Genomic DNA, 58,694 nt, shown 5'->3' on the forward strand with positions numbered 1-58,694 from the left:
TGTTCTGGGAATAAATAATAATAATAATAATAGTAATTGCTTACACTTATATAGCGCTTTTCTGGACACTCCACTCAAAGCGCTTTACAGGTAATGAGGACTCCCCTCCACCACCACCAATGTGCAGCACCCACCTGGATGATGCGACGGCAGCCATAATGCGCCAGAACGCTCACCACACATCAGCTATCAGTGGGGAGGAGAACAGAGTAATGTAGCCAATTCATAGAGGAGGATTATTAGGAGGCCATGATTGGTAAGGGTCAATGGGAAATTTGGCCAGGACGCCGGGGTTACACCGGGGTTACACCCCTACTCTTTTTGAGAAACGCCCTGGGATTTTTAATGACCACAGAGAGTCAGGACCTCGGTTTTACGTCTCATCCGAAGGACGGCGCCTGTTTTACAGTATAGTGTCCCAGTCACTTTACTGAGGCATTAGGACCCACATGGACCGCAGGGTGAGCGCCCCCTGCTTGCCCCACTAACACATCTTCCAGCAGCAACCTTAGTTTTTCCCAGGAGGTCTCCCATCCAGGTACTAACCAGGCTCACACCTCCTTAGCTTCAGTGGGTTGCCAGTTGTGAGTTGCAGGGTGATATGACTGCTGGCTAATAAAGAGCACTTTCAGCTCTAAAAGTCTGAATTCCTCTTAAAAGGAGGATGCAAGTGGTTACGTTACCTGTACAGCGCTTTGAATGAAGTGTGAAGAAAAGCACTGTACAAATATAAGCAATTATTAATTATTTTTGTCATGTCTTACTTTGAGTTTGAAAGTTCTGAGTGTAATTTAAAGAAGCAGAAGGCTTATTATGGAACACTGGCTCAAATCTGGGACTCTGAAACACTAATATAGCAATGATAGTGACAGGAAAAGTGCAAGATGCAGAATAGAAGTGAAAAAGCGAGTGAGGTAATTTGTGGACCATACCAGCAGTGCTGTAATTCTAATTCCAAGAGCTTGATAAATGTGATGTGCAAGGAAGCAGAAGGTGTGCTTGATGTGATGTCTTCGTCTGCCTCCGGACATGAGACTAAAGTTGTCTAGCTTGGATCCGCATATCACTTCTCTGATTGCTCAACAAAAGCAGCTCCATTCGTCACATTAACTTTTTAAGTAATAAAAATATTTGCAAAATATGCAGCTTTTTTTGTAAACAATATTAGTACTTTTCATAAAACGTAATTCAATTTGAGTTATTTTTAGTACTTTAATAGGTGATCATTTTTAAAGGGGAAGAAGTGGATGTGGGCATAGGTGGTCCGCGGAACAGAGAACCACTGCTATAACACAATAAAATGTAAAAAAGCCCAAGGGGGGTGTAGACTTTCTATAGGCACTGTATATGTTTATTGTATATATGACATACATAAAAACTGAAATAACATTCAGAATGTGCACAGGGTTTCATTAAGTGTGCCAATCTGATTCCAGTTCTGTGTATCATTATTCATGACAATACAGTACAAGCAACATCTTGACAGCCTAAAACATGCTGAGGGCATCCTGTTTAAAAATCTTTATTGCTGTTGTTGAAGAAGAATGTTAACAGTAATTCATGCTGTATGTTTTCTGTAAAGAATGAGTGTGGATGGAAAGGTTTCTGCAAAGTGACCTTTGTTACCTTGAATAGCTGATATACCTTTTATAGCTGATATGGTATGAATGAACAATTACTATTATAAATTTATAGAAATAATTGAACAGAAACAGTGATTGTATTACCATTCTGTGTTTTTTCTACTATTCTAAAAAAAAATACTTAAAAGCCATTATAATTCTTGTGTAACGATAAATCTTCTGAAGATATTTTTGCTTACTTTTTCAATGTTTCCTGTACATCACAGTGAATTCTCACACAGCTGTGTATGTATCTTTCTTGTTCTTAATTTAGAACCCCAAACTGTAGTTTTAAAGAAAATCCAATGATTTTGTCTCATGTGTACATTCCACAGTAACCGAATACCCCAGCAGAACACTGAATAAGTTTGTCTGCATATTTTCAGCCCTGAAGTGCGTGAATAAACTAATGCTGATTTTGGGAGCAGTCATAGGCCATGGAGATTGACACAAGAATACAAAAGGGAAAAGAAAATCTGGAATATTGATCCGTGAAATATGACAATCATGTACAAAACAGAAAACTGCTGTATTCCCTTTGTAGGTAATCGTAAAAAATATTACTGTATGTTAATATTTGTTGTATTCTTAATTTTTCAATTTGTTTGTGTTCATTACTCAAAAATTGTGAAATATTTCTAGAGGCAAAAGATCTGCATCTCAATTTAATTGCTCAAACAAAAATTGCTGAGACTCAGAAGTGTAATTGTTTTATCATTTTCACATGGGTTACAATACTGAAACCTGAAAAAACTGAAAAATTCATACTGCCTCTTTAATTTTAATCATGTTGATGTTGATCTTGTGAGCAAAAAAACTTTTTTTTATTTAACCAGATTTTTTTGTGTTTGTAGCACACTGTAGCAAATCTGCTTTCATTTTGCTGTTTTATGTATGGTTGTCTTCTATTAAGTATAGTTTACATGTGCAGGGGTTCTAATTTTGCAATGTAGTTAATTTGAGGTTCAACCACATTTGTTAATCATTACACTAGTAAGAGGTGAAAAGGCATGTATAAATAAGTGAGTTTTCATGCACAGTCTATAATCCATGAGGCTCAGATGATGGTTGTACTTTGTGCATCGTCGCCTTTTCTGACGATGAGCTGCATGAAGAAACCAGTGCAGGAGAGCTTTTTGAAGTGGGAAAGCCATTGCACTGGGGCTGTCCCACTCTCTCAGCCTCAGAAGCCTGGGTCCAGTGGTACAAGTAGTCATCCTGAATGGAGACTTCCTTGGTTGGAGTGGATGGCTATGACATCTTTCTGTGCCTTGTCATGCTCTTCACTTTCTATGGAGCATTGCAACAGTATAGTGTCTCTATTACTATACTGGTGCATAAGGACCCACACAGACTGCAGGATGAGCACTCCCCCATGGCCCCACTAACACCTCTACGAAGGCAACCTTAGCTTTCTGAGGAGGTCTCCCATCCAGGTACTGACCAGGCTCACACCTGATTAGCTGCAGTAGGTTGCTAGTTGTGAGCTGCAGGGTGATATGGCTGCTGGCTGATGCTAAGATACAAATGTTTAAAAGTTAATGTTACAACAAATTAATGAAAGGTCTATAGAACAGCTACTGATAAACTTTGAATCTGTTCTTTGAATCTGTTTTATTTTATTGGCACACTTGCAGGTCACATTTATATGTGTATTAAATATGAGTATTAGAGTCAGTAGTGTTTTTTTTTGCATTTTGCATTTTTATAATGCCCATCAGTATAAGATTCAAGAATATGAAATGCATCACAAATTGACAGGTTTTATGACATTTGGATTGAGATATTCACATTCTCCAAAAACTGGACTATCCATGAATTACAGCAGTCTATTATTATTTCACAGAGCACCTCTATTTTGTGAGTCGAGGTACTAATTATTTTATCTGGTGAAGGCCACAAAAGAATGTACAAATTAGAATTTGAGTTGGCACTATTTCCATGTAATGGTGTACTTTATTGTATGACTGTTTAAATTGGGCCACAGTTAAGCCTACTAGGCCTACTTTATACTTAGGTCTGCGCATACTATAGAGGGTTAAGATAAGCATGTGCTGCTTTTCTTATTTAAAAGAATGCTTGAATTGTACATTTCTGTTATTTACACTATGACTATTCAAGACATTGGGTTTAGCCAACAGCAACAGGGATACCTGTATTGGATGAGTAGACGTTTTTACCAACATCACACAAAGTGGTGGCAAAAGTTCATTAAATGTAGTACAGTTGGCAGTTTGCCTAAAGGTTACAGGGCATGTAAGTGGTGCTCTCTTCTGACATTGTTTATAGCTGTTTTTTTTAAAAAACAGCAACAAAGAGAAACAGCTCAGGTTCTGCACATTGAAAATTAAACCATTCTGACAAGACTTTCCAATAAAACTTTCTATTCTTCAGTAGAGGAATTGCAACCGTGGATGAAGTCTTGGTGATAATGTCATGACTTCCAAATGTCATTGTAAATGTTGAAATTTGTTCTCTTGATTAATGTGGCAATAACACAGTTTGTATTGTTAATTATGTCATGTTTGCCAATAACTTTTCTTATGCTTTAACCAGACTAATACAACAGATTCTGAATAGATAAGGTCTGAAAAGTCCTTGTATTGTTTTCTAAGTTGATACAAAGAAATGAATCACCAACAGCAGCTCTTCTGAAACATTTAATTTCTGTTATGACATACGCAAAAATAAAAATGCTGTTATGTAATTTAAATCATTACATAATATAAATACTCCATTATTCTATACCTGCCATAAACCACTCTACTACATATTCATTTTTAAAACATGGCAGGTACTGCAAATGGTTAAAATACATAAACATGACAACAAACATCGTGAGCAAAATATATCATCTAATTAAAAGGATTGCTTTTAATTCAGTGTACTTTGCATTACCCTGTCTCACTTTGGCTGTGTCACATAATCCAAAGAGAATGGAAGTGGAAGTTCAGGGGAAGTAGCTTTAAGACTGAGTTTAGAAGTCACTCTTTTATACAAAGGCTTGTGGGAGTATGGGACGAGCAACCCAGCCATGTTGTTGAAGCTGCTACCTTGGCTTCTCGCAAAAAGCAGCTAGAGGAAATAAAAGAATTGATAGATACCAATCATCTTATCTTTTGTTTATAGCATTTCTTGTGTTCTTATGTTCCTCTGTTGGAAGAATCATGTGGGAGGTTTTGCATCTTCACACTCACTTTGAACAGATCATGTTGCATCCTTTTCAACAGGAAGGTAGTGGTGCAGTACCCAGGACTGATCTGCATCCTGCTCCCTGCGAGTTCCAGTTTAAAATTCATTCCTTTTTTCTTATTTTATTGTTAGATGTTCATATAAAATAACTTAATATCTGAAAAATATCTTCATATACCTTGGGAGGTCAATGAAAAAAACAATGCGAATTGTTTGTGTAGTCAAGATGGCCACACTTTATTTCAGGAGAGGCAGATGAAGAGCAATGCAAAGACGCTGCCTTCCAGTACTGTTGAACATATACAGTAGTATGTTTTTTCCACTTTTTTTGAGGATGAGCTGTGGACTGCGGTTACTGGGAACACAAACATTGTTGCTTATGACTTTCCTGAAGTGCTGGATTGCAGCGTCAATGCAAAGGCATAATTATATGGAACAACTGCTACTTCCTCACCAGTATTCAGGACTCAGGAATCGTAATCGCAAGTCGGTGTCAATAAAGATTAAATTTAGAATATGCTTCAACTGCAATAATGTTCCAGTATCTATCTTTTCCATTAAGTAAAAGCCAAAACGCCACTAATGCTTTTAGTACCTCTGTGTAAAGTAGTAATGAAATTATTTGTCTTAATGGCTGTACTGGTTGCTCTTGTTCTGTGCCTAGATTCCTTTCCAAATAAAAGAACTTGTTTAGTTGGCACACTTAGACTATTGAACACATAGTAGCATTGGACTGGCATAGTGAAAGCATAAAATTAAAATGTTAAACAATATACTGTATGTATTTCAGGATTATTTTTGTACTCACTGCAGGGCTGCAGGTGCTATATACTTTAAAGTTCTCCACAAACTAGTATCCTCTGACTTAAAGCTCCTATTTCTAGATGTTACACATTATTCCTTAAATTAAAAATTGTATATTTATTGGTTGTTCCAAAACAGAATAATCTGAGCCCAGATTTTTCAACTAATTTCCCTGCTATCTGTGGAACTCTATTCCATTTACCATTAGGAATGTTAAACTGTTAAATTCCTAATTAAATTGGATTGTTTCAATTCAAAACCAACGAACAATCTTTTGGAATGTACGTTTACAAAACTAATTTTTGTAATTTGTCTGTGTATCAGGCTCATGGGCTGTCCAGGGCTCTTGAATAACGTGGAATAAATACAGTAGCAGTTTTAAAAAATAGAAATTTGTATTGAATGTCAAAAAAGGCATTTGTAAGAAGGTCTGGGGCTCAACTTCCACAGAAGAAAAGAGGAATTTTAAATTTTGTAAAAAAAAGGTGTCTTCACGCTACATCGCAACAAAATTGAAATGTGTACACCAGTGTATGTAAGTTTGCTGACACCCACTGAAGACTCGGTATCAATGGAAAGGTGAAACAATTTACAAACATTGACGTTGATCCATCTGAATTCTCCTTTGGTGCTCCTACTCCTGGGCTGTGTTTGTGCACGGGTTTCTGTCCAGCTGTTTCCATAAATGCGGAGCTCTTCTAGGCCAGAACCAGGCTGTTCCAGGGCTCAGTTTTGGAACCTGAGGTCACCGCATGACTTACGGGTGACAGCTTAAGAGAAGAGGCGCTGCTATTGACGGCCATGTAACCATGGGTAGATGAAGCCTAAAGGAATCATTGAGAAAGAAACCTGTTATGTTGATTGCTGTGCATGTTTACATTTTGCACTTTTGCAGTTCCACACTGATAAATGCACATTATAAGTTTAAATAAAATTAATTACTGGCCAATATACAGCTATAAAATGCTTTTTTGACAGATAATCTGCAATCTAGTTACAGAGAGTTATATGTCATTCATCCGATCTTCCATTTTCTAACCCTGTTATGCAACAGGGTTGTGAGGGAGCTGGAGCCTATCCCAACAAGCATGGGGACAAGGCCCTGGACGGACACCAAGGGGAGCACGCAGAAACAAACATGCATGCACACACTCACACCTGTCATGAAGGTGTTCTTTCCGGACCCTATACAGATGACACAATCCGGGGATGAGTGAGGAAAACACAGGGAATAAGGCATGCAGGAGTTGGGAATGAAAACAGGGGGCGTGTCCATGGTGCGCTGGTGTTCGGGGGAGGTATGTTCGAGGCAAACAATCCAGAGCTGAGTCCAAAAGGGGAATCCAAGAGGGGGCAAAAGTCCAAAGCCAGGCAATCCATCCAAGACAGACGAGATTAAAACAAGAACCGGGTCGGGACCGGCACGGGAACAGGAACAGAAACTAAAACCTTGACAGGGCCAGGCGCTTCCAGGTCCCGGACTCGCCTGGTACAGGAACCTAAGCAGAGCCCGGAAGAGAGTGAGCGTCTGGCTTTTATAGGACGAGGGGCAGGAACTGGAGGCAGGTGCAGGGAATGAGTACTGAACAAGGAAGGCCTGGACCGCCTTAAGAGGAGGGGTTTACGATCGTGACACACTAGGGCCTATTTTCCCATAAACCAAGTCACTTCAGACCGTGTGTGGAAACCAGAGCACCCAGATAAAACCCACACCAACACAGGGTGAATATATGGCACAGGCTCCAAGCAGATAGCACCCCAGGGCTAGAATTGAACCCAGAGCCCCAGGGCTGCAAGGCAGTAATGTTAACCATTGCTCCAACCATCCCGCCCCTTATATATAATTATGTAATCACTTTACTAATGTATTTATTCTTAACAATGTTTTATTCTTAATAGAAATAGACTAGTTAAAATATGTGATTGTTATAGACTTTAAACCTCTTTTTAATGTATAGCAACTCCTCATTTTAAAAAAAGAAAGTGTTCCTCATTAAATGAAACATTTTTGAACGAAAACGATTTCCCATTTATTAAGGTGATAATTTGATACAGGTGATTTGTGATAACAGATATGGTCATATTAGTAAAAGAAGATAAATATATACTGTACTTTTATTGCAATAAAGAGCACTAATTAAAACATACTGTATGAAGGAAAACGAAAATGCACAGATGAACACAAGCAGTCATCAGTCCAACTTTCCAAGAAGGCTAAGTGAGGCAAAGTGTATGTGTTGTACCTCAGAGAAAAAAATGAAGAGTCACAACAGAAAAGGTTCACCCTGACAGGTTAGGAATGAGAAAACAAGATAACTTTCCTTTGTTCATCTTACCTGATGGTGAGTGCTGTGTTGTGCATATTGGGGAGTGGTCCCAGGCTCAATTTTGATTGGGAGTAACTCTTGTGTGCTGGAATTTGCAGTAGGAGTGCTAGGGGTGCGGGTGTCTGCGCTGAGCAGCCCTGCCAATGAGAACAGCATTCATCACAACTCAGCTTCCCGTCCCCTTTCAACTTAGTAAAACTGTTTGGAGTGAAATTCCCAGAATGCAAGTGGCTGATATTCTTACACATACAGTCTCATTGCCAAACATGGCTTCTTATTTAAAGGTAAATGAATATGACTTTTGTGGGTGAAAATGGGGGGAAAACATGGCTTTTAAAAGAGACATTTGGTATCAAAGCTGTGAAATTGAAATCTGGAGAGTGTGATGGACTACTTGAGCGGTTCGTTTCTTGGGCTGGGGGAGTACACACCTGCCGGCTTGGCTTTATTGAGGTTCTTCGGTTTGCGCTTGCGGGTTTGGATCCCTTCCTTCTTCATTGCCAGCGGCCGCGGAACCTGAGGGACAGCAGAGTTGTTGGCCGCATGACTGTACACATCATACACCAAAAAACCTTCACTTCTGCCCCACCTGGACATTTACAGATAGATAGATAAGACTTTATTGATGTGTTACAGCAGTCCAGCCCAGGACAAGCAAACAAAAAAAGACATCAGAATAGACGGAAAATTAAAATACGTACAGCGATACAAATTAAATATAAAATAAATACATAGGTGTGTGAAAAATATGCTCATAGCCACTGTAAAAACAATAAAATATGTGTAAAATTTGCATAGGTATATACAGATTGAGTGTACAAAAAAAAGTACAATGGAGCAACATGCTGTCCATAGACGAGCAAATGAAGGGCTGTAGCTGGAGCAGTCTGTTGCTAAAAGTGCTCTGCTGCCCAATAACGGTCCCATGAAGCGGATGAGAGACATTGTTCATGATGGCTGTGACAGTGATGCACAGTTAAAGGTCATATTTGTGGCCAGCATAAGTCCAGATAGATTGAAGGATCTCCGACACCCCCTCACCCAAGCACACACATACACCCATGTTTAAATAGCAGCAAAGACATGGTAAATATTTATACCGTATGTGGTGTGAAGTGCTTATTTGTACATCAAATCCACTTTGAAGTATGCATATATTCCCATCCACAAGTCTTCAGTTCAGGTAAGGCCTAGTTATATTATAATTTGTTCTATTTTGAAACAATTAGTACTGTATACAACAACTGTTCAGTCCAAATGGATTGAATGTGTTATTTTGGATCTAAGAACATATATAACATCTGCCATTTGTGAATAGCATTGTCAAAAATTCTAATTCCTGTTACATTTTTAAGATTATTTGTCAAGTGGGTAGCATTCAACACAAGTCATTAATATGTCTTATATGTTTGTAGTCCTTGTTATAACCCCCATCCCTGGTTGTGATCATGTGATTAATTATTGACATTGATTTGTTATTGACCACAGTTAGAATTACATTCTGGGATAAAGGTAATATTTCATTTTTATTTCAGTTAATTCCTTAGGAAGACACCTGGAGACTTGGAGATTTTTCTAGTATTTTCCAATAGGCTAAATATCCATCACCATTCAATCTTGTATGTATTTGGGTTGTTCCCAGTTAAAAGTGACCTCTGGCTCTGTCTGGCCTCATAACTAGCAATCTTGTGCTTATCATCTGAATGAAATCAAAGGAAGAACCTATGTCAGACATTATTGAAGACACTTGTTGATATACTTACTGTAGTGCCTGTTCAGTAAGTGCTTCTTTTTTTGTGACTACAATGAAGTTGGTAGAAAGGTAAGCGAGTGTTTATTCTAAGGTGAATTAAATATTCTTGTTCAATTGGAAAAACAAGTTCTGCACATGATTTTTCAGAGTGTGCACTTGTCATTTTGTGCCCTTTGCAGGACTGAGTGAATCTTACCCCATGCAGTTTCATGTAAAGTCCACATGCATTGCACACAGGCTCTCCCTCCGCATTGCGGCGCCACAGGGTAGTGGTGGTGGTGTGACAGTTGGTGCAAGACAGGCCCACTCTTCTGGAGGCAGACTGAAAACAGAGAAACCGAGCTCTGGCGGCTGCTGACAAACGACGAGCCACGAAGCCTACCGGCAGCAGTTTTTAATCTTGAAATCTGTGGCAAGGTGATGGGTATCGAAAGCGAGGTAGAAATGAAAAGAAATTGCCGAAAGGGCATTAGGCCTCATTTTTTGTCGTAAGCTTCTAGCATAATGAAATCTCCATGCACTAGAATTTTAATCCTTTCACCAATTTTTGGCTCCCTCCTCAAATGAAATACACTTTTTCCTTCTGTTTTTGAAGTACCGGATGCCCTGCCTCATTATAAGTTTGTTGTCTCTTCTGTGACAAAAAGGGTTTCTGGCCTCCAATCTCATTTTGGTTTAGGCAAGGGGTGCAGGAAGGTACTTCAATTTTGTGCTCTTCCCGATCCCCTAATTCCACCCAATTCCTACGAGCAGTATACTACGAAAGCTCCCCTGCCATGTTGTGACTCTTGCTTACCAGACGACGCTGCGGCTTGATGAGGGGTCGGTTTATGCCGTTCATCTTGTGGTAGAGTCCACAGGCATTGCAGAGGTAATGCCCCGTGCCATCGCGCCGCCAGAGTGGAGTGGACATGGCACCGCAGTTCACACACTCCCGCCCCTCAGCAAAGTCATCAAACAGGTCTGCGAGTCGGAGGAACAGGAAAAGTCAGCCAGTGCGGGCACTGAATCTGTCCGTCAACCTGATCACCACAAACGGGTGCCTCCCTCTGGTGTGGTGCGCAAAAATGCAGAGCTGGATTCAGAAGCATGAAAGCAATTTTAAATCGTTACAATGAATTTTCTGTTAGTTTATGTAAGTCATATTGATCTTTATTTGAGAATTGTGTTGAATAATCTGAAATATGAAATGGCCTGAGTTCAAATTTACACCTTTTACTGTTTTCTGAGACAACATTTGTACTGTACCTCCTCAGACAGCCGGACATTTTACTGGAGCAAACAGGTGGAAGCACTGTGCTCAAGGGTTTGACAGCAGTGCCTCCTTGTGGGATGTGAACCCACAACCTTTCAGTTCTGAGCCCAAAACCCTCCTTGCACACGGCTACCATAAACATTTAACAACTCATTGATACCTATTTAAATAGGGATGTTGGGAGTGCTGAAGCAATAGTTATATACTCATCATCTCATGATTCCCAGTTTGCATCTATGAGCTCTATTGTAAAAGCTTGATAAATAATGGCCAAAAAATCTCACTAGCTCCTGTTAAGAGAATATCAATTCAAATATTTGTAAAGGCATAATACATAAGAACAGAGGTTTGAAGTTTCATTTACTTATATACATTTAATCTGAGACAAAAAACAAATACAGTGATAAAGCTGTACTATAGGGAGCAATACTGCTTATACAGGATGTGTACATGGATATGTTTGTATATCTACAATTTCCACACTGTATATAACTGACAACATTTGTTTCTTCAAAGTGGCCACTGATTTGGATAGAACTGAATTACATGAACTGCAAGAAGTGTTCAACTCCACTCAGACCCACTTTAGAGTCCTGCCTAAGTGAAGTTAAAACAGTCAAAATAATGAATTGTGTGAAAAGAATAAATCCAGTACTAAAAGAAATGTCTGATTTACAGGATTTGTGTTACTACTACCTGAAAACATTAACTAATGGAGAGTTCATTGATTTCACTGATGTGAAGTCCTGAACAAATACTTGGAAGAACCTTAGAAACGATAAAATTGAACATGTTGTTGTTATCTTTCAATACATGTATTGAGAAGACTCCTTGGTCATTAGGCTTCTAATAACCAAACTAGCAAGAAGGGTCAGGTTTCCTGCTTTAATTTGCAAAGTACTTTCTTACAGTATGTACCATTGAAATATTGATCACTATGTTTTTAAAAAAGATATCTCTGCTTTTAAAGATGTAACGAGTAATCCATACATTCCTGGGCTTAAAGGAAAGCTCTGTACAGACAGGCTAAAATAATTGTACCACTCTGGTCTTGAACATAAAAGATTACAAGGGGACCTGATTCGTGTATTCAAAAACTTTAAAGGCACTGACAGTCTGAGGAGTTCTCCAGAATTAACATTGAAATATGATTAAGGAAAAGCTACATTAAAATGGGTTTAAAACTGAGGACAGGAAGCACTTCTTCACTCAAAAAGGTTGTGGGAGTATGGGACAAGCTAACCAGCCATGCTGTTGAAGGTGATGCCCTGGCTTTCTTCAAGAAACAGATAGACAAGATCCTCAGATTATTTAGCTACTTACTACCAAAGAGGGATAGTATGACTTCCTTCTGATTGGACCTTTTCTTATGTCACTCCCTGTATAATGTCTAAGAGAGCCACAGGCAGACAATAGGAAGACTCCTGGAGATAATACAAATGCTTTGACCAGTTTTGACCAGCAGGTGGCGATATAGTTCTATATAGGAAAGCAAATTCTGGAGATATATTTTATTTTATTGAAAGCTTTGTATTCATGAAATTCCCTTTCAGGTTCTGTCCAGAACCTATGAAAGTTAGTCACACTATATCTTCCTGACATGCATTTATTTAACTGTTTTAAGTAAAAAGCTGTTCATTTTATTTATTGACTACTTATTAAGGTCCTTATAGTAATGTTAAAAAGATATTCTGTTCTTATGAAATTGCAATGTTTTGTACAACCTATTGTTCAGTGGCTTAATGGACTTCTTCAGTGTCATGATTGTTAAAGGACATTGATTCAATGGCCAGCATTATTAAAAGGTAAAATTGTTCATTGTGATGGACTGTTTAGAAATATGGTTTGAACAGAGAACATTTCTGCTACATTTTAGAAACAAATTGTTTTTGAAAAGGGACCTACGAACATAATTTGTCAGGCTGTCAATGTGCAAGATTTTTAGTTGATGAAGTGTATCTTTCTGAGTGAGGACAGTGTTTCTACTGGCTGTATGAATGCTGTTGTTTTTAAAACCTTTTATTTTGTCCGTCCTTTGTTAATTAATGAAATTAGTACATTAGAATTATATAGAAATCTTGCAAGACTGTAGATATACTGATCAAGAAGAGTGCATCCATCAGAAAGTTTTGAAAAGGGAATTAAAAACTTGATTGCACAAAATGTCATTAAATCAAAAAACTTTTGATTTTTACAAGACAGCACTTGTTTTGGCCAATAATAATATCTAGCATTATTAAGAGAATCTAGCATTATTTTCCATAAAACAAAAAATGCATGAAACATTAATGTGCTACTATTGGGGTAACTATTTTGACACCTGAAGATGGCTCCACAAATGAAACATTGTGCCTCTTTTCTTTTCAGAAACCTTTATTTGTTCCAAAATATAAAGTATAGTTTATTTTGACCATTTGTTACAATTATCTATTGTTTCTGTAACAAAAAGTAAAGTAACAGAAATTAAATTTATTTTGTTATTTTATAACTTTAATCATTTGTAAAGTAAAAAAAAAGTTATAAAACTGACCAAAACAAGAACAATTATATATGAATTTAACACAATTAAAAATATACAACTGAGTTGCTCAGCTCAATCTAAAATACAAAGTTATATAATACTGATATTTTTTACAAGTTATAAAATGCTGTTATTACTGCACACTCAGTAATTAATAATAATTGCTTACACTTATACACTCCACTCAAAGCGCTTTACAGGTAATGGAGACTCCCCTCCACCACCACCAATGTGTAGCATCCACCTGGATGATGCGACAGCAGCCATAGTGCGCCAGAACGCTCACCACACATCAGTTATCAGTGGGGAGGAGAGCAGAGTAATGTAGCCAATTCATAGAGGGGGAGTATTAGGAGCAATTGGAAATTTGGCCAGGACACCGGGGTTACACCCCTACTCTTTTCGAGAAGCGCCCTGGGATTTTTTAATGACCACAGAGAGTCAGGACCTCGGTTTTACGTCTCATCCGAAGGACGGCGCCTGTTTACAGTATAGTGTCCCCATCACTATACTGGGGCATTAGGACCCACATGGACCACAGAGTGAGCGCCCCCTGCTGACCCCACTAACACCTCTTCCAGCAGCAAGCTTAGTTTTTCCCAGGAGGTCTCCCATCCAGGTACTGACCAGGCTCACACCTGCTTAGCTTCAGTGGGTTGCCAGTTGTGAGTTGCAGGGTGATATGGCTGCTGGCTAGTAGCTTTTCACATATTAATTATTGGTTGAATATTGGGAAACAGCTTTCTAAAATTGTGTGCTTTTATTTTTTATCTGAAATTGTACCTTCTTGTACTTTAAGGAGGCCAACATATGTACACATCAATATCTGTAATATCTGTAGGTTAGTTTAAAATAGTAATAGATTTAGTAAGGCTCTCATTATTTTTAAAGACTATTATATATTTTCAATATACACAATACATACAGTATATTAAGATTTTTAAATTATCATTATCTAAAAAATAAAAAAAGCTAAGAATAAAACTCTTGAGAAAGCAAGTAATTTTGTTGTACACATAAATGTACAATGCTGAATAAATATGATCTGGCAAGAATTTTTTCTTTAGCCTTGTGTGAAGGTATAATGAAAAATGCAAACGCAACTTGTCCGTAGTCAAGGTTAATATAGCTACATCTGTGGAAACTTCACAGATCCAAAAGTAAATTACATTTACTCAACATTAGCACTGTATACTTCAGAATATATATATATATTATAATAGATTTTTAGAGTAAAACATAGTGTCTAGGTTTACTACTGTATATGCTGTTATAAGGAGAAGCACAGAAGAAGGCTGGAATGTTGTATGAGATATGGTTTTATTGTTCCCAGTATATTATAAATAATGTTTATACTACTTCCTTTAGGGTGTGCTTATTTTGTGCTCATTTTATTTTTATTTATATTCAGTTTAGCTTTTATATATAATATTTGGCCAGATCTATCAAATTCAGGGCCATTTGAACGAATAATTATTCAATATTACTATTTTTCTTAATAGTTCACTTCCAGAAGATATCAAGTGTTTTCCTCGTGTTCCTCCACGAGATTTTAATGACTTCTTAAGTTAACATTACTCATTTTGACAAATTCATTCTTGCACATGAATGGCAAATTTAGAATTATCAGTGGCTGTTATAAATCTCTCTTTTAGAGATTTATTTGAGAGCTATAACCACAAACTGGGGTTTGGGAAGAGACTGCCTGGTACTGAATAGGCATTTGTCTGTACATGATATATTTTATAGTGTAATGCAATACAAATGCAAAAAGAAACTGGAATTTCACGTGCATCACTGTTGAATATCTAATACTTTACTTTAGATGGCATGTTCCTGTCACTGTATACTTTTTACTCCATTACCAAAAGTGCAAATTTAGATGAACTGGAACTTATCTGGAAACCTCATTGAAGAATATAATAGTTAATAGTGAGTGCTGGTATTTTTAAAATTGTCTTATCAGTATATACAAGCTACTGAAGTGTTCTTCTTTGGAATGAAAAGAATTTATGTTTAGTAATATGGGAATTACTGGGGATTAGTAATATGAATTCCCAATAGATATATTTATCTTTAGTAATACCAGAAAGAAGCTCCATCGACAAAACATTTAGCCCTTATCTGGACGTTAATTTTTAACCTTTTATTTTTACAATAAATAACAAATCATTCATTAGGAGTTTACAGCTTTATGTTAATACATGTTAATACTTCCAGTGTCTTGAATTAAAGATGGGAATCAAAAATTAACAATATAAAAGACTGGTAAAAGAGCAAGCTACAAAGGTTAGCAATGAAACATACAGCTCAGTATGGGTAAGCTGCAACTGTCTTTTTTCCAGTTATAAATCCTTTGAACAGTAATATGACAGCCTAAGACTGATTCTTCTTATTTTCAGTTTATAGACTCCTCCAAAGCTCTGTTCGGTCTACCCTTGAATCTTAAGGTTTCATCTGTTTTCTTTAGCTTAAGTATGATAAGATTAAAAGCCAGCAAGACTAAATATTTATATGGACTCCTAATGATTTCTAAAGACACTCACATTCTTGGCATTATTAAAAAGTTCTTGATTTGAGCTGGAATATCGCCAGTAAAATGTGCTACAGTATATCTTGTCAAATGAGACAGAATCTTTTCAATTACAGGCACTGCAATTTTTGATAGGTTTTCCATTAATATTCATTTACACTTCACGTTTTGGAGCAATCTACGTCTCTTTTTAACTTAAAGACTGAATTGTATACTTTTAGATGTATAAAAAATGATCAATATCATACATTATTTATCCATTTATCTGCTTCTTCTCTGAGTCATGATCCAAAGATGGAAGAAAAAATAGTTTGAGATAAATGCAATGTATGAATGAATACCTACATTAATTATGAAACAAATCCTATAAAAAAGTATGATTAACCTGTGAGTGATTTTTATGGGGCTTATGACCACCTAATCAAACTCGAAGGTAATAATTACTCCAAGGTTATTGTAATTTTCATGTGCTCAGTTACCTGGCTGTGTTGCTGTTGATTTCTTCAGGAGTTTGATTTTGAACTCCGATAACTGTTTCAACAGGTCACTTTAAACTGACATACAGTATGTCAGCCTCAAGTGTCCACTGCATTCAGGACATTAATTTTCTCTGTACTACAGCACAGAGTCTAGAAGGTGATGTTTTGCTCACAAGATCTGTTTCACATTCCTCCTGAAAAAATTGATAATTTAATAGTTCTGATGGGTAGCTGCGTCAGCATGTGTAAGCTACAAAGGAAGAAGTAATAAGTTTATTCCATGCTGAAAAAAAGAAGAAAGAAAACACAACGTTTCGGCTGTGGAGCCTTCTTCAGGTGTCTTCAGGTGGCACCTGAAGAAGGCTCCACAGCCGAAACGTTGTGTTTTCTTTCTTTTCTTTTCAGCATGGAATAAACCTACAGTATTACTTGTTCCTTGATAATTTAATGCTTTGCTAATTTTGATTTACTTACTTTATAAACCTGCAATTTTTCTTTAAAAAAATAATTCGTAAAGATGATCCCAAAGCAAAAAAGTTCTGTTATCGGAAACTAGAATTTCTCCAAAGACAGTATTATCTTTTTAGAATTTCTCTGTAACATAACAGGTTCATATTATCTTATTTTGTGTTCCAGCAGTATTATTCAGTTTTCATAACTACCTGTGAAGTGTAAGTTAAGGATAAGTTTAGTCAGCCTTAAAAGATTTTTTTGAGAATAGGTAATTAAAGTTGTTTAATTGCGAAAAGTGAATGATCTATTCAAGCAGTATAATCTTGCAGTGTGACACAGGAGTTTATTTAAAGAAGTATGATGCATATTTCTTAAAATATATCTGAATGTTGCTATATGTTGTTATTCATCTGAAATTAGCATCAAAGAAATTATATATTTTTTATTTAATATACAGTATATCACCTACACTGGGTCTTTTAACTTGTGTTATCTTTTATAACAATAAACACAAAAACATAAGAAAGTGTTTCAAAGTTGTTTTTGGGCCTTGCAGCCTATTTGATTTTAGCTAGTTTAATCAAGAATCCCATCTACAAATTTAATTTAAAAAGCAAAAGAAACAGCTTTTACAATATGGCTAGGAGTCTTAGTTATGAAAACACTTCTTCTCAGTTTCCATTTGAGCCCTCTGGCTCATGATTTACTTTTGATATTATGGAAACCACCTTTTGATGAAAACCAACTGTCTTGATACCATAATGTTTTAATTGTATAACTTTAACATAACAATCCATCCAATTTCTAACTGACTCTTCCAATTCAGATTTGCAGTGGAGCCAGAACCTATCCCAGCAAGGCACGATACACACTGTATGGGAAGCCAGTCCTTCACAAAGCACAAACACAAACTGGAAACCCACATAAACAGGGGGAGACCATACAAATGCCATGAGATAGCACCCCAGGAAGTGAACCCAGAGCCCCAGAATCACAAGTTTGTAATTCTAATCACTGTGCCATCCATATATTTAAATTTATTCAGAATTTATGCTATTAATATACAAAAATTATCCATGTTGCAGAAGACTTTACATATAACTTTCCAGTTGTCATACTTGTAAAGTAGGAACATATAATAAAGTGAATACTGAAATTGAGAGCAACAAAGTAACTTTGTGATGTGATTCCCCCAAAAGTGAAAAAGTAAAAAACTACAGCTTTTTACTTTGGCAAAAGTCCAACATGGTCAATAATTGATAAATGTGTGCAATGTAATCATTTCATTTCTAAAAAAAATATTTAACACTATTTGTTGTTCAGTGAAGTCTGTTGTTAAAAAAAGTCTAGGCGGAAAGTAGCTATTAGTAACAACAACAGATTAATTAATAATAATAATAATAATTGCTTACACTTATATAGCGCTTTTCTGGACACTCCACTCAAAGCGCTTTACAGGTAATGGGGACTCCCCTCCACCACCACCAATTAAAGATGTCCTTAGTCCCTTATGAGGTTTTTTGAGATTATTACTGTAATATGGATTCCCAGGGGATAAGGGATAATGGGCTTTTTGTGGGCAGTTAGGTGTGCTCCACAGGAAGTGAGAGGCTTGTGCCTGGACGTCTCCCCCACACTCCAAGAAAAGCTCAAACAATGTGACCGGATACAATTCAGCTTTGAATTAAACACTAGAATAGCTGAGTTCCTTCTGTCAGCTCTCTATTGTAACAAATGCTGGCCCTAACAGTTTAGCTTCCCCTTCATTCTGAAAGAGAGATTTACAAAACAAATGAGGTTGGAAAACCACATTTAAATTAATAACTAAATGAATAACTGCTGAATCAGATTTTCACAGAAATATTCTTCCCCTGCTCAGAACTGTACAGAATTGCCGTTAGCTAACAAAAATATGCATAAGGCCCAGACTATTTTGTCCCTTAAGGCATAACATTCTCACTTTGGGCCTCTAACCCAACGCTCTCCTTGTTCTCCTCTAAAACTGTATCTATGCACCTGTTCATTCTCAATAATGACTTGCACTGATCACAATAGATGTCTTATAATAAATCAAATATTTATTTTACTTAAATACTTTAAGATAAAAAACATTTTTTTTGCTTTGTTCAAGAGTTTTGTAGAAATCCTCAAAAATGAATCTGCAATTAATAATTCTTACCTGATTTGCAAATACTGAAATTGTTTTTTAGACACAACACAATATTTTTGCCTCTTATTAATACAATGCAAACTGATGAAGCTGTTACATTTTATGCTACACCTGTAGGAAATCTTAGAATCACTTCCTTCCCTTGACTTTTTGTAACCTCCAGAGTAATGAAATGACAGAATGAGTGACAACAAATATACAAGAGATTTCACTCAGAAGTTATGCACAGGGGATGTGTGTATGTAAAAAGAGACACAGGGGTTCGTTGGTTTTAATTGTGGTGCTGCAATGGCACAGCCCGGGGGCAGAGAGAGAAGAAACGTGTGCTGGGAGAGCAGCTGTGAAGAACATTGCAACATGAAGCCGGGAGGATGTACTGTAGAGAGACCGTACTGTACTGTTCAGTCATCAAAACAGAAGAGCTACTGATCAGCCAAGACCAAATACTCAGATTTTGATGCAACACCGCAGAAATGGAATCATGTAGCTACAAACATAAGGGGCTTATGTGGAATGACACGATGCTGGCGATGGTTTAGATAAGATAAGATCACTTTATTAGCCCTATAAAATTTCTTTCATTAGGATTTCGTCTTTTCGCATTCCCCAGCTTGCTCTCCATGAGACATAGACACAGACAGGGAGAGAAGCCTGGGGTCAGAGCGGTTGGGGTTAAGGGCCTTGCCCAGGGGCCCAACGGAGTAGGATTCCTCTGCCAGTCACAGGATTTGAACCAGCAACTTTCCAGCCACAGGCGCAGGTCCTTAGCCACAGATCCATAGCTCAGAAAGCTCTCTCTTTTATACATTAATACTCTTGTTTTGTGTTGGACGCTCAATGGCCGTCATTACTTATGACAGACAAACACTTTTAAACCTGAGGACAGACTCCTACTTGTACATTGTCTACTGTTTGTTTGTATATTGTCTTGATGCACTGTCTGCACTTTGTGTTTTTACACTTTTTAACAATCGAGAGACTTCCTGTAAGTAAGAATTCCATTGTACCAGTACATGTACCGGTTACATATGGCAATTAAGTTCAAGTTCAAGATGTTGATAATGTATTATTATTATTATTATTATTATTATTATTATTATTATTATTGTTATTATTATTAGTAGTAGTAGTAGTAGTAGTAGTAGTAGTAGTAGTAGTAGCAAAGGAACAAGTAATAGGTTTATTCCATGCTGAAAAAAAGAAGAAAGAGAACACAACGTTTCGGCCGTGGAGCCTTCTTCAGGTGTGAGAGTAGTAGTAGTAGTAGTAGTAGTAACATCACCACTCAACAAGATCAAAGTTACAGCAGCAAAGCTAAAATTTATGCACCATTGTGGACAGCCACCTCCTGGATCATGGCAAATTGTCTTTTCTTTTCTTCTGATTAATCCTGGTCTTGTCTCATTTAGCAAAAGTAGAGTACAGTATGTTCATTCAGGAGAGATGTTCTCTCTAGTCTGCAGTTGTGTAGTGTAACAGGTTTGGAGGCCATTACTGCCAGACGTGTTGCTATCAAAGGTAACTGCATGACACAGTACTATTTTGAATCCAGTTTTAGGCCTGCTGTCACTGCAACAGTAATATCAAAGTTGTTGATCTTATGCACCAATATATCTACCTAATGCAACAGTGAGAACTTCAGAACTCCATTGCTAGTACGGGATTATAAACTCAATTTGTTGCCATCAATGATCTACTGATTTAGTTTTAATTTATTATTAAAATGATTTAATTATTTTAACTCTCTGAACATCTATCTCATTCCTTTCATGAAATATTCATTTTAATTTAAAATGTAATCTGAAAAACATTAAAACTTCTATTTGAACCGTTTTAAAATATACATCAAAAGTATTCCAGGTTACAGTTACATTTGCCTAATGGTTCTCTCATTTATTTTGATTCTTTCAAAAATACGTTAGAAAAAAAAGTTGAAGACCTAAAAATACAGGATGGGAAATAGTGAGATTCAAGAAAGGTTCTGTATATATGAAAAACACTTGTACATGTTAGTACAATATTCACATATTCATCAAGATGTGAATGTGAATTCATTATGAATTCACTTTGGTGAGAACTCAATAGAAATACAAAACATAATGTTAGGAAAATAGTTATATAATTTACACAATTCTAATTAATAGTTAAAAATGTACAGTAGAACTTAAATCAAAGAAACTGTTAAAATATTTATCAAGAGGCAACATGTTTCAGCAACATGCAGACAGAAATATTGAAATACTTATGTTTGTCACAATTTAGCAAAGCCTGTAAAAAAACAACCAGTTTTGCTTTTCTGTCATCACATTTTTTGTTTTGTAACATCTTCCTTGTTTTAATTGAGATCCTGGGCTAAGGGCAGTTATTGAATACTGAATATGATACAGTATATAGTATAAGGTAGATATATCATGTGGATATGCATACACAATCTACTTAATTCACAGGTGATTGTTGGGAGACAATATTTTCTCTTGGCAGGCTTTGAGGTTTCAGACACCGTCTAATTGGTTGACTTTCTGTTTCTGATACTTTTTTGAATGGTTGGGCTAAATAGTAGATTCAGTATTTCCTGCTAATATTAATTTCCCCCCAAAAAAATCCTTTCAAAATTCCATCATTTCTAATGAAGCTCTGATTTCTGGCACGGCCGCCTACAGACTGAAACTTCCTGACCTTGGTTTTATAGCTGGAAGCCCATGTATTCAAGCAAATATTCTGTTTATATTTCATGGGTGTCTGCTTTCCTTTATGTGTGTAGTCCGATCCTTCTAATCATTGTGATTAAAGATGTAAAATACATTATATGAAAAACAGTAGAAAAGAAAGGCTTTGAAACAGTGCTAAAAATGATAGGAGAACTAACCCCACTGTTTAAGGAAACACAGTTTTGATAAACAAATTAGAAAACTATTATTGGTAGAGTATTTTAATTATTTATCCATGCACATCCTGACCAGAAAGCCTTTGTCAATGTCAGAAATTAACATATCAATAGTGTTAGAAAGTGTAAGTATCAATTCTCATGAAACCTTTCTGTCAAACAATTTGCATAAAGAATGAAATAAAATCTCCATGGTTGTTTCTTTGGTTTGACATACAAGATATATTATATGCTGCATCAAATAAAAGTTAAGCAGCAGATTTTAAAATAAAGCTTTAATGTTTTTTCTGTGAGACTAAACAATTAGGAAAGTCTAAACTGGGTTACTGATAAAACAGAAATACAATTTATGTGCTTTGCAATGTATCAAGACTTTACTAGCTCAACTAAAAGACTGACAAGTCATCCTAAAAACCTATCAAACACAGTTTACAGGAATGAAACAACAAGAATTCTGAAATAACAAATTAAATCATACTTTGGCAAATTCATCAATTCCAAATCACAAATCCACTATCAAATTATTTTATAAGCTTCAAAAGCAGGTTCCCACCAGGTATCATCAAGAAAAATCAAGCCTCCCTCAAAGACAACTGCTTTACTTCCTACATTATAATAGATTAATTTTGCTTCATTCTTATTTACCTATAAAATAAAAGTTAATTGCTTCAAGATTGATCTAACTATGCTGAGAAGTCTTTGATATATTTTTTTAATTGGACACATATTATCTGTATTTCACAACAGCTAACCTAATCAATCACGAGATTGTGAAAAACACTGTATTTTCACCTACATACAGTAAATATCAGGAAAGGACAGAAGAGTAAATAACACTACCTCCTTCAAAATGAATCATCTAATTGCAGCATTGCCAACATTAACCATTAGAATTTATTATGCATAATTTACTTTTTTCTTATCGAAAAGCTTGTTGCATTTTTAAACTTGTGGTGCAAACCCAAGGCACAATTTTACTGGCTCACAGTTTCTTACACAAAGAGAAAGACACAGGCCTTCATGTATTATAGATATGTTCACCACTTCAGAGGCTCAAATATAGGAAACTGTGGTAGTCTCCAGAAACTAAGAGAAAATTTGATTAATTCATTCAGAAAGTTAAATTTGGACAAACTAGAAAACACTCTGGATCTCTATGATCTTGAACATCACTGGAGAGGTATAATAAAATATACTGTACTGTGACTTCTTTAGTCCAAAATTCAGGTTGCTTCCCGATTTCCCAACTGTAGAAAATGCAAGGAATCATAATGAGATTTAGGTCTGTCAAACTGAATGTGGGTATTAATTGTAAAATGTAACTATACAAAACAGTGTGCTGTGTGTATACGCAATCTGGATTTAAAAAGGACCATTTCTTTAATCACAAAAGCTTTCTCCTGGACTTGTGGTGGGAAGAGATCACTCATTAGTCAGAGTGCCAGAGTGTTGCAATGTATACTTTTCTAGAGGGTAAGAGAGGGGATAATTTCATTTTCTACTGGTTTTAAAACAAGTTGGAAACAAATACAGGTTTTAATTGGCATTTAGGTTTTCTTAGATGTAATAGAAATAATAGATTATATCCAAGTTCCAGTATGCCAAAATTCTAAGAGTAGATTTTAATGAAAAAATATGAATGTCTTCATTATGTAAAGTCTCTATTACACTATGTCTATTATTTAGCACACTATCAATAAGATTGTTATACTCTCGATAAAACTGTTCTGGAGATATTGGACTCCAGTATTAACATAAGAAAGGTTACAAAGAGAAGACCGCTTTTCTTATGTTCTTAGATTCTTACATTAACAAGAACTTAACAATAGATTTTTAATATTTTCCCACTATTAATAAACTATAGCCTACGCGATAGCACAGAAAAACACGTTTGAAGATGTGAACTGATTATTGTTACAGGCCTGTGTCTAAATAAAATTCCTAGATTACTGTTCAAAACTCTCAATAGGAAATATTTTTATGTCCAAAGGTTAATGCAAAGATTTTATACTTTACATGATAAAACATTGACATATATCATCAGGAGATATTAAATTATTTTTACTACTATTATTTTAAAATTTTTACGTGGAGTTCTGGAAAAAGCTAGGTTAAATGGCATAACAACGTGCAATGTATTTTATATTACATTTTGAAAGTGATGTAAAATCAGCAGTTACGCAGTCTCTCTATGTTCAATTCTGATTAAAACTTAAAAAATAGAAATATCTTAGAGTTTAATTGTATAATAATAAAAATAATTTGCCGATGGCCTATGTCCGGATTCCGATTGTTTAGCACTTAACCAATACAGAAGCCAACATTATTACTACACTATTTTTGAGTTCGTAAAATTTCGTTACAGAAGTCAAGATTATATGTTAACTTCTCATTGCACAATGTAATGTTCATAAGTGAAAAATAAAATGTTTCATTACATATAGACTTGTTAACACCGTAAATATGCAATCTGCCTTGAATGCTCACTTACAATGATTTTATGTTTCGCAATACATACATGCTGTAATATAACTACATACTGCTTCTCTCCAGGATTGTTTAACGTAAAAACTGGAGAATGCGTCAAACACAAATATATTGACAATGTTTCCTAAGTAATTACCTGTATATTCTTTGGAAAGGAAATTTCTAAGACATCAAGATTTTATTTTACCCTCACAAAAAGATGAATATAGCATGACTGATATTTATTAATCGCAAATACTAAATTTGTATGAGAATCAAAGAAGCGGTGAAACAAGGACACCTGGTCATCTTGTAACTACAGTACAGTATGTCTATTAATGTTAATATCTGTGGATTCACAGTCTGCCTTGAGAACGATACTTATTATGTTGGAAAGTTTGGAAGTGACGCCTCAAAAAAAGTAAATTATATTTATATAATATGTTGTATTTTTAAAATGTACTATTAGGTAGATACGCCCAATGATAGAAAGACTGCAATAGATAGAATTTGGTTTACACCAAGACTTAATTTTCTGTTGTTGGGTATGTCGGATACCAGTTCATACTGTAAATGTAAATCCATTCATTTTAAACTGATACGTCACTCAAGTCATTAACTACAAGAATTAAACACATTAGACATGTCCTTATAACTGTTTGGCATTGAGTATTTTCATAAATATATGTCGATAGCGAATTACAAAACCAGTATGACTGTTTTTCCCTTATCTAGACATAAAACACAAGCTGAAAACGCAAACCCGAAAGTTGTTATTTCCTGTCGAGTGTAGGTCCGAGTCTTTCAAGCAAAACATCTAAAAACCTAGTTTTTAAAAAAAAATAATGTAAAACTGTTTGGGGAAACAAAGTATTACGTATACAGCCATTAAGTAGAAATATAAATAAGTTAAATCAAAACTTTGATTTAGCTAAAACTCCTTAAAGTACAAGTATGTACCACAATGTTCATACTAAAAATCCGTTTTAAACCAATGGTATAAAATGAAGAGATATATATTCATTTATAGTGGGATTAGAGCTGATATTTAACCTCCTGATTCTATAGCATTTTGAAACGTGAAAAGTTTCTCTGATTCTGAAAATTAAGCGGCACAATACGTAATCTGAATCCATATGCTGAATACCTATTCCGTCGGCCTACGACTACTTTTAACATCATGATGTTTCACTTTAAAACATGGTTCGTCATACACAGCTACTCACTTAAAATTTGATTAAAATTTGCTATTCGTCTTTAAAATTAATACAGAACCATTAATTTGCACGGGATCTTCACGACTAAGGACAGTATCAGTAATCAACTTTCTGATTGCAAAAACTGGTGATCACTATTGCCTAGTTGACTGGATAAAAGTGCAAACTGATACAAAGGTGAACAAACTGAGACAAGTTAACATTTTATCTTCATAACGTCTGCTTGGAAGATAGTATTGTGTTGTGAGAGCTGATGTGGACTAGAAGATGTGGTTAAAAATACTAGTGATTTACTAAGAAGACAATATATTAATAAACCTTTACGCAAAAAACGGATCTACAGTATATGATGTATTGGGTTGCATTCAATGTACTGTATTATGGAACGTAGATATGCATTTAAGCTTAAAGAGTATGGTTTCATTTTGACTAATACATGTTTAGTTTACTTTTTAAGAAATGCCAACTTATGTAACTTAATGAAAGCCAAGCAAAACTTTATCTGCTTTTTGTTATTCATTGCGTTTTAACGCTTTTCATCTTCCAGAGGGAGATTACGAACACGTGAAAAATCCTTAGTGGTTCGAGTAGGGACAAGTCAGCGTAGAGGTCAGCGTGTCAGGATGGAGTTTGAGGCCTATTGCAGACGCAACGGGTAAATAAGCATGGAAAATGAATGTTTAAACCATTTAAATTGATTTTTTGTGCAGTGTTAATGTAATTGAAAACGTCTGTGCTCACATTTTTTATTACAATATTAAAATACAGGTAGAAGAGATTCTACATTACATTAACATTACAATGTTAAAAACGTTTAATAATACATATTGGGTTCCGATTTATACTACGAATTCTAATAAACGTCGTTTGTTATACTTAAATATTTTAATAAAAATTTAAGTTGTTTTTAACTGTGGAGATATCTATGAATTGTTAACTAAAAAGAACACTAAAACTGCATGTTATTTAGGATTATTTCATTATTAAGTAGTGCCTTACTTAGAATATTAGGAAATCGTAGAATTAGTTCAGGATATGGAGAATGGTTTTCTTTAATGGTAATGATATTGCTACAAGACAAATACAAGATTTCGACATATTCTAATATTACGTCTATTTGTTTTTTTCCAGGGAAAGGGTAACTTCAGTTAAAAATCAATTGCGCGGTATGTGACTCCAATTCACTTAAATTACTTTGAACATCATTTGACACAATCACAAAACCAAATATCATTGTCTTTGGTTTTAATTAAAACGCTCTTATTTTATTTCCAAAACAATACAAAAAACAATTCCAAGAGAAAAGATGTAGGTCTGTTTCTTCTAATTTTTTTCTTGTTCTTCGGCTGTTTTTTTATGAAGAAAAATGCCAGACGCACTGCATTTAAATAACATCCTATTGTACGAAATATATTTTTATTTCCACATTAAGTGCTGACTTATCAAACTAAATTTTCATCATTTAAAAAGAAACTAAATTGTGGAATAGATTACTATAGCCCTGAGGTAGAATCTGTAACCCTCGTTGATCACATAGCTTTTAGAAAAGTGTATAAGAAATCTTATCAACTTTAAAGTCTCACTTCTATTTATTTTAGCAGAATATTGGTGTTTAAATAAATGGAGTCTGAAGCTATCTAAATACTCATGTATTTGTAATTGTTCAGCAATTTAAAAAACATAAGAGAGGTTGCATTCGATCTATTTAGCTTCTCTGGTTGCTAGTAGCTAACCATTTTTGATATTTTCAAAATACGTTTGAAAAATACTGCACAAGGACACTGACCTACTGTATTTAAGAAGATACCAGGAACAACAAAAATAAAATGCTTCCTATCCTTGGAAGATAGTATTGTGTTGTGAGAGCTGATGTGGACTAGAAGATGTGTTTAAAAATACTAGTGATTTACTAAGAAGACAATAGATATATTAATAAACCTTTACGCAAAAAGCAGATCTACAGTATATGATGTATTGGGTTACATTCAATGTGCTGTATTATGAAACGTAGATATGCATTTAAGCTTAAAGAGTATGGTTTCATTTGGACAAATAAATGTTTATAGTTTACTTTTTAAGAATGGCCAATTTATGTAATTTAATGAAAGCCAACCAAAATGTTATCTGTTTTTTGTTATTCATTGCGTTTTAACGCTTTTCATCTTCCAGAGGGAGATTACGAACACGTGGAAAATCCTTATGCGCATAGAAATCGGTATTTCTTCCCATCCCTCCCTTTTAACAACAGATACTTACCTATGCTAGGGTGCCTGGCTGTCCCCGGCGCTCCTCCGGACTGTAGACTGTGGAGCACAGAACTGTCAAAGGGAGACGTGGTCCAGCCACCCCCCATACTAGGACTCACATAAGCTGGGTACGGACTGTGGTAAGACCCGCCGAGTCCCCTTGTCCCGTATTGTTCCCTGCCGTTGGCAGAGATGTTCAGAGGGCTGGGGTATGTCGCGGTATCCCGGACTGCAGCGACTGCAGCAGAGATGGGTGGACTTGTGGAAAAGGTAAAGCGTGGAGACATGGTGGACTGATGAGACCCGCCAGTGGTGTAAGAAGGGACCGGTTCCTCTGTGCTCTGTGCCCAGCCAGAGTGGCTGCAAACCGGACTGTTTTGTTGAGAGGCCGCGTGTGGCTGCAGATAAGGCAACGCGGGGATCATGGGTGTAGCCCGGGTGGTTGGCACGAAGACGGGCGAAGTAGCTGCGCCACTGTGCATGAATCTGGATTCGTAAGACGGGGCTCCATGGTTAGTCGTCATTGCTATGCCTTGGTACATATCCACAACTCTGGATTTACCATTCGTACAGAGTACCTGGTGATACAAACGACTGCTAAAATCCTTATTTGTTACGGTTTTCCACTGCGCGCTAAAATCCTCCGTATTCCAATAGAGAACCTAGGTGAGACAGGGTTTTCCGAACAGAAGTTTTTATCCATACACAGATCTACGTCCGGATTTTGTTTGATAGCTTTAGTATTTACAAGTCACACATAACACAACGAAAACGTAATGGGATTCCTCGGGAGATGGAAGCTGGTAAGTGTCCTCACGTGAATGGGAGAGACTCGGGGCTGTTGATTTCCCGAGGACCTGCCAAAACCTCAACTGCTTCTCCTCTCCTGTTGCGCCTCTCTCTCCGCTCTCTCCTCCTCTTTCTCTAATCGCTCCCCCCACCTTGTTGTGGAATTCGATCGAACTACCACTGTAAGCAAAAGGTTCCTTAAGAAGAGGTTGTTCTGAACCTACCATTATTGTGTGTGCGTACGAACAGGTTTGCGTTTTTTCCACGTACAGAATCAACATGTAATGTATTAAATACGATCTGTTTCCGCGAGACATCTCCAATCATTTCGATGGGAGGGAAATTAATACTCTAGACCTGTGAAAAATATGAAAAATATGAACCAGTCATTTCGGTACTGTACATTACCGAAGGGACGTTGATTTAAAGTTAATGTGATAAGGTGCATGTGGGCCAGAATTATTTTGCTGTGGTGAAAGGAAATAATTCACATTATTGTACATAAGTACGTTAGTCATCTTAACCTGCATTTAGCAGTTTATCCAGTACTATTATTACAGTAATATTCACTCATCTAAAACACGCAGTCACAGAGACAAAAGTCACAAAGCACAAAGTAAGTTATAGTTTTATAATTATTGTAAATTGTATTGTATTATGTGCAAGGAAGTTGCTTGTCAGCGAGGATGCAAATTTGAAGACCCTACTAATTGTTTTAAATGATAGAGCCTTAATTCAGTTTCAATATCGGGTATCGTGGTTACAGAAATATTCTCAGCATCCATACTGAAAGACTAATGCGTTAAATAATTCAAGTAGAAATCGTGCTGAATTGCCATTAATGTAGAAAAACCTTACCAAAGGTTTTGAAGTGTTTTCCGTGCTTCCGCATAAAAGTATTTTTGACGAAACAAAAGTAGCTCCATGTGAACTTAATTTTAATTCTTCTTTATTTCTATTTATTTTCTTTTACTTAATTTTATTATTTTACCAAATTGGTTCTTAATCTTGCTATACTTGAAATCAGGAGCGAATAATACACGTAATGTCAAGAATGTAATAAATTTACTATGTTTTCTAAGTGGTAATCATATTAATATGAATTAAACCATCCAGACAGCATGGTGTAGAATTTGTTTAGTCTGTAATATACGATAAAACAGTTTGGGGGGTAGTTTCGAGGTATGACATTTGCTTATTTTCAATTGATTTTTAAAGATTTATAATTAAATAACCCAGATGCACTGAATTGAAGCATGTTTCAATAATGCACCCGCTTTACATTTTACGGACATCATTAATCTTCTTTGAAGTCATGCACTGAAATAACCAGAGATTCGATGAGTTGCAAATATTCTGTTTTATTTTTTATTTATCTTAAAAGACTCGAATATCATTTTCTAACCAGTGTCAATTTAACCCCCTCCTGCCTTCACTATTCCTGTGCTGAAGGTGCCCCTGTGCTTAAATCTTCAACACATCATTGCTTTTAATGTAGCACTCAGGTCTTATCTACAGTAGACTGTTTTTCTGTTTTATTTCACGTTTAATGATTTTCGTCATATCAAAGTATTACATAGCATATTTTAAGCCTCACAACGCCCGACTGTTTTAAAATAAATAAAATGTTTTGAAAAATGTCAACCGTTCTATATTAATTTTATTTTTGAAGTTCTAAATATGTCCACCTCAAAATCTTTAACACGAATTACTTCTAAGTCGTTTGACGTGGTAATTCCAATAAGTTACATTTATTAAGTAATTTCTTAAGAATTGTACTGTAGTACATTTTTTTTTATTTTGACCATTTCAATTTTCTTATGGATAATGTACTCATTTATTGACGCTAGTGACGAAAAACTAAAAGCACTACGGAATATGGCGGTTTAGAATTATCACACAAAAAACGCAACACACCTGCCTACATTGAAGAAAACATCTTTAACACAAGGACCAAAGCATGAAATAAAAGCCTCGACTTCACACTTTTCTAATTCAACTACACTGAAACTAATTTTGTGTTAAACGGTTCTTGTATTTCCAGTTATTTTATTTAGCATTATTTTACATTTTACATTTACAATTTACAAATATCCTGATATAACGATGGGAACCTTTAATTGTCACATGATACAATCTACAAAAACATAGACCGTGGATCAAAATAGTACAGTGAAATGTAGCACAGTCTCGTGTTGTCTTTTACAAAACTGAATTGAATACACGCTAGCGTGTTGCTTCATTTGGTCGTTGAAAACATACAGAAATCTTTCAGTTCTGGATTTTCTTTAAGGTTTAACGTAATAGAGACCCCCCACTGAGGGCACCACTCGCCGCCAGCACTTACAGTATTTTAGAACCAGATTCCTTAATGTTATCACTGTTTTGTCAAGTAAGCATGTTCGTAAAGTCTGAATAAAAAACGAGACTGACTGACGTAAAGTTCAGACTTTTCCGAGGCCTGAATCACGAATTTGACGTACTGTGTTGTGCAAGTATTGGTGTTTATTAAATGTTTAATAGCTTTCTCAAGGTGTTTGACTAATAAGGATGTGTTAAACAGGTTGTACCCGACTAAAAAGCTTCATTATTTTTAACAAGTAATAATATAAAGTAATAATAATATAAGTTATAAAAATAGCTTCTACGGATCATTTAATGCACTTAGCTAATGTTTGAATATATGATCACGATAGTTAGGTTATTAGACACTTATTTTAAAATAAGTATATCTACGTACCTTCGTGTATAATTACATATAAGGTACTTGAAATGATTAACTGAATTGACGGGCTAATGTGCCATAGGCTACACATAAAACTACTCAACGAACTCCTCTTTGTGAATATCAGGAAGACCTTGAGGGTGTGTGAGCTTTCTCGCTGTTTTACTTTATACAGTATACAGCATAATTTGTGAAAGTCTTGGCATAAAGTTTCTTAGTTTAAAAAAACAATTTCAAAACAAACGATCTGTCATCAGCTGCAGTATTAGCACATTATCTCCATGACGTCCACTGATCTGATTTATTTTTTCTTAAGTATCCTCCATCCGTTTCTGTTTTCACGTAGGACCTGGAGAGTCCATGCAATGGAGTTTCAAAGGACCTTGAGACACAGTTTAACAAGGAAAATGAAGGAAGGTTATTGTACCGCTCCTAATGTTTAATGAAGCAGTGCAAAACATATCTCACAGAGTTTTAATATTTTAATAACCAATTGTTTCCCGCGTGTTAGGAAAATAATATGTAAATATTTCTGTTATTCTAGTGATCTTTTACAGTTCATTACATTATTTGTCATATATTCTACAGTAGCTGTGACTGATGATGATAATAATGATGATGTTCGAGTGAGGAGCTGTGTCAGTGTGCGGTGGCTATAAAGGAACAAGTTAAAGTTAATTACAAGGTGAATAAACGGAAAGGAGAAACCGATTTCGGCTATAGAGCCTTAAGACTCTGGTGATGATGATTTCTTCATTCAAGAAGATCTACTGTACATTTAAATCAATGAGATGTTCATTACGGGTTCGAATATGAAGTGTTACATGTTTTATATAAAAAGAAAACATATAATAATCTAAATAATACAATAACAGAAGCAGAAGTACACGACTTGTTACGAAACTAGGACGAAAAATGGATTACATGTAAATAAACTCTGTATTACTAATTTACTTAGCCTACAGTTAATTACATGACGCGTGAGGAATCAAATAATTAATTCGCTGTATGTAATATATTTATGATTTAAGCCTAAAACCATTCGAGAAGGAACTCCTGAAACATTGAAGTGAAAAGGCAAAACGTTTATTATCGGTGACAAGCTTCGAAACGTGTGACATTCATTATGTTTATGAAACTGCTCTTTGGACGTCCAAAGTAATACTTCAATATCTTAATGAATACCGAACATTATGTAATGGGAACAATTAGAGCAGTAGCATTCTAGGTAATACAGGCGGATGCTGGAGAATCCGGCTGCTTTCTTCAGTCAATGAAATATGATGGTCACCAATCCTCCGTCTCCTAAATACAGTACGTACAGGGCTGACGAGTGTGATATAGGATAGGGATTCATCACCACGGTCCCCAAAAGCCACGTGCACTCCTATTTTTTATCACACTCTAAATAGCTTGATGAATGGCTCTTAATGCATTGGTTAGACCAAACATTTCCTTTATTCGTACCTATTCGTTTAAAAATATTTAACGATGTCTATGTAACCACCTATTTATCCTCGTAAGGACAAGTCTAAGGACGATGATTAAGGCATTCATGTTTTGCTAGCGGGGTGCAGGTAACAATATAATTTTTAATATCGGTAAATAGGATGCATTCGATCACATGCGTTTATTCTAAGTATAGCGTGTTTTTTTTTTAAGTAGTGGTAGGTCCCTGCACTTGTGCAAAGTTATTTAAGATCCGTAATGAAAATACCTTAACCAATTGCGTCAGGATAACAACGCATTTAAATAAAATGAGAGTCCACTAAAACAGTGCAGGTAACGTTACAAATGAATTTCAATGCAGTTCACATTTAACTTGAAAGGATGAATTCCCGACCTCCCTTTCCATGGAAGAATCCACGGAGAACGCATGCCTTGACCACCTGCATTAGGTTCATTCCGAGCAAACATTCCTAATCGTTTAATTTCTTTTTCTTTTTTCTGAGTCCCCGCTTTGCGCTCCATTATTATAACAAGCTCAAAAACACGCAAGGAAAAAACAAATTCAAACACAAAAACAAATACCTTCCTTGGATGGACAAAATTCAAACATTGCAACAATAAAAACGATATTGTTTTCGGTGAATTCAATCAAATCTTGATAATCTGAGTCAGTACTAATATGTCATACAATGAATTTAGCACTAATCTGTGTCACAGAGTACTGGATAGCCTCCCCTGAATTCAGGTGTCCTTTTTTGTGGGGTGGACATGGTAGACGGTGTGTTAAAATGATAAGGTGCTTCATCTCATTTCTGGCTCCTTAAAATGTAGATGTAAACACTATCTTCCTTTTACTGCACAAGGTGTTGCTGGTAACGTATCCCTATAATGTTCATATTATTACTCTTTTGGGTTAACTTTTGATCTATATGTTTCTGTCTCTCATAGGACTGCTGATGGATGGAAATGTTCAGCCCCATAGGAGTTAGCAGAGATACCATTGTTTTCTATGTAGAGTGCAGTAATGTCTTCTTCCCTGTAGGAACTTGGTCCAACAACAAACCATTAAATGACCTCAGCTGCTCCAGGGAGAATGAAATGCATAACGGGAAACTGCCTTCATCAGTTAAAAACTTTGGAAAGAATTTTAGAGTTAATTCTGCAGTTCAAACTAAGAAAGTGTTGAAGTTAAAAAATAACTGATATTCCCATTTCTCCAGAAGGGAAGTAATATTTGGTCATTTAAATTACCTGCCTGCTTTGGGCTCTCTTTACATAAACGAGTTTGGGCCAGGTTCAGTTTGCTTTTTCTGGCATTTTTGTTTCACTTTGTTAACTGGCCCAATGCTCCTTCATAATTTATGTCCTCCTTGCCAGATTGAGAGCAACTTGCTTCAATGAGTGGTTAACAAAAGAGGCTATTCTCCTGCTTCTGAGGTATGGGGTTTTTAACACTGATAACTTCAGCTCCTTACTCATCTCAATGAGTTATCTCACTGTGTTTATTGGACTTGGTGATGATATCTTCCAGGACCCTCTAAGGACATCCAGGAGACTGCCATCTAGTCTTCTGTTTAACAACTTAGATATAGAGAATCTTTTGAGGGTCTGTCCTAGATTTTAGTAGGGCTAAAAAAGACAAGCCAGACATGATTACCTACAGAATCTTTCCCATGTTTCCAAGACAAAATGCGTTCATCAGTTGTTTCATATGGTGACCGAACCTTTGGATGAGGCTGAAAGGGCGTCTGGTCACTAAAACTCTCAAGAAAATATATACTTGTTTCAACCTGACTGTAAATAATTCCCCACCGATCATTTACAGTATTTTGTAGATTGACATAAAACTGAACATAATTACATGCAAGTAGGTAGCTGCATCAGCATGCACAGGCTGTAAAAGAACAAATAAAGATTTATTCCATGCTGAAAAGAGAAGAGACACAACATTTAGACCGTAAAGCCTTCTTCAGGTGAGTACACCTGAAGAAGACAAACAGCCGAAACGTTTTGAGCCCGGTATATTGTAATTACATACATTTTAAAACCTCTAAAAGAGTAATAATATATTACCACAGGTTTACTGGTTTTATCTAATAAATTAGATGATATCATGTGAGGGTTTTCCAAAGGTTGTTACAACCACATTCCGCACACACCCTCACTAATTACCTCATTTTCCAATCACGCCTAAGCTCTCTGCTATTTAAACCCTCTTGTCTTGCTTTTCCTCGCTCGGTATTAGAGTCACTGACTTGTCGGCTTGCTGCCAGCTCAGTCTAGAGCCCTGCAGGTGAGCAGGGAGATGATGAATCCTCCTCTCCCAGGAGGTTGGGAAATGACCGGGTAGGAGCTGAAAGGCGACCCAGCATTTGGTGATGAATCCTTTATGCTTGGCTGGGTTCTCGTCAAACTTCTCCGGGATAGCAATTGGAGGACATGCAGTAGGAGTAGCGGCGACTGATGGAGGGGGAACCGTCGGGGGTGGAAGGGAAGTGTGGAATTGAGAGACGTGGTCCATGAGTTGTTACATGGAGGTGTGGAGCTGGGTGAGAGCCTGTGCATGATGTTGGAGGACCAAGCAAATCGCTCGATATCCCACGAGGTCCATTGTGTGGGCTCGGTATTCTGTTAGACCGGCAGCGTCATAAAGAGCTGGACCCTATGCGGAGCGTTCAGTTCATATCCGAGAGCAGACTATCCGATAAGGGCAGAGCAGAAGGCTGAGGTCGAGAATCCAGAAAAATCCAAAGGAGAGAATAGTGCAGAACGAGTAGACTGAGCTGGCAGCAAGCTGACAAGTCAGGGACTCTAATACCGAGCGAGGAAAAGCGAGACAAGAGGGTTTTAAAAGCGAGGAGCTGAGGTGTGATTGGAAAATGAGGTAATTATAAGGGCGCGTGTGGAATGGGGATGTAACAGAGGTATTCAAAAGATATCCCAGGACAGGAGTGCATTGGGCACTGCTTATAAAACAGAAAACGGAGGATATAGATAAGGGGTGAATACCCAGATTGATGTGATTAGTGGAATACCATTGGAGTCTGTACTGGGACCACTGCTCACGATTATTGCTAATTGTGTCAATGATCTACTTTCCTGTATGGTACATAATCTATGCAAAAATTTGCAGGTGATACCAAATTAGTAGGAGTAACAAATGCAGTAGAAGCAGCAAATGAAATTTAAAAATATTTAGATAATAGACTGACAATAAAAGACTATAAAAGACTGGCAAAACACTTGGCAAATAATGTTTAATGTAGACAAGTGCAAGGTTTTGGCAGCAAAAACATAATATATAAATGCAAAGAGGGAAACGCTGAGCTAGTAGAGGCCAGTGATGAAGAAGACTGGTGTTTATGTTAACACACCACTACATCTTCTAAAGAATGTGGGAAAGCCATTAAAAAGACAAAACTGCTAGAATATATACTTAAAAGCGTAGAATTTAAATCAAATTCTTGTTGTGTTAAAAGTGTATAATTCACTAGTAAGAAGGCCATTCATCCCTTCTAGCTTTGGTAGTTTGTAGTTAACCAGCAACAATATTTTAAGGGTTCAATAACATGCTTGCTTAGCATGTTCCACACTTTTATAACTCCAGTGAAGAAGTGACTCCTCAGTTTTAAATGCTCTTCCACAAACAGTAGATTGATTTGTGCCCCCTGGTTCATGATTCACTGCTCATTCTGAAAAAGATCTACAGGGTTGAATTATGTCTATATACTGTAGGTGTTCCTCTAGTTCAGGTCTAATAATTGTTTTTTTACACAAAGTCACCTTAACACCATATTATGATTACAGTTCCCTATTGGTTCTCTCCCCTGTGTTTGCCTCATGCTGTCTTGATTGTTTAAAAAGACAAGATCTATACGACCATTCCCACTTGTAGGTGGTCTGACAAACGTAGTAAGAAAGTAACCATTTATCATGTCTACCATTTCAGTTTCTGCTGCTGACATTTCTTTTAAGTCTTCCCCAGTGTATGTGGGGAAAGTTGAAGTCTCCCATAAAAACCACTTCTTTTCTGCACGTAAATACAGTACTTGATTTTATTATCCCGTGTAGATTCTGAGGTTCTTGATTTTTCTGGCTATAGTTCCATAGCCTAAAAAACTCTTTTGATATACTGTATAGTACTGCACCTCCTCCTCTTCTGAAAGAGTCTCTTTGGAAGAGTGTGCTTTCTATTAAGGTCTCATTCATTTCCATCAGTCATATTTTTTCAATCACAATATCATAACAGAATTGTCTGCCAATGTGGTAGTTTTAATTTGTCTAACACTATCATTTAGTTAACATCACTTAATCACCTGGTGTTTTTTGTTTTCCCCTTGCTTTTCTCTTTGTCTTTCATGCACATGTAACTCCTCTTTGGCTATTCTTTGGTTACTCCCTCTTTCCATTTCAGTCTAAATGTGTTTTGATTACTTTGTAGAGTCTTGTGGTAAGAGGACTGATAACCATTTCATTCAGATGTACAGATGACCTTTGCAATGGAAAGGTTTTCAATGGCCATTAAAGTTAAATCCTTCTTTTGCACGATTTGTCCTCATCCATGTGTCATTTTGACATGTGACCATTTTCAAGTGTCCACCTTTACCCAGTGCTGGTCGGATTCCTGAGAAAACAAATCAATTTAGTCTCGTTCTTTAATTTGTTGCCACACTACCTGAATCTTTTACAGATGGAAATTGTGTGGTTCATACCAATGTCTTGTGTGCCCACTTGGTTTGAAACCAACTGGGTTGTTGCTTGCCCTAGGTAAGATCCCATTACCCCTTCAGATTGGACCTGGTTATCTTAGCTCCAAGGAGACAGCAAACTTACAGTCACTGGTGCATGGTTCTGTTGCTGTGTTCCAGAGAATGCAGTCTCACTGGACTGGCAGTAATGATGTATTTTAGCATAAGTATGATGCCTTAGGTGTATTATATATTGATTTACAATTTATGATGCTCTATATTGAAATAGTATTTCAAATATTATGTCATGAAGTACTACATGACACAATATTTGAAAGGCAATTTGTGTCTGAAAGGAGAAGTTTTTTTTTTTTAAATAACATATTCCTGAGTAAACAGTATGTTTTGTTTTTTCTCTACATTTTAAATTGTGGAAAATAGAATCTATATTTCTATTGTTACTAAGGAAGAAAATGAATATACTGTAATTTTAAATTATACCTTAATGTATCTATGACAAATGTAGGGTTAAAAACAAGACAAAATATTATATTTATGAAGGTTTATTAGTCAATTGACTTGTTCTCAGATGTTTGAATCTGTAGTTTCCTGCTCCATAAAATCTTCCTTTCATACATGTTGTACAGTAGGTTCTCTTTTTCACTTGGCTGGAAATCACTTGGTTTCTAAAAGCAGGGAGAGAAAACTCATGTTTAATAAATGCAGTTTTACATTGCTATAAAGATTCTTGTGTTAATGTAGTGTGAAATGGAGATATATTTGTGAGGGCCTTTTAGTCCTTTGTAGTAGTTCAATGTGTATTTATGTTTTCTACTTTTACACAATAAGAATAACCTGGTAGGCTAACTGGCTGCTGGGAAAACTGGCCCTGGTGTGAGTGTGTGTATTTCTCTGTGTGCCCTGCGATAGACTGGCGTCATTTACAGGGCCATGTCTGGCTCCCCTGGGACCATGTATGGGGCAAAGCAGTTAGAAACTGGATAGATAGAAGGAATAATTTGGTCTTCATCAGTCAAGGCCTCCATTAAATTGAGATGTACAGTAACTTAAGTGTAATTATCTTAACATAAGTTACAGTTTTTGCCTGCAATTCGTTGTTTCCCTAATGAAATTATACAAACTATACCCAGAGTTATTTCAGAACTGCTGTTATCTTTTTTTGTTTGTTTTAATATCCTGCTTACTTTTCACTACATCCCAGACCATATGCCAAACAGGATACATAGAAGGCGTCATCATGACAGCCACAAGGAATAGTATAACTTCACAAAAAGACGAAAATAACCAGACTCTTCACGTAGCATGAATGGGCTTCCAAATTCCTTCCAAAATAAGTTCTCTCTGTTTCCTTTCTTGAATTTTGTTCCTTCCTTGTTGTTTAATTACCATTGCATCTTCCTTAAACTGAACTGTTGGCATAGGCACATTTCTGTGTGCTGTACAGTGTTGTAGGGCTGCTCACTGGCAAATCATGGGCACATGGAATATTAGTTAAGCAATATGGTCATAGCTAAGGTCATTTTCAGTCATTCTCAATTTTGTCCCATGGCATTGAATGTTAATGGACGTCTATACATTTTTAAATATATATTATTATTAGAATGTGGTGTCCAGTTAATTGTCTGTCAATAGGTTTATTCCCTCTGTAAATTCCTCTGGGCAGGCATATTATGTTCAGTTGATCTTTCACCAGGACAGCATTGCAAGATGTAATCTAAGTCAAGCAGGTATTACAGTATTGATTTTCTGTCCTTGGTTCTCCAAAGAGTCAAGGTAAATAAGACAATATTGGACCATTGCAAATGCAGACTTATTAATGTATAACTTGTTCTGCTGATAACACTGATCTACTGACCCTCCTCTTGTTTTTTAGGATTTTGAATATACCAATTATGTCATACTTGAGTCTAATTACTTTCAATAAACCTATTTAAACATCACTCCATTTGGAAAAATCAGTGATACTTTGGGTAGTTTTTAAGAAATGATGCGATGTCTGTAAGATGTAATATTACAGACCATGCAGTTGTGCCTTATTGATCAAATTAGTGTTGCAAAGATTGCAGGGTGTGTCTTGCTCTGCTTGAGAACAAGTTTCTTGATACAGTACTTTTTCAACTGGATATAGTCAAAGAATTTCTCCCAGTGAATTGGATGATTTGTTTTAGACATTTCTTTTAATGAAAATAAAAGGTATTTCAAAGAAGATATTGACATTAAAATAATTATGTTTAGCTTGTACAAGATTGCAAAAGAACTTTATTTTTAATTCTGCACACCATCTTCCAGAAAACAAATGTAAATAAAGCCACAAAGACAAGTAGTTTAATTATCTTGATGATTGATTTGCAGTGGTGTTTGTATACATTTTTATGCAATAATGGGGTTATATCATGTAAAACTACATTAGAACAGATTTTTTTCAGAATTAACACAGTGCGCGCCTTTATCATGGTCATCTCCAGAAGATACTTTGTGATTTTGTTGTGAGTTATCACTTTGGTAATGTTGCTCATTTTAATAAAAGATGTCTAATGAAATGATCAAAAATGAAAACTGGATTGCTTTCTGCACTGTAGGATTGTTCAATTTAAGACTTTTCTGTCTTACATTTAAATTTGGAACTGTAGTATTGTGAAAAGAAGATACAATTATACAGTTTGTAAGTAAAACACTATCAAGACAGAAACAGAAAAAGTAACCTTGAACAATCTTAAGACATTAAATGATGTTTTTTTAAAATATTTGCATTGCTAAATGTAATTTAATTTCTGGTGACGTTTGCTTCAGTTCATGACTGTCCAGTAGGAAAATCTTTTACATTAAACTTGTCAACGTGACTTCATAATCTCAGGACACCCTTAAAAAGATTTGGTTTCTCCCAGGGTGCTCATGAATGAGGAATTAATTGTTCATAATTAAACTAAACTATGTACTGTTATATTGTTGAGAATTTATTTGTTTTGTTATTCAATTTTCAGTGCCATACAAAAGTATGTGAAATTACAAATGCATTTACATTTTTAATTGACATTTTATTCAAAACTTGGAAGTTCAAACCGAAGACTTCTAAGATTAAGTTATGTTATAGTAAATGTTAAAACCAGTTTTGATTTTGTAGCAAACTAAAACTAATATTCCTCTAGTATTTACATGTACTTTGCCCTGTTTTTTTTTTTCTTCAGCCTAACAGGCAACCCCATACCAAGATGCTGCTACCAGCATGCAGGATTGGTGTTGACTGGAAGATGAGCTGTGTTGGCTGTGTGTTAAACTGAAAGCTCGGCATTTAGACCAAAAGTTCCAACGTGTTCTCATTTGACTACATCTGACATCTGACCAACATTTGTTCAGCATCCATCACATACTTTGTTGCAAACTCCAAACTACAGGATATGAAATGGGTTTTCCACTCCTCTATACACGCCAGCTTTGTGAAGATACCAGGATATTGTTGATTAATGCATGTTTTCTCCCACATCACCCATTGAAAGTCTTTCAAAGATGTCATTGGCCTCAGAATGACGTCCCTCAGCATTTCCTACTTGTCTGGCTGCTCAGTTAGGAGGGACAGCCTGATCTATGGTGTTAGGATAGTAACATGCATCTTCTTTTTCTTGATTGAATAGACTATGTTCACGGATGTCTGGATAACACGATCAACCCAGCAGAGCTGATGTCAGATGATCACAGCTTCAATGATTGTGGTGCTGCTTTGGAGAAAACAGATGACAATGTGTCTGTCCTTCCTCTTGATATGTAAAATCTTCTCCAAACACTGTTGGTGAAATGACTGCAGTTTTGTAAATGTGCAATGAAGGACTCTGAAAAATGCTTTCAAAACAGTATTACTTTAAGCATGTCAGTTTGCTGTCATATTTTCTTGAAATGCATGCCTGAGCTGTATTCTACAAAGCTTCAGCTTCTAACCATTACAAGTTGGTTAGCACTACAGTATATCATATAATTCATTCCAAGACAAAAGCAACCTCACATGCAAAAAACATGACATTTTCAAAAGTATTCTGAGTTATGATTTTTTGCTTAAGCCTTATGAGCTGCAGGAAAAGTAAGTATGATAAGAAATAATTCAAACTTGTCATGTTAAATATTTCCCAAGACACTTAATCTGTTTGTATTATATGCCATATCATTAGTTCTTAGTTCTTTGCTAAATTCAATGCAACATTTAAGCCTCAGAATTATAAAGTAATGAGCTTTCTTAACAATATTTAAATAATTAAATTATAATTTTTACAAAATTAAATACAAACATATAGTGGATGCTATAACCTTAATTGCTGTCAGCTATCTCAACATTAACTATTTACTGTAGATAGCCCTCATTAGCCAGATATTGACATAGTGTATCTCAGGATTGTTTCTGACAATTCACAGAAGTCCTTAATCTTTAGCTTTCTTGTTGGTTTGTTAATATGTTGTTCTGAGCATTCTCCATGAAAGAACACACATTTGAGCACATGATATACATATATTGAATACAGTCTTGTGACCTATCAGTAGTGTTACTATGATGTGTTCCAAAGAACCACATCACCTGCCTCTTAAAGAAACACAGATTAAAGCATTTGATAGATTAGGGCCCCTTACTGTCAGTGCACAACTTAGCCATTAGCAGGAGCGATAGAAAATCACACAGAATTACATGAACCTGCTATTGTCGGGGTATCAGTGACAGACATTGATGGACCCCAGAGTACATGCTCTTTTTGGTTCTTACAATACGTAAACATTTTGTAATTCTGTTCTCTCTGTGTGATTAATGCTCTGTGTCCTGCCTACTGTCAAAGCCCTTATTAATGAGGTGTTCGGTGAAAGCAGGGAGCAAACAGAGGTGGGACTGAAAAAGCTCTAGGTTTGGAGTAGACATGTGGGGCCTCAGCATTTTTAAAAATCGCCGGGAAGTCTGTTCCTCTTTAGCGCAGATCAGACATTGAGGCGCTGGGGGTCACAACCCATTTAAGTTCTTTTCCTCTGTCCAACCAATAGAAACAGGAAAGATACATCAAATGTGAATCATGAATGGACACAACAAAATGGGAACTGGAAAGACTTTTACACATTTTAAAAAGACATAATTAAGGTTTGGCGTAAAATAAAGTGAACATGACAGATCTTTGCAGATTATTTTAAAACACTACAGGGTCTGTTAAAAGCAAAATTAAAGGGCACTATGAGCTAAAGGTACTGTAAATCAATCTTTATAGATTCTTTATGCTGGTTATGATGTAGAGTTACTGTATATTTAACTGAATATTCTCTTCCACATATGTCTTCTTAATCAAAGAGTTATATAGAATTTTATACTGCATTATGATCACATAAAAGTAATGGGAGAATACATTCCCAATGAATCCTACAAACCAGTCTGCAAAGAGAATTTGTATTTTGCTTTTCCCTCGTCAATATTACAATTATTTTTCCTTTCTAGCCTCTGTATAATTTAGTAATTGCACAGCAAGGCACGGGCGTTTTTGTCAGTCATTTTTTTTCTTCAACTGATGATCATCCTGCAGAAACAATAAACCCTGAAGAGTGAGGATTAATAATTCAATAATACATTAAATAAATAATATTTGTGACAGAGACATATAAATTCATACATTTCAAGCACACTTTTACGAATAGTGCATATACTGTATGCTATTTAAAAGTCTTATGAATATAGATTTTTAGTGGAGTTCTGTGACATAAACGTTGCTTTTTTAACTTTTTTTAAAAAATGTTTTGTGATAGAACTGTTCTGATTATTTGCATGTCATGAGAAGAAGCTGAGTGATTAATGGTAACTTGTAAGCACCTGGTTTAAACAACATAGTAGAAGGCTTTGTAACAACTGATAATTTTCTAACTTGAAGACAATTGATAAACAGTTTGTTTTTTATTAAATAATTAACTAATGTTGATGGGTTATTTAACACCCTGTCACTGAACAGGGTATTTAAGTGCTAAAATGGATCATTTGTCACCACTATAGTAACTACTTGGTAAACAAAGATAATGATCATTATGTTAAAGTCAAGACAGTTTTACAGTTTTTGGTTGAATTTTTAATTTTCAAATAATGAAAAAGATAACAGGATTACAAACCAATTTAGAACTTATGTTTAAGCTTGTGCTGAGCATGTCTATCAATAGCCTTGAAAGTCTGAAGTAGGTAACCTGCTTACAGCCTGTATTTGGTCATTTTTCTCAGTACAAGGAAAAGAATTATTAGGGTCATACATAAAATGTGAAGTACTTTGGAAAATGAAATACAATCTTGTTTTAACAAAAGTGATGACTGGAAGACATGTATAAGGCGATGAATACCTGGGATTGACTTGTCCAAAGATTTACGATTATTCATCACATCTATTGTGGGGGAAAAATTAGTAATGGGCTTTGATGCTTTTTAATTGCCAATCCTTGGATTCCTATCAATACTACTAGTTAAAAAGTATGAACACAATGAAAAAATAAATCTGGGACAATGTGAGTCAGCAATTATTTCAGGGATGTCATTGACCATTGGACTACTTGGCACCCTGAGCACTGAGCGTCAGACCTCAATGCTAATTCTTCAACTTCAGCCACAAAGAAACACAACCTCCCTGCACCAACCAAGAGTCCATGTGATCTCCTGGTCTGTCAGCTTTCCAAAGTGACATTCCTCCCTATAGGCCTGGCTGCTCTCTCGTGATGTTCTTTGACGACTGAGGAGGTCTGAAAGGGTTACCGATAAGTGTCTTTCCTGCCTGCTTATGATTGATTTATTGTTGGGTGTATTTTTAGCATGGGGGCGTACCACTTGTGTTCAGGGATCCCAGGACCTCTCCCTGTGATAAGCCCTGGCCAAAGTCCGCAGGCCTGTGCAAGGAGAGCAAACAGACTTTTCTGAGCTAGGGATACTGATAACACAGGGCTCCCTAGCGACAAGGCAGCCTGACAGTGACGGGGCCATTCACACAGCAATCAGTGCAGCAGCCCTTCTGGAGCAGTGTAAGGGGTCATATGTGGTTCAAACCCCAGCAAGCCAGAGGTAAAGTCAAACCACCAGTACAACATGCAAAGGTTCAATGGATATTTACGGAAATCTACAAAAAGCTTATGAAATATGATGAACATTTTTGAGAGAAATTTGGATTTGTCTTGCGTATTGTGTCTTCGGGTTTTAGGAGGCCTTGAAAGAGGAATTAAAGTTCACAGCTTCTCGTAAATTTGATTTGACTTCCTCTGCGATTATTATTTAATGAGTAAAATGCAATAATCCTGCCACCAGCACCAAAAACACCATGCCAACTTCGGAATCATGAATAATATGAGAAAAAAGGTCTGCAAGATTAAAGATTTTCATTGTAGTTCTAGTCTAGTCAGAAAGAGGTGGATTGCTTTCACCAGAAGAGGGGGAACGGCTGTCCCAAGTGGAGGTGTTAAAATACCTTAGGGTCTTGTTCTTGAGTGGTAAAGGGTACCATGAGCTTGACCATCAGATTGGTGCTACAGCTGCAGTAATGCAGACACTGTAGCCAGCCATGGTGGTGAAGCAGGTGCTGAGTTTTCAGATGAAGTTCTTGATTTTCTGCTCAGTCTACGTCACCATCTCCACCCATGGTTCTCTCTAGGACTGCTGGACTTACTCTCTGTGACAGGAGATGCTGAGGAGCACAGCTTCCAGGCAGAAGTAGAGTCACTGCTCATCTGGATTCATTAAGGTGGTTCAGGCATCTGATGAGGATTATCCCCCGGGCACTCCTGCTAGAGGCGTACCAGGCACTGCCCACTGGGTAGAGACCCCGGGGCAGGACCCAGCACACACTGGAGGGATCATATATCGCATCTGTCTGAGAATTCCCCAGGAGGAGCGGGAGAATGTTACTAGGGAAAGGGGAGTCTGGTTTGCCCTTCTCAGCTTGTTACCACTGCAATCTTCACTAGGAGTAAGTGGGTAGAAAATGGATGGAGGTATTTTGCTTCATCATTTGGTAAAAAAGAAAGTGCAATCTTAATACCAGTAAACCATGGCAAACCACAGATATATAAAACTAAATTATTTAAGGAACAAGTAATAGGTTTATTCCATGCCTTCATCGGGTGTGGCTCCACAGCCTAAACGTTGTGTTTCCTTTCTTCTCTTTTCAGGATGGAATAACCTTTACTTGTTCCTTTGCAGCCTACGCATGCTGACGCAGCTACCTACCTGAACTAAATTATTTAAGAATCAGTTATTTTGTTTAATTATGAACCAATACATTTTGTATCTTTAAGAATTCAGAAAAATGTAAAGGTTGTATATGTGTTATAGACTTGTAGGTATATTATCTAATTGCGTAACAAAATAAGTCTGAAGTTTAATGTTAATGCTTAGAATGTTGCTTGAAATGTTGTAAAAGATGGGCAGTTTATACACACTATTAAACTTTTTAGGATTTAAAATTATGAACTAGAAATTGAAAGTTGGACCAGGAACTTGTGACTAATGTCACATTGATTTGGGAATTATCCTTCTAAGTACTCCCTGGAGAAACCTTTATTTCTATGTTTCTGTATAAAAATAATTTATCTCAGAAATATTTCAGAAGAATTAAAACTCAAATCAAAACAAAACTTGTAATATGGTTAGAAATGCTTCATATTACCTCACCACAGAGAATTGTAAAGAACAGTGGTAAATGTAATTTGATCCCCTGCAAAAGTTCCAAAAGTTGCAACTAAAAAAGCTTCCAATGAAAAAGACATTAGTACATATAAAGTAAATATAAAGAAATGAAATGCTCTAAAAAGTACTAATCGAAGGGTTTTTCTTAAGAGTTTCTGCCATGTACACTTAACATGTTGCATGACTTCTGCTGGTCTCAGCATTTTAACATTTAAGTATTTTTTCTATTTTTCCATATATGAAGTTAGTGGCAAATAGATTGCCAAAGATTTAACTTTTGGAGAACAGGTCTGGATTTCAAAGAGGTCAGTATGTTTTTGTGGCCTGGTATGCATGTCATGATTGAGCAACAACCTGATAAGTGATCAGCTTTTCAGATATGCTTTTCTATAGATTAGCTGTGTATTGCAATGAGAAAAATAAACAAAATGTAATGCACAATGATCAAGTATTATCAATGGCTTTGTGTTGTATTTTATTATGTTTCTAAGGAGCAAATTAGATATTTTAACCTTTGGCTTGTATACTGTATTATTTGCCTGTTGTGAAATAAAATGTGGTATTGCATCAAAAGAAGGAGGTTTAGCTGGACAATTTAATTTTAGACCAATGATAAGGAGAGTAATATTCCTGTTTTTTGAGGATGAGCGAATGATGAGGGAGCTGTTTGAAAAGATTTAGAACAATAGGGCTCCATGGTCTTGGTTCTTATCTGTCTCTGGCCTTATCCAGGGCTGTCTCTGTTAGTGTAACCCCCCCAGCAATGTGGACCCCCTTATCAGAGTTCCCTGACGTCAGGGTTACAGAGAGGAATGCCGGAGACAGTCTCTGATAGTGAAGCTTCTGCTGTGGGAATGAATTCAAAACACTCCTTCTACATCTCAGAGCCCCAGCTCTATCATGCTTATTAGCAAAAGAAAATGGGAAACATTTCTATTAATTTAAATACAGGCAATGAACACCTTCAGATTAACCAGAACAGTGAAGGTACTTGCACTGCATGACCTCACAGGATGCTCAACAATGGTTTCTTTTGAGTGCTGAGATGATTCACCAATAGCATTACCCAGCTCACTCCCAGCAGGACTTGAAATAGAAATCAAATTGTATCTCACTGGTATCTCTTTGTCACAGTCTACTGCTAGCATGTGAAAAGTTGCAACAATAATTTGACACCAATAACAGCTCAATGTTACCAATCATGCAACCTTCTCCTGCTCACAAACTGTTTGGTAATTAACTTTGTAAGTAATAATAATAATAATAATAATAATAATAATTGCTTACACTTATATAGCGCTTTTCTGGACACTCCCCTCAAAGCGCTTTACAGGTAATGGGGACTCCCCTCCACCACCACCAATGTGCAGCATCCACCTGGATGATGCGACGGCAGCCATAGTGCGCCAGAACGCTCACCACACATCAGCTATCAGTGGGGAGGAGAGCAGAGTAATGTAGCCAATTCATAGAAGGGGATTATTAGGAGGCCATGATTGGTAAGGGCCAATTGGAAATTTGACCAGGACACCGGGGTTACACCCCTACTCTTTTCGAGAAGCACCCTGGGATTTTTAATGACCACAGAGAGTCAGGACCTCGGTTTTACGTCTCATCCGAAGGACGGCGCCTGTTTACAGTATAGTGTCCCCATCACTATACTGGGGCATTAGGACCCACATGGACCACAGAGTGAGCGCCCCCTGCTGGCCCCACTAACACCTCTTCTATTAGAAGTAAAATTCTAATAGAAACAGGAATATATGTGAAAATGAGGTTCCTGTGTAAACCAAATTAGCTCGCATCACATCTTTCTTTGCTGTCAATATGGGACTCATATCATGACCTCCGGATGTTTAAACACTATTTAACCAATTAACTCCAAACGTGGTATGATTCTAGTGAGCATACTCTTAATGTCTGACACATTGTCTTTCCAGTGTATACTAAAATGGTTGCATGATCAGTAATCTCTTCTCAAATTCAAACTCATGAGAACCACTACACCTATTGAATCAAAAACTTGCCAGATTTTACAAAACCAGAGTTATTTGTGCCCCACAAGATGATTTAACCATTTTCATGTCCACACCATATCTCTTGGTGACACATGTGGGTTCTTATACAGAGGGCTTTAACAAGGACTGTTTGGCCAATTAACTCATCTAATGCCAATAAACTTTACATTTATTTAAATGGGGCTCTTGCTTAAATCAAGGTGGAGTTTCTTTCTCAAACGTCAAACTACCAGTGTCTTGGGAACTGCTGCCCTGATTCTTGTTGGGTTTTGACACACTAAAACACCAAAACCTGGTTAAAAGGTTCAATTCATGCACTTTTTATGGCCACAATAGGTCTTTACCCATAAGATCAGGGTGGAGTGGTGGCTCTGTGGCTAAGGATCTGCACCTGTGGCTAGAAGGTTGCCAGTTCAAATCCTGCAACCAGCAGAGGCATTCCTACTCTGTTTGGCTCTTAACCCCAACTGCTCCAGGGGTGCTGTATAATGGCTGACCCTGTGCTCTGACTACAAGCTTCTCTCTGTCTCTGTGTCTCATGGAGAGCAAGCTGGGGTATGCAAAAAAGACAAATTCCTAATGCAAGAAATTGCATATAGCTAATAAAGTGATCTTATCTTATTACCTGCTTGGGGAAACACAGCCTGTACCACTGTTTGGCAAGTAACACCAAACTTGGTAAGTATTATTTTCCTCTTAAAATTTGACTCTGAAGCAGTGTTTCAGGGGTGTGGCTACAGTTTAACTACAAGGTTGAGAATTAACAATGAAAGTGGGGAGCTGCTCTTGTCCCTTTAGGCACAATGTACTCCCAGGGTACAACAAGGAAAAATTACTTTATAGTAAAATACTGTACTCAGTTGCATAAACATGAGTAAGTGAAAGACACTTTACATAAGAGCATCAGCCAAACAGACTCATAAAGTTTGCTTGAGAGTTCACTAAGTGTTGAAGTAAATGGTTATGGGTTATTTGGGGACCTTCAAGAATGAGTATTTAATTCTAAGGAAACTCCACAGCTGAAACGTTGTGTTTTCTTTCTTCTCTTTTGAGCATGAAATAAACCTATTACTTGCTCCTTTGCAGCCTATGCATGCTGACACAGCTACACACCTGAACTACTTTATTTAATTCTAGTTTATTTTCTATCTCATTCAGAGAAAATGTATTTATGAAGTGTATTTCTTTGTAGATCAATTTTCCTCATGAAAAAGACAAAGCAAAAATGCAGGTGGAAAGAGCCAAAGCCAAGGAACTTATTGGTAAATTATATGTTAGATATTATTTGTATTTCCTGCTCTTATCAATATTATATATAGAATATTAAAAACTTTTACTGAGTTTTTACTACTATTGATCATTATTATTATTATTGTTGTTGTTGTTGTTGTAGTCTTGGCATGTTTTTTGGGGTGTCAGAGAATTGAAATTAATTAATGAAATTATCTGATGGATATTTTTGAATTATGTTTTATAATACCTTTGAATAAAAAGGTCTTTCCAAAATAATTGCAAAACTATTTCTTTAAAAAATCTTTTAAGACCCACCTCCTGTCAGAAAGTTATAAATCTTATGGTAATTCTAATTTCTAGACCGTATGATAAGAGTGCACTTACTGCTGCAACGTTTATGGTTATTTTCAAGTTAGAAATTACAAATTAGAAAGAAGACTCAGAGGTGAAATGTAGAAGATAAATCCCATTCCACAGATTTCAAGATTTATAGCTTCCTCTCTGCTTAGGAAAACCACAGGAGTTGGTTAACTATTTATCTAAAAACAGGAGAATTTACAATTCATAAGACAAAAAAGGCACGCCATACATCACACTTCTCTGTCATATGTTTCCAATTCATATACTGTAAAAATATCAAATTCAATAAAACAATATAATAGCAAAAATACTCAGAAACTGACAAAGGTTTTCTTAAAAAATAACTTAAAGAGACCTAGCCGTTTCCACTTAAGTAATTTTATCATGAAGAAGCTACATTTTTTCCCTGATAGATTTCATTAGAGATCTGTAACATTTACGATCTTGGAAAAAAATGTTTATCAGTGGCAGATATCAGCTTGAACCTTTTACAATGAAGAGGAGGGCAACAACCACGGCCTTGAAATACTGAGGGGAGTTTTGTCTTTTAGGCACTTGTTTCCTTCTCCTGCCTTCTCTCTCTCACTCTTTGTGACTCCCTCACTCCCTAAATCTATTTCCTTCTTAGTTTGGCCTTGGGTGAAAAGTAATTAGCAGAAAAGGCTCTGAAGAGAGAAGCATCAGAGCAGCATATTATGCTTCCTTGGCTGGAATTTGCCTAGCAAAATTTGTTGTTGTAGTTGGTTGGATAGTTTCCTTTCTCTGTAGTGAAAGCTAATCGAGGTGATGTTTTTAACTTGTTGAAATGCAGAAATAGCGCAATGTCACTTGATCTCTTAAGGCACTTCTGACAAAGAAACAAATGCGTCAATTGCTGTTGCTGGTAGTGTGGCTTTTGTAATTTTCCAGCATCCTCCTTGCTCTTAAATATTTTCCCCTTTCTTCTATTTAAAAGACACTGGGGCACATTGCTAACAGATTGTGAACAAGTAGAAATTAACTCCAAAATGAGAAGTAGAAATATGATTTTTTCTTCTTTCTCTATACTTTTCAGTGTGGACTTGTTCCTTCGCAGCCTGCATGGTGATTCAGCCCCCCAATCAAGCCTCTTCACTGCTAACTGGTTTACCATGATCGTTACCTGTTCTCCCTGCCCAGATGACAGTGAATGTGATTAACCCCTTCAGCTTCTGTTTACACACAACTGTCATCACAGGATGCCAGGTGATTCATTTTTGTTTTGAAACAGGCAGTTGTGGGTGAATAACTATTTTCAATCTATTGGATAGTATAATAATGCATCAAATGGGCTGAATCTTTGGTTATAAAATGTCTTGTGTATATTGTCTTCTCTCCAGTGCAGCAGTGAGCTGGGTTTACAATTAATTGGAAATTATGAAATAAACTACTGTACATTTAGAGGTAAAAACATTGATTCACTGACCGCAAATCCTTCACTGCAACAGCTGTCTTTGTGTTGTGGGGTAACACTATACCAGCCTGATCATAGATTTACAAAAGAGGTGGTCAACAAATACCAGATTTTGGTCTTCAATACTTCAACAGCTGAAAAAAATGAAGGTACATTAAAATCTTGACAGAGTAAAGCTAATGGAAGCTCTTTGAGTATGTGAGGGAATGCGCAAGTCTGCATTTTGGGCTAAGAGACTTAAGATGAGAAGTAATGAGCTCCCATTGTCCACAGGTGTGGGCAGGAGCTCTGCTGGGGGAGGAAACTCCAGTGCACTGTGTTCCTGGAGTCTGGAATGCAGCACATTATTCCTCCAGCTTACAGTCCTTGAGCACGAGCTGAAAGTGGAGGAGTCTGTAGTTTATGGGCAGTTCTCCAGAACACAAGGAAACAAAAAGGCTCTCTTCTCTATATTCATATGCAGGAGTGTCAGAGATGTGGGAGTCCATACCCATCCACGGTCACATGGTAAGGTCAAAGTCATCTGATGGTTTCAGTCTGACACAACAGCAATTAAGACGCCTGCTTTAAGTAAATGGGACTTCAAGCCCTTTAACTGGTATTTGTTGAATGGCTGTTCTCAATTAAATTGAATAAACCTATGCAAATTGTATTTGTAACTTACATTATATATGGAGAATCCAGCAAGTCATTTTTTTGTAAAACAGTCTTTTTTTCATTTTGTTCGGAAAACCTAAGTTTGAAAGACAAATCCCAGTGATATATAAGGTATAAGTAGGGTGTGCTAATATCCATAAAGTTTCTAAAAAAGTGGGTTTTTAACTTATTTAATACTTATTAAATAAGGCAGCAGAGGATTCCAAACTCCATCCATCCTTGTAATCGCAAGGATGATTTTTAGTTTGGCTGCGTTCTGAAGACTCCTGCTCTATAAGTGTCATCCTCATTCAGTGAATAGAAGAAACCAAAGAAAGCACAAGAACTGGCATTCCATCTGTAACAGAGTAATCTGGGAATGTGCTGTAGTGATGTAACCTCCTAGAACACCCAATAGCATTGATTTCTCCTGTAACGCTCCGCTGGCCTTTTGGTGTATTGAAGTCCCATTAGTAGGAAGAGGTGCTGTGAGGTTCAGGACTGGGAGTATGCCCATGATAACAGTCCCAACTAGGAATAACATGTGAATGCCACACATCTTAAATTAGCAGAAATAAGAATATATTTTTATAAAAAAATACTTATTTGACCACTATACATGATTCTTGACTTTAACCTGGAAAGAATCTTCAAGTTTTAATAATAATGATAATAATAATAATATAAAAATGGTTATATATTTATAAATAATGGGGATTCCCCTCCACCACCACCAATGTGTAGCACCCTCCTGGATGATGCAACAGCAGCCAAAGTGCACCAGTACTCTCACCACACACCAGCTATCAGTGAGGAGGATAGCAGGGTGATGAAGCCAATTCATAGAAGGGGATTATTAGGGGGAAATTTGGCCAGTACCCTGGGGTAACACTTTTACTCTTTTTGAGAAATACCCTGGGATTTGTTATGAGCTTAGAGTGGGCACAGTACATCTTTGAATGTTCTGGGCATTTCTCAATTACCAGATTTACTAGTAGAGCTCCAAAAGTTACTTGAATTAAAATGCTGTTGGAACAAATCATTTTACTGACACTTTGTAGCCACATGTGGTTTCCTTTTAAAGGAATTTCAAAAAACCTAAAACTGGTACCTCCAGAAGGTTGTGTCACTTGCTGCCTTTTCAGATAGTAAGAGTGGTCTAAGAGCTCAGCATCCTTGGCAATGAAGACAGAGGCCAAAGACCTTTGTCTGACCCGGTGACCCTGCTGGTTATCGCTTAGAAAAAAGATCAGTGAGGGTGGTTTCAGACCACCAACGGAGATAAGCACTCACCATGGCCTGAGTGCCATCTCTGCCAGGACTCATTTTTACAGAGCCTGCCTATTCCTGCTTTGGATTTTGGCTTTGAAGAATACGAATCAACTGTGTTTTTTAAAACACTGTATAAGCAAAAAAGCTTTATTCCACCATGAAAAAGATGACATTACAAGGCTCTCAATTCATGGCTCCACCAACTTGCGAATCACAAACAGTGAAAGAAGCAGAAAAGCAAAACACATGCATGGCTAAGGAACTGTTAGAATGAATGACAAAACAAAATGCAGAACACTATTGGAATAATAATCACACTGGAAGTCATGATTGGGTATATTTTTAAGCAGTTCTAAGATGGCTGTACCTCTCAAATAAATTAGATTAGTTTTGCTTCATTCCAAGATAAATCTGTAAGAAATAACCACTATACAGTATATAATTTTTGCAGGTGAAGATTAGATCAAAATAATTAGTGGAGTCTTCTTATACAGTAGTTTGTTCGAAGCTTGTGTCCAACTTCCAAGATGCTAAGTCCAAGTCTGATTTTCACTTTGCCTTTTAAAGTTTAGGGAGAACAAAACATATTTGTAAAATATTATCACAATTCCTTCAAAAATATGTAATTTTTAGTATCAGTAGAATTTAGATGATTTGATATAGAAAATGGATGATTGTCAAAGCACAGTAATACTGTAGATAAGATGTAAAGATATATTATAATTATTATTAATTATATGTGTGTATCAACATAATGTGTACAGAAATAAAATAATTACAATAGTAACAGCAATAATAAGTAGGCAGAAGCAGTTTTGATGACAATGATATAATACAACTCAGCAGACATCTTCAAAGACACACTTTAAACTGGACCACAGTGAATTTATTGTTTATGCATCGAAGGGCTTGGACAAATAAGAACTAGCTTTATTATTGTTTACCTCCTGGAAGGTCATTACAAATACATATGCTTGGTTGTGCACTAAATACGATGACTTGCATGCATTTGAAAAAAATGTTTAAGTTTTAGGTGCTTCTGTACATACAATATTTATTGATGAAGCAATGAACTTGATTTATGTAGATTTCTGCATGTTATTTCTATGAATATTTTTTGCATCTCTGTTTTGTTGAATATTTAGTTAGTTTAGTTTAACATGTTACTGTTTTCATTAAGTCGTCACTGATAAATATATATTAGTTTTAAAATGTATTATTAGATTCATTGACTTTGCATTAGGGTGACACAATAGTGTAGTGCTGGCCCTGGGTTCAATTCCAGACCTGAGGTGCTAACTGCTGTCTGGGGTTTGTACTGTACATTCTCTCCATGTTCTCGTGGCTTTCTTCCGTGTACTCTGGAGGAAAGTCCAAAGACATACTGGTAAGTTAGTTGGCTTATGGAAAAATTAGCGCTGGTGTGACTGTGTGCATGTCTATGTCACTGTGGGGACCCTGCAAAGGAGTGGTATCTCATCCAGTATGTATCTTGCCTAGCGCCCTTTGCTTGCTGGGACAGGCTCTAGCTCTCCTGTGACCCTGAATTAGATGAAGTGGTTAGAAAATGGATGGATAGATGATCTTCACGTTACCACCGTGTTCCTGCAGTTATCTATTACTGTAGCCTAACCTTGTGGCATAGCCCTCTACAGAAAAGACCTTAATGCTTTTTCAAGGTTTATTTTTGCATAAATGTGTTTGAGATCTTACAACAATCCATATTTGAGCAAATGGTGATTGTTTTGTTTTGCACTGATGCACAGCTTGAAATACAGTACTGTGTTCTCTAGGGGACACTCATTTAAACAGCAAGAATGTAGCAATTGCAAACTGTTAATCAGATTGATTTCCAGGTCTTAATCTTTAAGTATTTTATATACTTGAGGTAAAAGAGGCAATCATTATTTTCACTGTTTCAAACATCAATGCATTCTTGTTTTTGCAGAGTCATTAGTTTTATGAGCTTAAATATTTTATTAGATGATTACAAAAACTGAATAAACTATTGTTCTATCTCTATGGAACATTTGAGAACTGAAATTGTCACGTGATCTGTGTTAAATTCTTATGAAATGGTGGGTTTTAAACCTGAAATTAAATTAGTATAAAAAAGGAGAAATCTGAAAGAATTTTAGAACTACCCAAACAAAAGTGGGTCTAATGCACATGGAATGTATCTGCACTTACTTCATTTAATTTAATTTATTAAAATTTAATTTTAAATTTACCAAAAAATAAATAAAAAAATAAAATATAAATTATATGAAAATGAAATTAATTAAAAATACTGCATTTTTTAAATTGTATTCGCTTTCTAGAAGCAAATATTGACATTACAGTTTCAGGGCTCCATATACATTAATTTGTTCTTGGAAATGTTAAATGCACAAATACACCAGAGGTTCAACAAGTCCTCGATTCTCTCTAGTGATCATCTCAGTTAAAGAGAGGCTACAAAAACATCAGTAAAATTAATACAAGACACTTCATACTCAACTTCTCCGCTAAATTGCATTCTATTATCCAGCCTTTCCAGTGCTCACTGCATTCTGACCTGTTTTGTCATAGTGATTATTTGTTTTTTTGGCTGTTGGGGAATAATTGCAAGACCACATTTTCAAAATGTTTAATTTGTTCTGCATTTAGGAGGGCTTTCTTCCTAATGCAGCATCATGATTCAGCTCTTGACACAAAGCCAGCAAACATTTTATTTTTGTGCTGACCCTTACAAAAGTCCACCACAGTAAAGATTATTTCACTTTTTTATCATGCATTTGTTTTACCGTACATTTCATCCGCCGTTCTTTCTCGTGTTTTTATAGTTAAATTGGTCTCCCTATGCTCCACCAGGAAAGGTTTGTGAAGGGGGAACACATCTACTGTGATGTTTTTTTTAAATGAATGGTGTGAATGTTTTTAAAAACAATGACTATTTTGCAGAGGTGAATACAAGTTGACAAGTGTGCCTGTGATTATAACTGACCATTGCCATGATGTGTGTGAAGGCAATCTTAAAACAGAGCAGAAAAAAGAACCTTCAGAAGTCTTCTTTCTGAGCAGTAGAGCTGTTGCTCAATTTCAGGTACCACACTTTACTGTCTTTTCAGGGTGAGCACTTTCTTAAAATATTTTACCAAGAAGTAATAACAGAAAATATGTCGTCTGTTCTACGGTAAACAGCATTCACACCAGATATTTCCTTAGAATTGTTCATGAACCCTGATGTATCAGTGAAGGTGGCACTGCTTCCCTGGAAAACAACACAAAACCACAGAGAAGACAGAGAATGAAAGAAGATAAGAGAGGATGGGAGAACAGAAGGGTGTATACAAGCACAGGGCTTTAGAAGAGAAACTGCGATGATTGCCAGAGCCCTGGGGTCTTGCCAAGACAAACCTTGCTCCCCACAAACCCTTCTCAAATCTGGGATGCTTGTCTGCCAGAAAGGGGGACACACTGGCGCCATGGTGATTTCTAAGACTGCTTATCTCAGAGTGATAATGCTGTCAAAATAACTGCCAAGATACATAGTGGAAGGGAATTGGTTAAAACTCCTGTCATCCCAATCTGTACTTTCAAAGACTCATAGGCTTATATTCACAAAACATTCATGACAGGTTTACATGAACGTTTCTGTTGCAAAGGGAACAGAGTGCTTTTGTCACAAAACAATTCACAAAAGCTCCAGGGGTTGAACTAAAGGATCCTGCATCTACCTTGACCTGCTTCTCTATTATTCCCCCAGAGCGAACCTTCCTTTCCTTATACATCTACCGGTCTTGTATTTTTGATCATCTTCTAGGAACCAACCATTGTACAAGAAAAAAAAACAAATTATCTCTGGTGTTTGTTTCATTTTCTTTTTGTCATTTCATGGCATAACATCACTACCTAGGTTAGTATTAACTAATTACACAAAGAAGATCGCTTCAACTTAGAGATCAGATAAATTTACCATATTTTTAAAACCGCATATAGCAACACAGAAGCACACAGATATGTGGGAAAGTTTCCACCCTGAAAACAAGCTTGAAACTACCCGCAGTTTAAAAGGGTAATGATTAAGTCACAGAAGGGGGGTCCTGCTGTCTCTCTTATTTAATTACCAATGACTTGGCACTAAAACTGACATACTGTATTCTACTTGTCAGATTTCTTGTTAAATCCTGTAACTAAATTGGCTAACTTTATGTTTTAGATAGATACTTTATTGATCCCGTGAGGAAAATTGCCACATGTATGTACATAAACATAAGTGAGAATTATATTAGACTGTATATAAGGGTAAATATTATGTATATGATGTGAATTCAGAATAGTTGATTATTTTCTTATTTTGATTTATTATTATTAATTTTTATTCATTGTTGTAATGTTTATAGTTACAATGTATGATCCTCATCACATGATTACATGATACTCATAGCATTGACATTTAATTTTCTGATACTTTACCACAGTTTTCAGAGAAATCAATCAGGGGTTGTCTGCTTCTGTAATTCCTCCTTTCATGTTTCCTTCCAATTTTATCAGAAAATATTTTAATAACCCCCAATAAAACAGACCGTGGAAGGCATATAACACAAACCTTTATTGTTAGAAGTCTCATAATGATTTTATAGTTCTGTTTTTAAATTTGTTTTTAAAGCGATAAGTAACTTCTGAATATGATGGAAGGGAATTATTGTTTCTGAAAAGGAGATTGTTGCGACATATAAATCAGTCAGCTGTCACTAAGCCATATCCAATTCTGAACTCTTTCACCTTTTTAACAAATTTGTTAAATGGAAAGGAAAAGCGTATTGGCAGTATGAACGGTGCCTTTGTATTAATTAATATTAGCATTTCGAATATAACTGTAACATAACTGTAACATTTTTATTTGTCCATCTGTATTTTATACTCTTTTGTGAGCTAGGAAAAACTGAATTACAGTTTAACAGCATTGACTCAAGTTAGTAATTAATGCTTTGAAACATAAACAGTTTTCCTTTGTTTTGAAGAGAAGGGTACAGATAAGAAAAAAATGGCTTTTGGACCCCTTGAGCCTCCACGCGTACAGTACATCGGGCTTTTGCTCAAATCCTGGAATTTGGAAGCGCCAGGTTTCCACAGGGAACATTAGCGCCATCTGTGGTTAAAGGGGTTAAACAAAATGGACCTATCTTTTTTAATGCGAGCTTGCCCCCTTCCGAAATATTTTGAAAGTGGCCCTTTCTTTCCAAAAGAATCCTTCACCAGATCTGTATGCACTGGGGTCTCAATGCCCGGTTCCCGAGAGCCTTGGCCCAGCAGGTTTTCTTAGCAACCATTTCATCATTCGTTTCTAGAGACTTGCAACAATTTAACCGTGGGGAAAAAAAAGAAGGAGACTGTATAATCCTCCAGGACTAGGACTCCCGTCAACCTGAACATGGGCAGGACACAACCTACTGTATGAATGGCACAAGGAAGGTGCAGCAGTCTACTGTACAACCCAGGACTCAA

The 58,694-nt window shown here is 36.3% G+C and overlaps 1 protein-coding gene across 1 annotated transcript; it reads right to left on the reverse strand.

The window, feature by feature from the left end:
- Nucleotides 1-4,269: 4,269 nt before the first annotated feature.
- On the reverse strand, nucleotides 4,270-28,833 carry gata4 (GATA binding protein 4). Its single transcript, XM_088626245.1, has 6 exons — nucleotides 27,933-28,833; nucleotides 10,495-10,661; nucleotides 9,895-10,020; nucleotides 8,377-8,461; nucleotides 7,955-8,082; nucleotides 4,270-6,442 (listed from the first exon to the last, which is right to left on the reverse strand). Exons 1-6 carry the CDS (start codon nucleotides 28,462-28,464, stop codon nucleotides 6,317-6,319), a joined length of 1,164 nt encoding a protein of 387 aa, XP_088482371.1. The 5' UTR covers nucleotides 28,465-28,833; the 3' UTR covers nucleotides 4,270-6,316.
- Between the last annotated feature and the right edge of the window lie 29,861 nt (nucleotides 28,834-58,694).

The sequence above is a fragment of the Lepisosteus platostomus genome, chromosome 3 (genome assembly GCF_059453375.1).
Source record: "Lepisosteus platostomus isolate fLepPlt1 chromosome 3, fLepPlt1.hap1, whole genome shotgun sequence".
Lineage (NCBI taxonomy): Eukaryota > Metazoa > Chordata > Actinopteri > Semionotiformes > Lepisosteidae > Lepisosteus > Lepisosteus platostomus.

Bases quoted from the DNA above. Each gene is read 5' to 3' on its own strand.
- gata4 (XM_088626245.1), bottom strand. From the start codon at position 28,464: ATGTACCAAGGCATAGCAATGACGACTAACCATGGAGCCCCGTCTTAC. The intron at 8,462-9,894 runs GTAAGATTCACT...GCTGTCCCTCAG, and splicing joins TTTACATGAAACTGCATGGG to GTTCCGCGGCCGCTGGCAAT. The intron at 6,443-7,954 runs GTAAGATGAACA...TGATTCCTTTAG, and splicing joins AACACAGCACTCACCATCAG to GCTTCATCTACCCATGGTTA.